General features: G+C 37.7%; 2 protein-coding genes and 2 long non-coding RNA genes across 6 annotated transcripts; 2 read left to right on the forward strand and 2 right to left on the reverse strand.

The window, feature by feature from the left end:
• The first annotated feature begins 7,541 nt into the window (after positions 1 to 7,541).
• LOC130989017 (uridylate kinase PUMPKIN, chloroplastic) lies at positions 7,542 to 12,929 on the forward strand. Of its 3 annotated transcripts, XM_057913013.1 has the most exons (8): positions 7,627 to 7,792; positions 7,887 to 8,065; positions 9,372 to 9,525; positions 9,597 to 9,650; positions 10,030 to 10,121; positions 10,807 to 11,033; positions 11,852 to 12,028; positions 12,590 to 12,929. In XM_057913013.1, the coding sequence occupies exons 2-8, from the start codon at positions 7,890 to 7,892 to the stop codon at positions 12,697 to 12,699; spliced, it is 990 nt and encodes a 329-aa protein (XP_057768996.1). In that variant the 5' UTR covers positions 7,627 to 7,792; positions 7,887 to 7,889; the 3' UTR covers positions 12,700 to 12,929. The 3 variants fall into 3 exon arrangements, with proteins under 3 accessions (XP_057768997.1, XP_057768996.1, XP_057768998.1); XM_057913014.1 differs by having other exon boundaries at positions 7,542 to 8,065; XM_057913015.1 differs by lacking the exons at positions 7,627 to 7,792; positions 7,887 to 8,065 and adding an exon at positions 8,114 to 8,307.
• Positions 12,930 to 20,866: 7,937 nt separating this feature from the next.
• Positions 20,867 to 23,513, reverse strand: LOC130989018 (uncharacterized). Its single transcript, XR_009090403.1, has 3 exons — positions 23,375 to 23,513; positions 21,188 to 21,296; positions 20,867 to 21,104 (listed from the first exon to the last, which is right to left on the reverse strand). It is a non-coding gene; the product is annotated as an uncharacterized LOC130989018 (long non-coding RNA).
• Positions 23,514 to 32,358: 8,845 nt separating this feature from the next.
• On the forward strand, positions 32,359 to 34,491 carry LOC130989019 (uncharacterized). The gene is made up of 3 exons (XR_009090404.1): positions 32,359 to 32,693; positions 33,449 to 33,515; positions 34,169 to 34,491. It is a non-coding gene; the product is annotated as an uncharacterized LOC130989019 (long non-coding RNA).
• A 31,853-nt stretch (positions 34,492 to 66,344) lies between these two features.
• On the reverse strand, positions 66,345 to 67,445 carry LOC130990728 (uncharacterized). The gene is made up of 2 exons (XM_057914957.1): positions 67,376 to 67,445; positions 66,345 to 66,772 (listed from the first exon to the last, which is right to left on the reverse strand). The coding sequence occupies exons 1-2, from the start codon at positions 67,443 to 67,445 to the stop codon at positions 66,345 to 66,347; spliced, it is 498 nt and encodes a 165-aa protein (XP_057770940.1).
• Between the last annotated feature and the right edge of the window lie 4,644 nt (positions 67,446 to 72,089).

Genomic DNA, 72,089 nt, shown 5'->3' on the forward strand with positions numbered 1-72,089 from the left:
GTTGAACATGCTGAAGCAGCTCCAGCTCAACTCTCCCCTGCTCCAGAAGGTGCTCAACACTTCATAACCATTCTGACTGAAGAAGCCCCACCATCTCCAGAAGAGATCAAGAAGTATCGAAGATGGTTTGAACTCCATTCAAAGGAGAACATCATTGGAGAACCATTAGAAGGTGTCAAGACTCGAAGATCAATGTGCAATCTCGTCTTTGATATCAACCAGAACTGCATCAACGAAGATAAGAATTTTAGTTGTTTCTTATCATCTACAGAGCCCAAGGATGTCGAAGAAGCTCTGAAGTCCACTCAATGGGTCATCGCAATGCAAGAAGAACTCAATGAATTCAATCGAAATTTAGTTTGGGAGCTTGTGGATCGACCAGACGATGCAAAGGTGATTGGTTTGAAATAGATTTTCAAAAACAAGAAAGACGAAGAAGAAAATATTGTGAGAAACAAACCAATGCTTGTAGCAAAAAGTTACAGTCAAGAAGAAGGTATCGACTACGATGAAACGTTTGCCCCAGTTGCAAGATTGGAAGTAGTTAGACTCTTCTTAGCTTTCGTAGCTCACAAAGGATTCAAGGTACACCAAATGGATGTGAAGTGTGCATTTCTCAATGGAGTGCTCACCGATGAAGTCTACATGGAACAACCTCCAGGCTTTGAGGTTGCAGGACCAGAAAAGGTGTACAAGCTGAAGAAAGCGCTCTATGGCTTGAAGCAAGCTCTAAGAGCATGATGTGATACTCTCTCTGAGTATATTGTTGAACAAGGTTTCAAGAAAGGATCTGTGGACAGAACGTTGTTCACCCTCAAAGAAGGAGAATATCTTCTACTTGTTCAGATTTATGTCGATGACATAATTTTCGGATCTAAATCCGAACGCATGTGCAAGAAGTTCGCTGATATCATGACCAACAAATTCCAGATGTCCATGATGGGAGAAATGAATTTCTTTCTAGGATTGCAAGTCAAGCAGACCAGCGAAGCAATACTGATCAATCAGTCCAAGTATGCCAAGGAACTGATAGCCAAGTTCGGTATTTAGCACATGAAATCAGTCAAGATCCCAATGAATACAAACTGGAAATTTGATCTAGGATCAGAAGGGAAATCTGTATCTTCAACCAAGTACAGAGAAATAATTAGATCATTGCTGTATTTAACTGCGAGCAAACCAGATATCGCATATGTAGTCGAAGTTTGTGCGAGATATCAGTCAAATCCAAAGGAAGCTCATATGGATGCAGCAAAGTGAATTTTGCGATATCTCAAAGGTACACCCAATTTAGGATTGTGGTACCCAACTGACGACGACTTCAAGCTCATCGGATATTCAGACTCAGATTTTGCAGGATGCGAAATTGATCGCAAATCAACGTCCGGAACCTATCAATTCCTAGGCAACAAGCTCATCTCATGGTTTTCAAAGAAGCAGACTTCAGTCGCCACCTCCACAACTGAAGCTGAATATGTTGCTGCGGGAAGCTGCTGTTCACAACTCCTATGGTTAGTCCAACAGTTGAAGGACTATGGAATAGACGAAAAGGAAGTCCCAATCTATTGCGACAGCTCCAGTGCTATTGCAATATCCCATAATCCTGTTCATCACACCAGAGTCAAGCATATTGCTATTCGACATCACTTCATTCGTGATCACGTCGAAAAGAAGGATATCTCTGTAGTATGGATTCCAACTGCTGTTCAGAGAGCGGACTTGCTGACCAAGGCTCTTCCAGAAGAAAGGTTCAACGATTTGTGTGGAAAGATCGGCCTCATCAACCCTAAAGAGTGAAGCTGTGTTTGAAGATTTTCTAAAACAGTCATGCTGACTGGTGGTCAACCAACTGCTGTTCTACGACCGCTAACGTGGAAAGCAATAAAGAACAAGCGCTCATCTGAAGAGAAGTCATCCTAATAAGCCAACCAGGATCAAGTGGTATCGACTGACTACAATGATCAGTAGATCAGTAAGTATTTTTAAGCTTACTATTTAAAATCAGTTACTTCAGTTAAGAGCTTTGTGTTTTAAATTCAAAATCTTTCTCTAACTGATCAGTTTCTTTCAAAAACTTTAACTGATTGTTGGAAAATGGAATATCCGAGAAGGACAAGTACTTTTTTTTTAAAAAAAGGAAAATTCGTATTTGATTGAACTTGTCCTGATCTTTTTTAAAAATCTTTCCAACCTTTTGCCTCAATGATCAAATTTCTTGAGAATCACATTGACATGACATAATGCAATGATATCTCTCACCTTTTGAAGCTTCCGTCCCCTGCAGTGACGGCGGACGTGAATTTTTACTTCAAAAATATTTTAGGCATAGTTTTCGAAAAACTTTTCATCTTCTTACTTGGTAAAATTTGTGTATTTATACCATGATGTCTTCACATATTTTTTGCATCAACTAACAACTCTCCACAGCCTTTACTGTGAGAAAAATTTCCAATCTTTCCAAAGTTGCAGAAGAAAATTTGTTTCGATAATAGGAGAATTCAATGACTGCAAAGTCATGGAGTGGTAGAATGACGCTCACATACTTGGTCTTCACCGGACCCTTCCACTGGATCTCAACGTCTCTCCGACGTCAAAGCTTGATCTACCCTCACTTGTATCTAGCGAAGCGAGCGTCTTCCATCTTCATGCCCGACCCATATGGTTTGAAGTACCTGTCTCAAGAAGACGGACTTCACCTGGTTCTCAGGAAAGCTTCTCACCTTTTTGTGAAGCTTCCATGTGGTGCAACAACAATGAGCAGGAGCTCGTTGTCAGTCGGCGCAACATCGACAGTGCTAGTCCTCACGACTACCACTGATTCGATTTTTCTTCCTCACATCTACCCCCTACATGTATGACGAGCCGCCCTTTGCATTACTTCTTTCACCAAAGGCTCGCCATGCATTTCCTTCATTTTCCCTCCTCACTTCTAGCACTCATCTTCCCCACCTTTCCTTGTCTCTCTACCTCTCCCCTAGGTCTGTATGCATAGCCGCATCTCATGAATATCTCCAAGATGCTATGCATACCTTCCTTTCCTTCGCACTGCTCTTCTCCATCTCTCAGTCTCCTTCACTTCTCCGTCTCCCTTCTCATCTCTCTACCTCTCCACTGGCGTCATCCTCCTTCTGCATGTCGGGATCCTTCCTCTTCTCAAGTCCTCCCACAAGTGCTTGAGAGTCGGAGTTGAAGTCCCATCCGATCATAGCTTCCATCGTCAGCTCTCTTTTTGATGTTGCCAAAAAGGGGGAAAGTAGGAAGTCAGAGAAAAACCTTCTCAAAGGTTCTTCCTGTATCTTCTTTCTTGACTGAAGATGGTAAAGCAAAAGGATCACCAGAAGTTGTAAGGATGACGTTCCAGTAAAGACCTCAAATCAACGGAAAATAAGTGAGAGTGGAACAAGCTTAGGAACACGAAGACAGAAGATGAAGATCAAGAAGTTCAAGGCGCAGCGATGCAGGCTGCTGGAGTCCATGGGTTTCCCATGATGGTTTTTTGGTTTTTCTTTTTACTCCAATGTAAGTCTTGCTCTGTACCTCGACTGATGTCTTATCAGTCTTAATTTTAATGAAAAGAACTTCTTTTGATCTCAACCTGAAGACAATGACTCTTTGTCCAGACTCTGATGAATGCTTTACTATCTTCTCCTTGTTCTGGGTTAGAACCGTTGCGTTCTTGACTCTAAGTACAAGTTTTTAGGTTCTATTGTTAAGGGGGAATAGTATTCACCCTGTTTTAGAATTTGTGCTCTGAGTTCAGTCTTTTTGTTTGTCTAAAACTGCTGTATGGTTTTGGCATCATCAAAAGGGGGGAAATTGTTGGGAACCTTGTGGAATATCCTAAGCCTTGTTTTGATTATACCAAAATTCATAGGTCTTAATTGTAACAGACTAGAACTGTTTGAACTCAAGTGTTAGAGTTCGTTTCTAGTTTAGCTTGCGGTTCTGAAGACTGAAGACTGAAGGACGAAGGACTGAAGACTGAAGATACCAACTGAAGTATCAGTTGAAGAATCAGTTCGGAACTGATTACTTAATGCGTGCCGCGTGGACTCAGCGGACTGATACTAAAGTCAAGTATCAGTTAAACATTCTTCCTCGGACTGAACTTCCAACGTTCAAAGGAAGCCACGTACTCCAAAAGTACAGCCGCATTAAATGCAGAAATCTCAGGATCATCCCTCTCTGCAGAGGTCATTCCTATTTGGTGGCTACTTTATCAGAGATGTCACATCTCCTGCTCTTCAACATAGCCGTTCCCACCAAACAAGGAACCTCGAAGATTGAAGCCTCAGCCTAAATTCGAAAAGCTCTCCAACAGAAGAAATCTTGAAGACGTTCTCCGTCAACGGATCTATTCAAGACCTCTCCTATAAATAGCGCTCGAGGATCACTTCAATCTTCACCGATTCAACGACATAAGCTGAAACTCTGCCAAAATAGTTTCTCAGCCAAAAGCTTAACTTCCCCAAAGCTTGAATCGAAGAAGAGAATTCCAAAGCCAAAAATCAGCCACTGCTGATTACACACATTCTCTTAGACCTTAGGCAAACCTCTGTTTACCCAGAAGCCTAAGTCAAACTTGCTCCAAAGAACTTGTTCTTTGAAGTATAGTTGGCAAGTTTTCAAACCTCCTTTCGAGAGATAGAATCGAGTGTTTGAGTGGTAAAGGAGTTCAGGAAGGTACTCTGACTCCGTGAGATCCTAGCGCGGGTTGTGCTAGGAGTGAGAAATCCAACGCGAGTGAAGTGTTGGTACTGAAGAGTGGAATCTTCAGTGGTACGGTTGTGTGCACCCGGCAAGAACACGATTCGGTTTGCAGTGCACCTGTTAAGCACTTGCGGAGTGGATTGTTGGTCTAATCAACCGACCGTGGATGTAGGAAGTGTTTTCCGAACCACGTAAAAGTCTCTGTGTTATTTACAGCTTTCAGTTTTACATTCTTACTTGTGTTCTTTCATTTGATAAACTGAATTCTGATTAACTGCAAAGAGAAACCTAAGACTAACAATATGCTCAACCGAGGCTATTACGAAACAAAGTTATTTCCGCTGCGTATGATATTAGTCTGACTGATCTATCCTCTGATAGTCAGGAAGAGTGATATCATCTCTGTTTTAGCAAACTCGACTGAAGCCTTTACGTGCATCAGTTAAGTTTCCAGTAACTTAACTAATAACTCCTTACTGAAGAGTTTTTCAGTATCAGTCGTCAACCATGTTTGGTCAAAACTCCTTTCTGTTAACAGGTGTCTTAGTTTGCTTGTAAAGTTTCGTTTTGATCTCTATCTTGAGATCCCTCTGTTTTAGAGGAGAAAAATAGCCCATAGGTGTATTCCCCCCCATACACCTATTCGAGACCCTCCGGACCTAACAGTTACTTTTATTTATGAGAATTTATACTTTTAGTTATTTGATCAAATAGTTATTATTGTAAGAAAAAGTAATTATTGATATGTATAAAAGTAATGTTATTTTTATTCGTTATAACTTGTAATTTTGTATATTTGGTGAAGTAATAGTTGACGTAAGGATAATTAAGTAACTATTGATATGATGTAATGTAATATTTCTAAATTATTACATTTGTTCACGATAATTGTTACTTTTATTTATACTTTTAGTTGTTTGTTCAAATAAATGTTTTTGTAAGTAAAAGTAGTTATTGATGTAAAGAAAAGTATACATTTGTGCAAACAAATGTATATCTTATGCTTATTAAAAGTAAATATTCCTATTAGTGTTCAGGGTGTAGTGTTTAGGGTTTAGGGTTTAGTGTTTAGAAAATATAATACTTTATATTGAATGAATATAAATACGTATATTAATAAAAGTATACTTTTATGCTAACAAATATATATTTTATACTTATTAAAAGTAACTATCGTCTTAATAAAAAGTAATTATTCATATGAAGAAATGTAATATTTCAAAATTATTACTTTTTAAACGAAAATTGTTGATATAAAGAAAGGTAACGTTTTAAAAAAATATATTTCTTTATAAATATAATTACTTTTCATCCTAACAATATTTACTTTGAAATAACTCAGAAATAAATAAATGTAAAAAAGAAGAAGAGGAAATAAAGGGGAAAAAAAGAGTAAAAAAGGAAAAGAAAACACAAGAAAAAAGAGGAAAAAAGGAAAAGAAAGAAAAAATGGAAAAAGAAACGCAAGGAAAAAAAGAGAGGAAAAAAGTAAAAGAAAAGTAATTATTCATATGAAGAAATGTAATATTTCAAAATTATTACTTTTTACACGAAAATTATTTATATTAAAAAAGGTAATGTTTTAAAAATAATACATTTTTTCATAAAGATAATTACTTTCATCCTAACAATATTTACTGGAAAAAAGTAAAAGAAAAGTAACTATTCATATGAAGAAATATAATATTTTAAAATTATTACTTTTTACACGAAAATTATTGATATAAAAAAATAATATTTTAAAAATAATACATCATAAAGTTAAGGGTTAATTGCCGGAAAAACCATATACTTTTTCAAAATTTGGTTTTTTCCCATGACAAAAAAAACCTGAACAGAAATCCATAAATTGAACAACTTATTGCATATTTCCCCCGCGTCCGTTTTCCGGCGAAATTGAATCCGAGGTGGCAATCGGAATTCCAGCGTGTCATCGCCGGCAATTAAACGACGTCGTTTCATGATTTTTTGACCGCTACATCTCGTCGCTGGAGTCGGGCGGCGACGCCGCGCCCATCGTCATGGAGAAATTCCTGATGCTCGTGGAGGAGAAAATGGACGGCTACGATTCGATGGAGAGCCACGTGAAATGGAGGCGCCTGAGAGGAAGACGCGGCGTGGTTCCTGGACGCCGTGGATCGCGTGACGTCGTTGTCGAATTCGCTGGCCAATTTGGCATCCGATTACAAGTACGCCTACACGATCAACCGCGCCGGCAGCGTGGTGCAGCGCGCCATGTCGTATTTGGAGGGGGAATTGAAGGTGCTGCTGGAGGAATACACCGCCGACGACGCCGACATCACCTCCGATCTCATCCGAATTCACCACCTTCGCCAAGGACCAGTTTCCGGCCGAGCGGAATCTCTTGGATTCCGTCTTCCCGGCCCACCCCACCATTCCGGAGACCATCTTCCGCGGCCTCACCTGCGGGATCACCAAGCACATCCTCAAATTCGCCGAGGCCGTGGCAAGAAGATGGAGAATTTTCGATGCGTAGGGCTGCTGTGAGGGTTTTGGGTTGAGGTGAGGTGGAACATTAGGTGTTAGGGTGAGGTGGAAAATTATGGTTAGGTGGCAGCCACGTTGGATCGGACCTCCATCGGAGATCGCCGGAAAACGGACGCAGGGGAAATATGCAATAAGTTGTTCAATTTATGTATTTCTGTTCAGGTTTTTTTTGTCATGGGAAAAAGCCAAATTTTGAAAAAGTATATGGTTTTTCCGGCAATTAACCCTAAAGTTAATTACTTTTCATCCTAACAATATTTACTCTGAAATAACTAAGAAATAAATAAATGTAAAAAAGAAGAAGAGGAAAGAAGTAGGTATCGGAAGTCGGAACCCACTACCTCTTGGGGAAGTGAAGGAACCACAATAATTGGCTAATTGCCATTGCACCATATAACAGATTTGGGTTTTAGTTATCAAAATTTTTAATATAGACCTACTCTTTGAGCAAAGATATTTTTGGGGAAGTATTTGTAGTATTTCCCAAACAACATTATCCAACACAAAAATCTCAAGGAAAAGACCAACACCTAAACCCTCTTCGTCTCAAAATGAATACTCATTCAAACAAACTGTAATTGAATCAAAATTCATGAGAGCGGTATTTGAATTCGACTTCTGACTATATGTTCGATAATTGCGCTTAAATTGTGTCGTTTTGGCTGTAGAGAATGGTGATTCCGACCACTTTCAGCCGCCCAATTAGCTCTTTCAATGCCATCACTTCGCCCTCTTTCTGTTTCTTGAGGCCTAACTTCGCTTCTCAAAACAATGCGGCCAACTCTTACAGTTATCAGCGTCTGGTTATTAGTTGTTGTGCTGCTGAAGAGGATTCCCTGAATTTGAGGTCTCATATCCCCTGTTTTGCTATCTTTTTGTCTTTGTTTATTGGTTTTTGAGGATTGTTGGAATGTTTATGCATAGTTTAATGTGTTTCTTGTCTGATGAGTTTTTCTAGTGTATGTTGGTTTTGCTTTGATCTGCCCCTTTATAGTAGAATGAAGCAGTTCTAATTTGAGAATTGGACATGCTGAAAGTTGAGAGAGTTTGGTGTTCTGGACGAAACATACGAATGTTTTCGTGAATATGGTAGATCCTCGTTGGTGGCAATTGCTTAATTCTTGATATACTGGCACAGTGTGAACTTCTGCATTTGCTATAATTTTCATTTAATCGCATGAAAATTAGTTTGTTGTAGATGATGCTTGATTTCTTGCAGCAGTGAACTGTCTTGCCATTGGATACAGAATTCCCTATCTAAATAGTGACGCCAGGAATCCAAAATGTTTTGACAGGATAAAATGAAATCTTGTTGGTACATATGGTGGTTAAGTTACTACAATGGATATCTCGGTTCTTTGGTAATACTTTTTAGATAAGGGTATCATGTTTCCATTTTCAAGGTTTTCCTGGAACTTCACTAATCATAAATCAAATTTTCTTAATTACTTAATACTTTAGGTATTGTGTGAGTTGTGCATATCTTACTTATACCAATAGAAGGCTAGCTACCAGCTAGAATATGGTTCTAGGATGGCTTGCTTCACAAGTACCTTTCTCAGCTAACTCGACATGCTAAGCACCTCATATACCAATTGACATTGTTTTGGGCCTATCTGAAGTTGTTTTTAGCTTTTTAGATTTTTAGCATGCATTCTAAGTTATAAACTAGGTAAAGTCTATTTTTTTTATCAATGAACAATTAAATTTAAAGGTCGCATGATGGTGGACTCGAACCCCGAAACCTTTGGACGCAAGCATTAACCACTCTACCACTAGACCAACACACGCACACAAGACATAGTTTTTTACTCTCTAAATGTGTCATGTTCGAAACCAGTCCTCAAACACCATTACCTGGTTTTGTTTGTAAAGAAAAAAAGAGCATGAGACTTTGATTTTGCTTTAATTTTCCCACTGCCTGATTAGTGTGGCAATTCTCTTGGATGCTGTACTTCTTGTTGATAATTGATACATCATATAGATTTGGCATGTCGGGTACGTATATGCTATTACTATGTTAAGGTCTTGCATCTTGTTGTAATAGGATTCCAGATATTGGCTTTCTTTCTTCTAGTTGCCTTTAGGAAGATGGGTATATCTGTTAACCGTTCTTGTAATGTTGCTTTTTTTGTGTCCTTTTCTTTCTGTAGGCAACCACAGATTTCATCTATGCCTATGCCTCCTTATAGTGTGGCAATGAATGGTAGTAGCAAACAGAAAACCACATATAGATGGCGTCGGGTGTTGCTGAAAGTAAGCGGGGAGGCACTTGCTGGTGATCGAACACAAAATATCGACCCAAAGGTTGGATTGTTTTGCCTAACATGTTTGAGAATTTGCAACCCCTTAATGCTTATAGCACTGTGCCTTTTCAGATAACAATGTCGATTGCAAGGGAGGTTGCATCTGTTACTCGGCTTGGTATTGAGGTAGGTTTAGAACAACCTTTTGTAGGCTTAGGTTTATAAACAGTTTATTTCATTATTTAACCTGGGCATTGATTTTCTATATTGTCTTTCGTCATCTGCCATTTACATTTCCTTTTTCCACTCAAGACAGAGGATCTTAAACCTTGTTTAATATGTATATTGTACGCATCATAGTTATGATTGCGGGTACTTCATATTTACCATGGAGAATGATTTGGCAGTTATATAATATTTCAATCGAATTCCCATTTTGTTTAGTTTTAAAAAGTGGGAACTGCTGTTTGATGACCTGTTTCATTATCTGCCTTTTTGGGATATATATCTGTAGATCAAGAACTGGTTTGTGAAGATAATTGATTAATACTCATAAAACTTTCAGGTTGCAATTGTTGTTGGCGGTGGAAATATCTTTCGTGGGGCGTCTTGGACAGGGAGCAGTGGCCTTGATCGCTCTTCTGCTGATTACATCGGGTAACTTTTATTTCTTGAATTTATATATGCTTTATGCCTGATTTCTGATGTTTCACAAAGATTTGCATACCACATCACTTCATATGCTTCACAAATTTGAGGTTTCTTTATTCTTAAAACCTCATCTTGTTTTTCCACCAAAACTGTTTTAAATGAATTGTAACCATAGCAAGATAACATGGCCAAAACATACTGAGCCATTTTCCATATCTTTTCAACATAACCTCGCAAATATTTTTCAAGCGTTACCTATTTATTTTAGGTAATTATTTACAGGTTACAAGTTACAACCTTCTAATTTTATTACTGGACTCTTCATTAACTTCTGTTTTCAACATAACATCAGATATGTTTGGTTTTGCATTTTGCTCTTCAACATATTTGAATACATTTCTTTTACCTAGCCTTAAGCCCGATGCTAGTGGTGTCAATATCAAATTACATTTAGGAAAAAGGTAGCTGTAGAATCTTTCATAAATTTGGCATATTTAGCTTTTACAATTTTCCTATGGTAAAGTTTTGGCGTTTACTTCTGGTATAGTCAAATTTTTTATCAATTTTTATCACAAAAACTTGAGCGAAGATCTTATATCAAATGTATCATGTTTTAATATCATTTTTCGGGATCTATAATTTATCACTAAATTGTTTTGGAGACTAAAGATTTTTATGTTTCCCTGTTAAGGATGTTAGCAACGGTCATGAATGCAATTTTCTTGCAAGCTACAATGGAGAGCATCGGCATCCCAACAAGAGTCCAGACAGCTTTTCGCATGTCAGAAGTTGCTGAGCCATACATACGAAGACGAGCTGTCAGGCATTTAGAGAAAGGAAGAGTTGTAATTTTTGCAGCCGGAACTGGGAATCCCTTCTTCACAACGGATACTGCTGCAGCCCTTCGCAGTGCAGAGAGTGAGTCTTGTTCTTGGACCTTGATTCTTAAATGCTTTAACTCTCACGTTATGTGATAGAGTACAGGTGGAGCGAATGAGAACTGAACGGAAAATATTATAAACGATAGAAACTGATAGAAACTCCTCAACGAGGCCTACAGCTATAACTGTCCCTAAAACAATACTATGATCCATATCCCCTACTCCAACTGTGATACTGCTATTATATAGGATTAAAGGAAACCCTAACCCTAAAAGCCCATGCAAACGTACAGACCTTTAGCCCAAACTACCTGACAAGAAGTACTAAGAATAAATAACTTACTAAATTAAAAAAAAGAAAACAAAACAAAAAAAGCAGAAGTGCCATGGTCTAACATTATGTGGATTACAATTTATAATTTCTTTATGAAATCCTCGGTGTGCTTGTTATCGTAAAAGTAAAAAATCAAAAGAAGCTGAATAAAACTAATAATGTTAGAACTCGACTTTGTAGGAAGGACAGCTTTAGAAAAATTATAGCATGCTAAGAATTCTGGTGTAGTTCTGTCTAAACTTTAATCAGAGAAATTGCAATTCAATTGGGATATTTTGGGTCCTTGTTTGCCTCCTCCCTCCTTGCAACAACCAAATATGGCAAGCCTCGAGTTTATGCACTCCATATGGATTCCAACTAGTATACTCCTGTCTAGCCACAAGCTTGTACATATGATTTTGAAAATTTGATTTTTGTGGTACTTTTAAGAGACTTTATGATTTTAGCCATTGCCATATTATTTGGAAGGGGAAGAAAAAGAAAAGAAAGATACTAATGTTTGAAGTATCTTTTGTATTTAGTTAATGCTGAGGTGGTGCTTAAAGCTACAAATGTTGATGGAGTTTACGATGATGACCCTAGGTTCAATCCGAATGCCCGTCTTCTTGAAACTCTAACTTACCAAGATGTAACTTCAAAGGAACTGTCTGTCATGGATATGACTGCAATTACTTTGTGTCAAGAGAACAACATTCCAGGTAAGCCTCCAATCCATAAGAGTTGGACCCGGTTAATCTCCCCTATGTTATTCTTAAATTACAACCCGAACTTTGACTCCATGACTTGTTAACACGAACTTAAAATTGTTACAAATATAGTTTGTATTTATCTCCGTTGTTCGCTTAATAGTCCAAGTCAAAATTTTCATCCAACTTAAGTTGATGTGCCTTTCAAGAAAAAAGCATCAAAATCAATGATAGCCTACAAACAACCTGAAATGCTTTTTTAAATGCTGGAAAAACCAACAAAAACTCTCTTTCGTTGCTTGAAAATTGTGACTCAGGTTATTAAGTGAATAACGGAGATAAGTACAGTCTATGTTTGTAATATTTTTAAGTTTGGGCTAAAAAGTCACCGTGGGCTCAAGGTTCAGGCTATAATTTAAGAATAACTCGTCGCCTCCCATCCTTCTTGAAAGGTTTCGCCACAGCTCACTAGATAATATGTCAAGCCAAAATAATATGGCTATATCAGCACCTCTTGTGCTCGAGTCAAATGCATTGCACTCGACACTAACTATGCTATATTGTATGCTGCAGTTGTTGTGTTTAATCTCAATAAACCGGGTAACATATCAAGAGCCATAAGAGGTGAGAATGTTGGCACGCTGATCGGAGGAGCTGAGAGATCATCAGTGACAACGTCTTGAAGAAAATTGTCAGCTTTCGTCGTTTTGATGGTATTTGCTTTAGCTTAAACTTTAGAACACAAATATACGTACTGGCCTTTCTCCTGTTGAATTGAACTTGAGGAGGTCGGAACTTGAGGGTCCTATCTTTTTCATGGATGGTTATTCCAATTTAATATTGCCACTGTAAATAACATGACATTCAAGATTTTGGTCTGAATCTTCGTAATATAATTTAGTTATTGCTCTCTCGCTCTCGTTTTTCTTTTTGTTTCAATCCAGCCCAACCTAAGGTTGGCTCTAATAATCTATTATGTGTAGGGATGGCAATCGGGTGTGACGCATACGGATAGTGACTATTCATATTCATATTCACAAACTAAATGGATAGTGATTTTTAACTACGAAACTATCCATGGTTATCAAATGGTATCTAAATCCGTCACCCGTGAATACCTGTTACCCGTCGGGTATCCGCGAACCCGCTATCCGGTGGGTATCCGTCACCCGCTATCCGTCGGATATCCGCGAAATAGAATTTAAATATAAATTTATAACAAATTTAATACAAAAAAAAAAAAATCAACACAAATAACATAGTTCAAATATATTTTAAATCTAAAATGTGGTGGCCCAAATCTAATATGTAAATCTAATGTCCATATTTTAAATATATTTTGTGGGTATTTCATAAATATATGACGGGTAATTCACAGGTATTTTTCGCGGGTAATCGGGTTTCGCGGGTATGGGTAGTAAGTATCCAAATTCATGCCCACGAACTAAATGGATAGTGAATTCCAACCACGAAACTATCCGTGGATATCAAATGCCCCTCAAATTTGCTCTAATAGGTTCGGGTTTTGGCGAATATCTGTTATCCGCGGATAGATTGTCATCCCTAATTATGTGAAAAAATAGTTTCAAGGTAACAAATTCCTGACAAATATTTTGATCCTCCCTCCACTCCTCAATTCTTTTATCTATTTTGTCATTTCAATCGTCACCTAATTTTTTATCCATTTTTTAGTAAAAGTATTACGCACAATCTTTTAATTTTATTACTCATTTAGATCATGTTTATTCACCACCTAGCAAACCATTTGTGAGAATAAAGACAAATGTTTTCAACAAATAAAAAGAGGATAAAATATTGTTATCATGATGACCGGTTGTGGAGATCAACCTTCAAACAAACTTTTGCAATCAAATTAAAAATTGACACATTGCATTTTATAATTAAAAAACATGATAATAAATCATAGAAAAGGAAAAAAAAATTAGGTTGGACTGAGTTATTGATAAAGTATAAAAATTATACTCCCTTCGCTCATCAAACATCTTCGCAAGGGAAAGTGGCACGAGTTTTAATAAAAGTTAGTTGTGCATTAGATGAGTGAAGAAGGAGTCCCACAAAAAGTGAAGATTGTAAGAGTAATAGTGAGTAGAATTATTTCCAAAAATAAATTAGGAAGATGTTTTGGGGACGGACCAAAACGGAAAGAGATGAAGATGTTTGAGGGAGGGAGGGAGTAGAATTTATAGATTGTATATGTGGAAGAGAGAGAAATAATTTTTTTATTAAAAAATTGAGTTGATGAAAGTCATTGATAAATGCAGTATTACAAAATTTATTATTCTGGATTTACTATAATAATTTTAACATTATAATGAAAATGAGTCTCATATTCCAATGATAGCAAACTCAATCATTTTAACAAAACTCGTTTTATTATCAAATGAGTAAATAATTGGAGAGCTAAGAACATAATTTCTTTTTCCAAAATAGTAGGTATGTTCAAATAAGGTGGAGTCTATGTTGCATAGATATGGAGGTGCGGATGCGGGGGCGATACGATACGAATACGGGGATACGTGTTTTTAAAAATTATAGGGTGAGATTCGGCAAGGATACATCTAATTATTAAAATTTTATGATATATAATGCTTATAAAATATATACAATTTAAATTTTCTTAAATTAATTATATGTAATTTACATTTTATTTTACCTAAAAGTTAAGCATTTTCAATTATATAAGTTAATTGAGCAACAATATAACGATTCTGTTGGGAACCTTGTGGAATATCCTAATCCTTGTTTTGATGATACCAAAATTCATAGGTCTTAATTGTAATAGACTAGAACAATTTTGAACTCAAGTGTTAGAGTTCGTTTCTAGTTTAGTATGCGGTTCTGAAGACTGAAGACTGAAGGACGAATGACTGAAGACTGAAGACTGAAGATACCAACTGAAGTATCAGTTGAAGAATCAGTTTGGAACTGATTACTTAATGCGTGCCACAGACTGATACTAAAGTCAAGTATCAGTTGAACATTCTTCCTCGGACTGATCTTCCAACGTTCAAAGGAAGCCACGTACTCACAAGAGTACAGCCGCATTAAATGTAGAGATCTCAGGATCTTATCTCTGTAGAGGTAATTCCTATCTGGTGGTTACTTTATCAGAGCCGTCACATCTCCTGTCCCTCAAGAGAGTCGTTTCCACCAGACAAGGAACCTCGAAGATTGAAGCCTCAACCCAAATTCGAATTGCTCTCCAACGGAAGAAATCTTGAGGACGTTCTACGCCAACGGATCTATTCAAGAGTTCTCCTACAAATAGCGCTCGAGGATCACTTCAACCTTCACCGATTCAACGACATAAGCTGAAGCTCTGCCAAAATCTCTACTCAGCCTAAAGCTTAACCTCCCCAAAGCTTGAATCGAAGAAGAGAATTCCAAAGCCAAAATCAGTCACTGCTGATTACATACATTCTCTTAGACCTTAGGCAAACCTCTGTTTACCCAGAAGCCAAAGTCAAACTTGCTACAAAGAACTTGTTCTTTGCAGTATAGTTGGCACTCGATCAAACCTCATTTCCAAAAGAAAGATTTGAGTGTTTTGAGTGATTCGGAGTTCAGAAGGGTTTTCTGACTCTGAGAGTCTTAGCGCGGGTTGTGCTAAGCAAGAGAAATTCGACACGAGTGAAGTGTGGGTACTGAAGAAGGGTTTTCTTCAGTGGTACGATTGTGTGCACCCGGCAAGCACACGGTTTGGTTTGCAGTGCACCTGTTAAGCACTTGCGGAGTGGATTGTTGGTCTGATCAACCGACCGTGGATGTAGGAAAGGGTTTTTTCGAACCACGTAAAAGTCTCTGTGTTGATTACAGCTTTCAGTTTTACATTCCTACTTGTGTTGTTTCAATTGATAAACTGAATACTGATTAACGGCAAAGAGAAACCTAAGACCAACAACGTGCTCAACCAAGGCTATTGCGAAACTAAGTTTAATTTCCGCTGCGTATGATATCAGTCTGACTGATCTATCTTTTGATAGTCAGGAAGAGTGTTATCATCTCTGTTTTAGCAAACTCGACTGAAGCCCATAAGTGCATCAGTTAAGTTCCAGTAACTTAACTGATAACTCCTTACTGAAGAGCTTTCAGTATCAGTCGTCAACCCTGTTTGGTCAAAACTGTTTTCAGTCAACAGGTTTCTTTGTTTACGTGTAAAGTTTCGTTTAGATCTCTATCTTGAGATCCCTCTGATTGAGGAAAAAGAAAAATAGCCCATAGGTGTATTCCCCCCCATACACCTATTCGAGACCCCAGGGACCTAACAATTGGTATCAGAGCAGGTTGTTCGCAAGAACACTCTGTATCTGATTAGGTTCTAATTGAACTAGATCATTTTTCTCAAAGGTGTCGAAAATTTTTTGTCTTTCATTTTGTGCTTGCTGTTTGTTCTATCTGTTGTCATCGGTTCTCTCTTTTTTGATGGAGACTAACCACAGCAGATTATCTTCTCTACCTATGTTTAATATTGAAAAATACGACATATGGAAGTTTCGGCTTGAAAGCTTCCTCACCGCCCAACATTGCCGAATGTGGGAAGTCATCACCAAAGGACCAATCATCATCACCGAAACTGTCAAACGGATCCCTGTTGATCCACATCAGGATCCTTACGATGAGGTCCAGCCAAAGCAAAAGGCAGACTTCACCACCGAAGAAAGGAAGCAAGATGAGCTAGACAACCTCGCCAAAAGCATTATCTCCGGCACTGTTCCTGACAAGCATGTCATGAAGATCATCAAGTGCGGAACTGCAAAGGAGATATGGGACATTCTTGAAAGAATGTGCGTTGGTTCCGAGGAAATCAAGGAGAATAAGCTATCCATAGCTTGCCAGAAGTTCGACTCCTTCCTCATGCTTAAGAATGAATCTGTCAAAGAAATGGAACTTAGATTCAATCAAATCTTGAATGAAGTTCAATCCATTTTTAAAGACAAATACACTCAACGAGAAATCAACCTGAAGATTCTTCGAGCACTGCCACGAGGAGAATGGCAGATCTACTCAGTCGCTCATCAACATAAGCCAGGATTCAGTCAGCTCCCGACAAACAAGCTTTTCTCTGATCTCATGGCAAATGAGTTCGACCTTCAGAGAAATCTTGGAATCAAGAAGGCTGGAGGATCAGATGAAGATGGTCCATCAACCTCAAGAGGAGCAGCACTGAAAGCTTCAGCAAGAGAAGGCAAGAAGCAAATCAAGGAACCAGCGGAACTCAACCCTGAGGACTTCTTCAGTCAATATGCTCTGTTGACTGAAAGATTCAACAAAATGGAGTCCAAGTTCCAGAAGTACAGAAGGTTCCACAAGCAGCACTTCAAAGGAAAGGAAAGAGAAAGCAACTCCAGACATTCCACTGATCTAAGAGGAGAAAGGAAGTCAGCCGCTTACGACATCAAAGACATGGAATGCTTTGGATTCAGAAAGAAAGGGCACTTTCGAAATGAATGCCCTGAACTGACTCAATCTGAGCGCAAAGAGCTGAAAGCTAAGAAAGATCGCAGCTTCTCAAGGAAGAAAGCGATGGTTGCTGGCGATGCTGATTCTTCCAAAGACACATCAGAATCATCCGAGTTCGACAGCACCAGCTCAGACGATGAGAGTCAAGCCCTGATGGCCAATGGATCTGAAAGCGTGGCTGACAACAGCTACGACAATGGAATGAATGGCTCAGAGGTAATCTCTCATTCTAAAACTCCTTATACTGATAACTTCCTGATGCTTTCAGGAGACCTCTCAGAATTAGGAGAAAGCTCATCCGATGAAACTGACCAGCTTTATCAGCTCATCACTGATCACTGTCAGTTGAGGAAAATGTTCGAAGATCTCCTCAAGCAGAATCAGAAAATTGAAAAGGAGATCAATGATGAACGAGCTAGGAATCAGACAATCATCTACTTTCCGGATGAAACTTGTCTTGATCAGCTAATCATGGAGAACAGTCGACTGGAAGAAAAGCTCAGAATCTCCAACTCGGAATGTGATAGAGCATCTCATGAGATCAAAAGGCTCAATCACAAGCTGGAAGAAACAGTCAAGGACTGCATGATGAAGTCACCCATGATGAACAACTTTCCATCAAAAGGCCTTGTTGAAAGCATTGGAGGAAAAGTTGCAGCTGACAAAGGAAAGAATATCATGATCATTTCAAAGGACGATACTTCTGAAATCACAACATCGGAAGAATCAAGGGATCATGATATGGATGAAGTTTGCAAACGAAAACTGATGGCAAGATCAAATGTTCCACCTCCATCAAGCTACAGACGAGCAAAGGAGGCCCCCAACCAGATCACCCTACTGAGAAGACTGGAAAGCAGATTTCAGTCAAAGATCGGGGAAGGAACATCAGGAATCAAGAAGAATCTTCCTCAGTCAGAAAGTGAAATCAGTTCAGTTTCAGAAGGAACAACATCCATGGAGACAAAACAATGATGAGTCCAGACGAGCCAAGCGACATCCACGACGACAAGCAACTGGACATCATACGACTCATGTTCCACGACATCAGTCAAGTCTCCATCAGTCTGGAAAGACTCGAGTATCTCAAGGAAGATACTTCACCGAGCAAAGAAGACCTCAACCACTCATCAGACAGAACTCCTACAAGAGTGAGGCCTTCAAAAGAAAATCTCAACAGAAGAATGCTAGTGTGCCACTGAAGCGCCAACAACTTCAGTCAGACGATCAGCAAAGCGCAAGAGATCAGCCAGACCAATTCTAAAGCGGATATGGGTTCCAAAGGGAACTCGAGCTAATATCGAATGACCCAAATCTTGATTGGGTACCTGAAGTAACTCTTCCTTGTAGGTCAAAATCAGGAAACACAAAAAGAAGGAAGAAGTTAAGGCTTCAATCAGAACATGGTATTTGGATAGTGGCTGCTCGAAGCACATGACGGGCTACAAAGAATATCTATCTCAGTATGTTGAGAAAGCTGGATCCAAAGTTGCATTCGGAGACAACTTAATCGGAGAAACAAAAGGCTATGGTGTGCTCAACATGGGTAACGCCAGTATCAGTAATGTTAGCTTTGTTTCTGGTCTTAAACATAATCTGTTGTCTGTGAGTCAATTTTATGACAGCGGTTTCACAGTGAAGATCAAAAAGGATGAATTCACTGTTAGAAACAATCAAAATAAGGTGGTTCTGAAAGGTTTTAGACAAGGAAGTCTCTACGTCGTTTCATGGGAAGACATCCCACCAGAAACATGCCTCATCAGCAAAAGCAACTCGGAGCTCAACTGGCTGTGGCACAGGAGACTCACCATCTCAACTTCAAGACGATCAACAAGCTTGCTAAACATCAACTGGTAGAAGGTCTGCCTTCTATTGTGTTCCAGAAGAAGCAAGAATGTGAAGCATGTCAAAGAGGAAAGCAGACGCGAATGTCATTCAAGTCAAAGTCAGGACACTCCTCTGGAAGAATTCTTCATCTACTTCACATGGATCTGTTTGGCCCAATCTCACCAAGAAGCTACAACGGTAGGAAGTACACCTTAGTTGTTGTGGATGATTATTCACGATATACTTGGGTTATCTTTCTCTTCAAAAAGAAAGAGACACTGGAGGAACTGCCAAAGCTGCTGAGAAGACTGAGCGAGGAAAAAGAAGTCAACATCATCAGCATCAGATCAAATCGTGGGACTGAGTTCCTCGATACTGTCATTCGTGAGTATTGCGATGAACAAAGAATCAGTCATCAAACTTCTGCAGCAAGAACTCACTACAAGAAAGACGACCTTTTGCGACATGTAAAATGTGTCGTAAACTTCGATTTTTATGTCGCAAAAGCTAATTTGTGACATTTTTTGCATCGCGTTGAATTGTGTCGCAAAAAGTAATGATGTAAATTTTATGACACTTTTTTTCTTTTGTGTCGCAACATATACGACACTTTGTGCATCACTAAATTAATTGTCATATAAAATTTGCGACATATTATGTGTCACTAGTCATACTGATGCATGTTAGTTTGCGTCACATAACATGACACTAGTTGAAATGATGCATCATAATTTGCGACACTAGTTTGTGACACTATAATTAATGTGACGTAATATATTTATGACACTTTTAAAATTTATGTCGTAATATATACAACACTTTGTGCATCACTAAATTAATTGTTGCATAAGATTTGCGACAAACTTCGTGTCATTAGTCATGTTGACGCATGTTAGTTTGCGTCACATTACACAACATTAGTTCAAATGACGCATTTTATTTTGCGACACTGATTTGTGACACTATAATTGATGTGACGTAATATATTTATGACACTTTTAAAATTTATGTCATAATATATACAACACTTTGTGCATCACAAAATTAATTGTTGCATAAATTTGCGACAAACTTCGTGTCATTAGTCGTATTGACGCATGTTAGTTTGCATCACATTACACAACATAAGTTGAAATGACACATCTTAATTTGCGACATTAGTTTGTGACATTATAATTAATGTGACATAATACATTTACGACACTTTTCAAATCGGTGTCGTAATATATACAACACTTTTTGCATCACTAAATTAATTGTTGTATAAAATTTACAAATTTGTGTTATTAGTCGTATTGACGCATGCTAGTTTACATCACATTATACGACATTACTTGAAATAAAGTGTCATAATTTGTGACAATATAATTAATATGAAGTAACATGTTTACCACACATTATAAATTTGTGGTGCAATAACAAATATGACATAGTTTATGGTTATTGTCACATTTTTCTTCTTGTAATGAATATATTGAATATTTAACAAATTATATAATTAGAAAATTACAATATGTACCAAAATAATAATTCAACTAGATATAAAAAGTTCAACTCATAATAACTATTAATTTCTAAATATGAAAAGAGAGAATATCAAAACATAATTCACCATACTAGCAAATTATTCAAGAATATGGATTAAAAACAAAAATGTCTAAAGCTATGTTCCTATGCAAGAATGAAAATTCCATGGTGACAATGTGACAATCACGAACATTTTGACTTCCTCTTGCTGGTCCTTCTTGTATTTTTTTCCTTCCTCTTGTTGGTCCATCATCTAATAAAATTGATTTAAAAAAATATAACTAAGTTTAAAAAAAAATTACACTTTGACATACTAAAAATAAATTAATAATTTACCTCAAAACTTCCATTGACTTCATTGGTGTTCTCAAAATAACTTTTTCAAAAATTGCATCATTAGCAACAGTATCATCCATCAATTCCTCGGGCAACTTTTCCTTCAACTCTTTCAAACAAGCCATAAAAAAGAAAAAAATTAAAATCATATACTAATGCATACCATTAGATATTAGCAATATATCACAATCATAATTCACTATTTTTACAGCAAGAAAAGAACCTTATTACAAAGCCTATATTGTCTATGAAATAAACCCACATAAACTCATGAGTCATGCTGGGTTTGAAAAAGCGCGCCTGGGCGCGCCCAGGCTTTCGCCTTGAGCGAGGCGCAGGGGGGGTGGGCTTTTTAAGGGCAGGCGCTGCAGCCTACAAGAGGCGCAGCAGAGGCGCACAAAAGCGCTAAAGGCGCGCCTAGGCGCACTTTCACTAAGGCGCGCGCCTTACGTAGAATTAGGGTTAGGGTTATAAAGTTACACTTTTGTTTAAAATTAAAAAAAACGCAGCAGCAGCCTCCTTTCTCCTCTCTTCTCTCCTCTGTGTCTTCCCCCTCTTTGCTCACCTACCGGCGCTGCCAGCCAGCCGGCGCCGCCGCCGCCGCCGCCAGCCCCAGCCGTCGCCGCCGCCGCCGCCAGCCTCCAGGTGAGTTTTTGAAGTTGTTTTTGAGTTTCAACTTTCAAATTCAATATTGTAGTTCAGTTTTTGAAGTTTTTGAGTTTCAACTTTCATATTCAATATTGTAGGTCAGTTTTTGAAGTTGTTTTTTATAATTTCAGTTTTGATTGATGTTATAAATTTATAATTGAATAAATTTTATTTTTTAATTTCAGTTTTACTCTCAAAGATGATGGGGATGACGCATTTGAGGATGATGGACTTGAGGATGATGATTTTTGATTACTTGTTTGATATTTGATCGTACTTTTAGACTTGCGTATTTTAAAACTTAAGTATTTGTGTGTTTTGGATTAAGTATATGTGTGTTTAAGTACTATTTGTGGTTTTAAGTTGTGTTTTTGGTATAAAATATAATGTAGGTAAATATATTAGAATTTTTTAGGCTTTACTGCGCCTCGCCTACGAAAAGCTCGCGCTTGCGCTTAAAACCCTGCGCCTAGGCTCCGAGGCATGTTTGCGCCTTGTGCGCCTCGGGCTTTTTAAAACCCAGGAGTCATGACATTAAAGTAAACGTTAAATCCATAAAGACGCATGATTTCATAATTTAAATTTCACGAATTAAATACAATGAAAGCTAAAAAAAATTCATCTAAAACCAAAACCAAAATAAGAGTACTTACAATTTTTCTTCAGTATGGGTATCAACAAGTTTTCCATCCATCATTCAATTCTCCAACTTAATCAATCCATATTTATCCACAGATTACTGTAACTCTATATTCGTTATTTATGATTCTTTAAGATAAGGAAACTGCACGTGCGAATTATTTTTAGCTAGTAAATGTCAAAGTTAGGCTAAATAATAGTAATTAATATAATTAGCCGGATTTCTTGACTTAGGTTAGTAATTGATTCAATTGAGGTTGAGCACCTAAGTTGATTTGCACAAAAAAAAAAAAAAAAAAAATTATAATAGCATCTAACTTGATTAATTGTTAGCTTGATCTCTCAGTTGAAATTAAAGTGTTTATTTTGTACATTTTTGTAAATAAAAGAGGTGGCCCTTAAGTTTAAGAGTGGATTAAGGATGCTTGCGTGCAGAAAACAATTACTTCACATAAAATCATATAAATTAAAATAAGCATTACTCTTGGGTTTTGATTCAACGAAGAGAAAAACTCGCAGCAAATGGAGAAAGCATGATCAATTTAAAGCACCGCTCAAGAGATATCAAAAAAAATATATAAGAGATTAAACACTACACAATTGCAAAATTACGACAAATTAATTCATAAAAAAACCCATAATTAAGAAAGATTTAATATAGAGAGTTGCGCATAACACATGCCCACCAAAAATTGAAAAAGAAATCAAGAGAAATTGAAATATATTTAACATGAAATAACAATAACAAAATCATCCGATTTTGAAAGAGTTGAATACTCAAGTGAGTTTGGATGTTGACATAGAATTTTTGTTTGTGTTTGACAAAAAAATTTCACTCTATCTCCATTGAACAGTAGAGAGAAAATATATTTTACACAATATATGAAAAAAGATACCAACCTTGCAGATGACGAGTAGAGGAAAATATGGCTGGAATGAGAGAAGAATGAGTGCGCAGGAGGTGGAGAAGGTACGATATTCTTAAGTACTAGGTTTTAGTTTTACCTGATTTGGGCTGCGATTAGGGTTGAACTAGCTAGCCAATAATAAATTAATACTAATACTAATATATATTATAGTAATTAATTAGGTTTATGTATTGGTCATCTTCTACTAAAAATTAGGAAACAAATCTTGAGAGAATAAAATTTAGCGGGATGGGAGACCGCCAATTTTTTTGATTAGATTTTAAATTACTTATTTGACATGCTTCTTTCTCTGAAAGCGCCTCTCAATTAAATACATATTCTTAACTTCAATTATAAAAATTTAATACCTTTTCAATTATAAAAAATTAATACGTAATTTTGCAAAAAAATAAAATAAAATTATCATTTATTGTTCAAAAGGTTTTCAATATGAAAAAAAAAATACATCTATTCTTAACCAAACCCATGACCATACTCTGTGCGTACAATTTGGCTGATGCTAATTAAGAATTTTTTTTCTTCTAAATTTCAGTAAAGATGAATTTTATTATTATTATTATTATTATTATTATTATTATTATTATTATTATTATTATTATTATTATTATTATTATTATTATTATTATTATTATTATTATTATTATTATTATTATTCATTTTTCCTAAGTGTTCTTTATTTGAATTTAAAATTAAGGTTGCAACATCAAATTAGTGAGTTGGATTTATCTTGTTGTTTTTTTCACTTATCGTATTAGAATACATATAGAAATGAGAATTAATTTAGAACATGAGATATTGAAACTTTAAATTAACTAGAGTTGCCCTTTGTGGGATGCACGATAACAAGTATATGTAACTAAATTAGCAAAAGGAGTATAAATATGACAGCAAAATGGTATAAAACTTAAATATTTAATTTTATACAACATTCATAGTTGTATTACAAAAAGAAAAAAAGATATAAATTAATAAAATAAAAATCTTAATGTTTTATAAAATTAATTTTCTAAAATGAAAAAATTACTGCAATATATTTTCATGAATATAAATAATGAAATTATTGGAAAGAGAAAAAAAAAAGGTTAAAAGAGTATACAAATAATCCTATAATTTTATGCTAATCGCAAAATTGCCATCATACAGATAATCGTTCCATTATATTTTATTTACAAAATTGCCACTAGTTTACTTCCAAATTAATTTGAAATCGATTTCAAGTTGAATGTTGACCTTTTAATAGTACTAGCATTTAAAAAATATTTTTAAATTTTATATTTATATAAATTAATTTTAATTGAATGTATTTGAATTGAATATTGAAAAAAAATCACAATTATAAAATTTGATATTATGAAAAACAAAAACAAAAAATAAGTTAAAAAAAAACTAATAATAAAATACTAATTAAAAAGAATTAAAAATATACTAATTCAAAAAAGATGAGTGAGGAGAGAGAAATTTATAAAACTTTAATATTTAAACACATTTAATTTTTCCATTTTAAATCAAATATTTCCAAAAAATATATCATATTAATTCTTTTATTGTGATCTTTAATTTGATATGCATATTAAAATATACTAATCCAATTGTCGGGTTAGAATACATTTTTAATTATATAAATACTAATTACTCCCTCCATCTTTGTAAAAAATATTCATTTTTAAATGACACGAGTTTTAAAAGTAGTTTAATGTGTTGTGAGTTGAGTAAAGGTCACACTTTATTGTGAGTGATAAATTTGCTAAAAATAGGCTGGATACATTTCATGAGGACAGACGAAAATGACAAATTGAATACAATTTATGGGGACGGAGGAAATAATTATTAATATCAATTTCAAGTATTATTATTGTTTTATTTGACTTCAGATTATTATTTATACTCTCAATTGATTAGTTTCATTCATGGTATATTCCCCTCGTCCCACTTGACTTATTTCGATCAAGTTGACATATTTATTTTTGAGTTGTCTCATTTGATTTGACATATTTTTTTTTTTGGACAATCAATTTTCACTACAATAAATAAGAACACATATATCTTTCCACACTTTTAGGATGTGATCTATTTTCTTTTCCCTCATTTTTTATTTTTATTTTTTATTTTTTGAAGGGTACAACATATTATTTCACCCATTCTCATTCTTCATTTTCATTTCAAAGAGGGATAATATTATCACACCAAAAATGGAGTGATAATATCCAAACATAAACGTAAATTTTACATTCAAAATTTATATAAAAAAATATATTAAATTAAAGCTCTTGTTGTGATGTGTAATTTGATATACGTATTAAATATTTAATAATTAGTCAAATTTAAATGTTTAGAAAATTAATAAAATAAAAAAAATGTGAAGACAATGAAAAGAAAAGAAAAGAAAAACTATAATTTATAAATAAACCTTCAATTTTATTTTAATCACAAGATTGATACTAAATTTTGAAATTGATTTATTTCCAAGTAATGAACATACACTTTCTGAAAAAAAAACGAGAACTATACAGCATGACGATTAATATCGCGTCGACTTATATATAGCGCAAGTTGTTGAAATATAAACTTGATTTTAGAAAATATTAATTTGTATAAGAAGTATCTAGAATTAAAAAGAACAAACTAGAAAAATAAAAATATTAGTGCATGTGCAAAATAGGAATTAATTAGATTAAGAATAATCTAGAAAAGTGTAGTCCTAGACTATTCTAGCACCTAATTATGTAGATTATTCTAGCCCCTAATTAAGTTGGTGACTTAACCGACCTATGGAGGCTATATATATGTGTGTAGCTTTTGTATTGTGGTATGGAGAAAACAGCAAGTTAAAAGCTTAAAAAATCAAGGTGTTCCCTTTTTCATTTTCACGTCCACACGCACACCTACACATTAATTCTTGTATAGTAGCTTCTTCATTATAAGTATCATCCTCCAAATAATTTCTCACATCAATTAAATAAAATTCTCCATTTATATACTTATATTCCAACAAAGTGGTATCAGAGCCATAAAATCCTACCTGTGGAATGGCCAACCTACAATCGTTTCAAGTCCCCATGCTCAACAAGAGCAACTTCGACAATTGGAGCATCAAGATGAAGGCGCTATTGGGAGCCCACGATGTTTGGGAGATCGTGGAGAACGGCTACGAGGAGCCGCAGGACGAGGCCGCACTATCCCAACAACAAAAGGATAGATTGCGAGACGCGAGAAAGAGAGACAAGAAGGCTCTCTGTCTCATTTATCAGGCGCTAGGGGACGACGATTTCGAGAAAATCTCAAACGCGAGCACCGCCAAAGAAGCATGGGAGAAGCTCCAGAACGCGTGCAAAGGAGCGGAGCAAGTAAAAAAGGTACGACTTCAAACTTTAAGAGGAGAGTTTGAGTCTTTGCATATGAAAGAGTCCGAATCAATTTCGGATTATTTTTCAAGAGTCTTGGCGGTGTCTAATCAAATGAAAAGAAATGGTGAAAAATTGGAGGATGTAAGAATTATGGAGAAAATATTGCGCTCACTAACCCCAAAGTTTGAGCACATTGTGGTGACGATTGAAGAAACTAAAAATTTGGAGGAGATGACGATCGATCTCTTGTTGGGGTCGCTGCAAGCATATGAGGAAAAGCAAAAGAAGAAGCAAGAAATTTCAGAGCAACTTTTAAAGTTGCACGTAAGCCCGAAAGAGAAAGAAGAAGGTCCGAGCAATGGCTATGGAAAGTCCGGGAGAGGACGTGGCCAAGGGCAAGATCGAGGCAGAGGCCGAGGCCGTGGACGTGGACGTGGACGAGGACGAGGAGGCTTCGTCAACAGTGGTGAAAGAAATGAGTTTACAAGTGGTCGGGGGAGGAGCAACCCGCAGTCGAGGTACGATAAGTCTTCAATAAAGTGTTATAATTGCCATAAATTTGGGCACTATGCTTCCGAGTGCAGAAGTGAAAAAGTAAGGATTGAAGAGAAGGCCAATTACGCCGAAAGTACAAATCAAGATATTGGTAGTGTGCTTCTGGCATATAAAGGAGAAGCTGGAAAACAAGATGACACGTGGTACCTCGACACCGGTGCAAGCAACCACATGTGCGGGAAGAGAAACATGTTTGTGGAGCTCGATGAGTCGGTAAGTGGCAACGTCTCCTTTGGTGATGAATCTAAAATTCCAGTTAAAGGAAAAGGGAAAATTTTAATTCGCTTGAAGAATGGAAATCATGAATTTATTTCCAACGTTTATTACGTGCCCAATATGAAAAATAATATCTTGAGTTTGGGACAACTCTTAGAGAAAGGTTATGATATTCACATGAGAGATTATAACCTTTCAATAAGAGATGGCAAAAATAATCTTATTGCCAAGGTGCCAATGTCGAAAAATAGAATGTTTCTATTAAATATTAGAAATGATGTGGCCAAATGCTTGAAAGCTTGCTATAAAGATCCGTCTTGGTTATGGCACCTACGGTTTGGGCACTTAAATTTTGGCGGCTTGGAGTTGCTATCAAAGAAAGAGATGGTGAGAGGCCTACCATCCATCAAACATCCCGATCAACTCTGCGAAGGTTGTCTACTCGGGAAGCAGTTCAGAAAGCCATTCCCAAAGGAGTCAAGCTCAAGAGCTCAAAAGCCACTGGAGTTGATTCATGCTGACGTGTGTGGGCCGATAAATCCAAGCTCCCTCGGTAAAAATAATTATTTTCTGCTCTTCATTGATGATTTTTCTAGAAAAACGTGGGTATATTTCTTGAAGCAGAAGTCAAAAGTATTTGATGCTTTCAAGAAATTCAAAGCTGCCGTCGAGAAGGAGAGCGGACGACAAATCAAGGCCATGAGGTCCGATCGAGGCGGAGAATTCACGTCAAGGGAGTTTCTAGAATTTTGCGAAGCAAATGGAATTCGGCGGCCCCTGACAGTTCCGAGATCCCCCCAACAGAACGGAGTGGCAGAAAGAAAAAATAGGACAATCATGGAGATGGCGAGGAGCATGCTAAAGACGAAGAATCTGCCTAAAGAGTTTTGGGCCGAAGCAGTGGCGTGCGCGGTGTACTTGTCCAACCGATCGCCGACAAGGAGCGTGTGGGGAATGACTCCACAAGAAGCCTGGAGCGGGAGAAAGCCAGGAATTTCCCACCTAAAGGTATTTGGAAGCAAAGCCTACGTGCATGTACCAGATGAGAGAAGGAAGAAGCTCGACGATAAAAGCGAAGCATTCATCTTTATCGGGTACGACTCTAACTCCAAAGGTTATAAGTTATATAACCCAGAGACCAACAAAACAGTGATAAGTCGAGACGTCGAGTTCGACGAAGAAGGAGTATGGGATTTCAGCTCCAACGGTGACTTCACCTACATCCCACAGTTAGAAGAACAAAGTGCAGAAGAGCAAATTGGAGAAGTCCAACAAGAGCCAGTGACTCCACCAGCTTCACCAGTGCCAGTCACTGAAGACTCGCCACCATCTTTCTTAAATGAAAGAGCCACACCACGAGCAAGGAGTTTGGGCGAGATATATGAAGAAACTGAAAGGTTAGAAGATCTTACCTTATTTTGCCTATTTGCTGACTGTGAACCTGTTAGCTTTGAAGAAGCAGCAGATAGTGAAAATTGGCAAGTCGCGATGGATGAAGAGATCAAAGCCATAAAGAAGAATGATACATGGGAGCTCGTGACACTACCAAAAGGGCACAAGGCCATCGGAGTCAAGTGGGTGTATAAAATTAAGAAGAATTCCAAGGGTGAAGTGGAAAGATATAAAGCGAGGCTCGTCGTGAAAGGATATAGTCAAAGAGCTGGAATCGATTATGATGAGGTATTTGCTCCCGTCGCTCGCTTAGAAACTATTAGACTAATACTCTCTCTTGCAGCCCAAAATAGATGGAAGATATATCAAATGGATGTCAAGTCAGCCTTCTTGAATGGGTATATAGACAAAGAAGTCTATATCAAGCAGCCAATGGGCTACGAGGTGAAAGGGCAAGAAGATAAAGTCTTGAAGTTAAAGAAGGCCCTATACGGATTAAAGCAAGCACCAAGGGCATGGAATAGCAGGATCGATAAGTACTTGGAGGAGAATGGCTTTACCAAATGCCCTCACGAGCATGCCCTCTACGTTAAAGTCAATGGAGAGGATATATTAATTGTGTGCTTGTATGTAGATGATTTGATCTTCACAGGAAATAATCCAAAGATGATTGAGGAGTTCAAGAAAGCCATGTCAAAGGAGTTTGAGATGACCGACATTGGGCTGATGGCGTACTATCTCGGCGTGGAAGTCAAGCAACTCGAAGATGGGATCTTCATCACACAAGAAGGATACGCCAAGGAAATTCTCAAGAAGTTCAAAATGGAGGACTGCAAAGCAATCAACACGCCAGTGGAATGCGGGATAAAATTATCCAAGAATGATGGAGGAGAAAAAGTGGACCCGACATTGTTCAAGAGCTTGGTTGGAAGTTTACGGTACTTAACTTGCACAAGGCCGGACATTCTTTATGCGACAGGACTCGTGAGTCGCTATATGGAGAATCCAACCACTACGCACTTTAAGGCGGCAAAGAGAATTCTTCGCTACCTCAAAGGTACGCTCAACTACGGCCTATTCTACTCAAGTACTAATCAATATAATCTTGTCGGGTATAGTGATAGTGACTGGGCCGGAGACAATGACGATCGGAAAAGTACAAGCGGATTCGTATTTTTCATGGGAGATACTGCTTTCACCTGGATGTCAAAGAAGCAACCTATAGTCACGCTATCAACATGTGAAGCTGAATATGTGGCTGCCACATCCAGTGTTTGCCATGCAATTTGGCTACGAAGTTTACTGGAAGAGCTTGGGTGGCCACAAAAGGAGCCAACAACTATTTGCGTGGATAACAAGTCGGCAATCGCGCTCTCAAAGAATCCGGTGTTTCATAATCGAAGCAAGCATATTGATACCCGCTTCCATTACATCAGAGAATGCATCGCAAAGAAGGAAGTTCAAGTGGAATATGTGAAATCACAAGATCAAATCGCCGACATCTTCACAAAGCCGCTCAAATACGAAGACTTTATCAAGTTCAGAAGTTTGCTCGGAATGATAAATCAAGTTTAAGGGGGGATGTTGAAATATAAACTTGATTTTAGAAAATATTAATTTGTATAAGAAGTATCTAGAATTAAAAAGAACAAACTAGAAAAATAAAAATATTAGTGCATGTGCAAAATAGGAATTAATTAGATTAAGAATAATCTAGAAAAGTGTAGTCCTAGACTATTCTAGCACCTAATTATGTAGATTATTCTAGCCCCTAATTAAGTTGGTGACTTAACCGACCTATGGAGGCTATATATATGTGTGTAGCTTTTGTATTGTGGTATGGAGAAAACAGCAAGTTAAAAGCTTAAAAAATCAAGGTGTTCCCTTTTTCATTTTCACGTCCACACGCACACCTACACATTAATTCTTGTATAGTAGCTTCTTCATTATAAGTATCATCCTCCAAATAATTTCTCACATCAATTAAATAAAATTCTCCATTTATATACTTATATTCCAACACAAGTATGTATTTCATGTTTTTTTTTTCGAACATACATATTTGTAAAAATTAATCTATTGTAAGGTTTATTTATTATTTGGTTAAATCATCACTGTACAATTATTATAAACTAGCACTACCCCTTCACATGTGATGCACGAGTCACAATATATTTTATTATTCTTAAAAGTTTCAATTACGTAAAAATATCAAAATTTAATTATTTATAAGTTAGTTTATGCAACAATCATGTTAATTTAAATTAGTTTTTGAGTTAAAATAGTGCATAGTAATAATAATATTATCAACTTAACGGGTATAATAAATTTAATGAGCATTGTATAATAAGAATTAAATACATATGATATTAATTAAATTTATAGTTTTAAAACAAATAATTTAAGTCAATCTAATTTTTGAGCAAATAACAATAAACCATCAATATAATAAAATTAATAGCCGTCATTTAATATAATAATTTTGAGTTCTTAAAATTACAAACTACTATATTATTATTTTTATTATTAAAATTTCATATTTCAATAACCCAAAATTAATTAAATAATCAAGAAAAATATGAATAATATAAAAAGGAAAATATAACAACAAATATGTTTATATAAATAAATAAATAATTCGTATATATAATTAATTTTTATTTACAAATTCATATTTAATGTAATACGAATTTCCTTCTCCTTAATTGCATTGAAAACTATTACGATTTAAAAATATTTAAATTTAAAATAATTATAAATAAACAATCATGTAAATTTTTTTGAAATAAAATCTTTTTTCACCACAAACAGAAAAAAAAGAAAAAAAAAGTATGATGTTCAACATTATAGATAAATGAGATATAACAAAAAATAATTTAGACACTTTAAATTGTCCTAACTTATTTGTTTCAAATTTATTTTTTATAATATTTATATCAAATTAAATATCTTCTCATAATTAATATTTAATTTAACGTCCATATTGAATATTTTATCATTAATTGAAGTTAATAAATTTTTTGGAAAAAAAAATAAATTGGAAAAAGAAAAAAAAAGAGTGAAAATTTGGTGAAAAAAATTAATAGAAGAGAGATCTTAACCAAATTTAGTGGAAAAAAAAATCCTTTTTTTATATTATATATGGATTATTAGAATATATAATTTCTGAAAAATGAAGATTTAAAATACTAGTTTTAATTGCTCTCATCAGAATTGTGTCGTTTTTTAGGTCCATATATATTTTGTTTAGCTATATTAAAAAATTATATTTATTTGCACACTCTATACATATTAAAGTCAATGTATAAATCTAGGTTCACATAATTAATTGGTTTAATTAGATACGTAAATTATTATTTTATAATACTAGTAATATATAACATATATTGATATTTTAATATTTAGGTATTTCTTAACCTTTCTTATTATTTTATTGTTATTTGTTTTTACTCATCAGCCGTCTCTTGCACAATTGAGTTCCAACTCACGGCCTGTCCCCGCCCCAGCCCTCCTCCTTCGGAATTGCCGCGATCGTCACCTAAGTCGTCGCCCTGCTGCGCTGTACGAAAAGGCGAAAACAATATAATCTTACCCACGCCTCTCGGCCCGTCTCCTCTAATCGGCAGTGAGGATTCACCGTCTCCCCCTGCTTTCTATATTTTACTCATGATTTTTGAATTTTGCCAATTGGAATTGTGGAATTGTGAAGATGAAGGATGAAGTGAAATCTTGCAAGTTGTAGAGCAGCTCTATCAGAGATATCCATCCGTAAATTTTATCAAGGTATGAATCGAGAATGAGGTTTTGAATGTGTAGTTTTTTATGTTATAATCACATTAATTGTAGCTGCATGATGCATCTGCATGTGTAATGTTTGTGCATTTGGATGATTTAATAACGGTACAATTTGTTTAGTTAAGTGAACTTGTAAGCGATAACTAAGTTAGCAATTTCTATGAGATTTAACTAAGTTAGGAATTTGCTTTAGACTCAAGGTGCTGCTTACTAGATCGTGGATTACTAGATCTTTATTAAAATTTTAATTAATCCCTGTTAATTTTAATCAACACTGATTAATATAATTAACAAATATTTAGAGTCGTATTGGGTCAACTTCATAAAGAATCATCTTTTTATGTCTGCACGTTCCGATTAAGGTTAAAGAAAGCAAGACAATCGTGTAAGTTAATGTTATCCCTTTCATATTTGTATCTCTGCATATGGAAAAGAACATTGAAAAAGCTTTGACTTTGGAATTCTGGATAAACATGTGAATACTCTTTACATAGATTCAAGTGGGAAACAAGCATTTTTGGAGTTGGAATAATTCAAATGCAAGAATCAACTAACCTAAAGAAAGCCAATATCATAAGAGAAACTAGCACTAACTAAATGGTCTCACCATCAGTGCATCATATTTTTTTTTGCATATAAACCTGCTCAAAGATAGTCATGTGTTATTTGACCATCTCCACTTAATCTTATATTCCATGCTACATTATTGATCTATATTATTGATTCAATTTTTTTAATTTTAGCCCTATTTCGTGCCTGTTTGCTGCGAGCCACCGTGTTATTGCCACCAGCCTACATCATCGTGTACAAGTTAGTTTTTTAAATTGACTTATATATTATATTGATTAGTGTAATTATGTTTCTTTAAACTGCCGGTGGGGGAGAGGTAGAGATGCATGTTTATGTATTTGAAACTGCCGATGGGGGAGAGGCAGAGATGCATGTTTATTTATTTGAAATTGCCTGTGGGGGAGAGGTAGATATGCTTGTTTATTTATTTGAAACTTGTAGCATAATCAAAGAGTTGGGACTTGAGTATAAAAAGATTCATGCATGCCCTAACGATTGCATGTTGTTTTGGAAAGATAATGTTGATAAGTTCAATGATGAAGATGATGAAGCAGAACACTTTTCTAGTGATAAATCTGATTCCAATGATAATGATGACTTTTTTGAAGATATTATACCATCATATGGGAATGAAACATATTAGGTAATTCAATATGCAGTTAATTTAACTTCTTATGTTTTATCTCGTTATTTTATTTTATGTGGTGTTTATGGATTTAATTTAGAATTCGGTATTGTTCATAGAGTAATTTGATAAAGATATGATCGATATGAAAACTTGATGATTGTATATGCATATATTATATAACAAAGGGTATTGTATTACTATTTATTCAAGCCCATGGATTCTGTTATTGGAATACATTCTTTTTAATTGTGATTTTCTATTGCAGCCATGCTTGTTTACTGGCCATTGATTTGTATCCTTTAAAGTAAGAACTATGCATGGTGAACGAGCAACCGTGGACGAGCAACCAAAGACTCGAGTGGTTGTGCATTGGCTTGGGTAGCTACTTGGTTCCATGTTAAGAGGTCTATGAGGGGAGTGGTCTGATTGAAAGGAAAAATATTTGCATTTATGAAGTTTTGGTGTTGTGGTTTCATTAGTTACTTTTCTTAGCTCTACTGCAAATCTAGTAAAATACTATTTATCAACGTCTGTCACTGGATAATTATTTTGTTTGACTTTCTGTTGAAAGAAGTCTACATTTCATTCATGTGTCTTCTTCCATTTTGACATATCTATCTTTATTGCTACTTTGGTTTATTATCTAATATATGAAAGTCAATGTTTTCGCTCCCATTTATTTTTACTATATATTGTTAGAGATTGATTTGTAGATCTGTAAAGCAAGTTATGTTGAAAAAGTAGAAATAAACTTCTGACCATATTTTGTTAGAAATCATATATACTTCCTTATTTTTTTAAGTATTCTACTTTGATTACTTTTATTGTTATTTATTAAGTGTCCAAAATTTAAGAATAATTATGATATGCTTCCCATTTTGCTACTTTATTATTCTCGTAATTTATATTAATAAAGATAGTATAAATAAAAATTATTTATTAATATAAAATAAAATATAATTGCACTTACTTTATTATCCTCGTAATTTATTTTACCAAATATTTTTTGTTCTAAAGGAGAGTTTTAGGCTATCATACACAACTCAGAATGATCTAATTATGAATGAGAGTTTTCAAGTTATCATCTTAACTCAAATTTTTTAGCAGCATTGCATAAAGTAACATAAAGTAGTCTAGAAATAACTTTTCTTTACTTCATTTATTCTCATTCTACTAAAATTAGTTAATTTAATTCAATTTAGTAAATATTTAATATGAGATTCTTAAGCATGAATATAGCTCTACAAATGTGAAATATTATCGTATAACCAATGTTACAAAGTTTATGCAATAAATTTATATCATAAACGGAAAATGCTGCAAATTATGCCACAATTGTGTAACATTATTTTAAATGTATTGTATAATTGTGATATTTTATTGAAATGTTGCCAATTAATGTCGCGATTTTGAGATATTAAAATAAGTGTCACATTAGTGACATAAAATTAAGACATAATACTTAGATGACACACATAATTGACGTAAATATATGACATTGAATGCAACAATATTATAAATATGTGGTATAAATGCAACCTTTACTGAGGTGTCGCTAATAAGTTGTCGCAATTTTGAGACATTGAAATGAGTGTCGCATATGTGTCATTAAACTACAACATAGTATTTAGATGATGCATAATTGACACAAATATACGACACTAAATGCAACACTATTCTTGATATGTGGTAAAGTTACGGCATTTTACTAAGGCGTCGCAAATAATATGTTGCCATTCTGAGACGTTAAAACGAGTGTCGCATTTGTGTCACTAAACTACGACACAATATTTAGATGATGCAAAATTGATGGAAATATACGACACTCAATGCAACACTATTCTTAATATGTCATATAATTACGACATTTTATTGGAGCGTCGCAAAGAAACTGTTGGAATTTTGAGGCGTTAAAACGAGTGTCGCATGTGCGTCACTAAACTACAACACAATATTTTGATGACGCACAATTGACGTAAATATACGACACAAAAAGCGTAAGCGTTGTAATTTTACGTCACATACATGTAGTGTCGCATGTGCATATGTCGCAATAGGTCTGTTTTCCTGTAGTGACTCCTCAACAGAATGGAGTTGCAGAAAGAAGAAACAGGTCTTTAAAGGAAGCAGCAAGGACGATGCTAGCCGAATCAAAACTCCCCTTGAAGTTTTGGGCCGAAGCAGTCAACAACGCATGCTACACGCAGAATCGCTCCTTCCTCACTCAAAGACATGGAAAAACTCCATACGAGTTATGGAAGAACAGAAAGCCCTCAATTGCCTATTTTCATGCTTTCGGTTCTAAGTGTTTCATCCACAACAATGAAAAGAAGAGGTTAAACACATTTGATAGCAAGGCTGATCCAGGAGTCTTTCTTGATACTCTGGAACAGAACGTTCGAGCAAAGCCTATCGAGTGTTTAACTCTCAAACTCTTTGTGTTGAAAAAACACCTCATGTGGCCTTTAATGAGTCTACAGATGATTTCAGGGAACAGGAAACTGAAAGGTGCGACCAGAACACTGAAGGTTCCAAAGCTGAAATCCACAACACTGAGCCCTCTACTGTCTTGGTGTGGGGACCAGGAAAAGATGAAGATACTGAAAGACTTCAGTATCAAAAGATCAACCAAAGGTCTGAAGTTCTGACTGGAGCCAATGCAGATGGCATCAGTCAAGGGGGAACTCCAGTTGCTGAAGATCGAGTTGAACGTGCCGAAGCAGCTCCAGCTCAACTCTCCCCTGCTCCAGAAGGTGCTCAACACTTCAGAACCATTCTGACTAAAGAAGCCCCACCATCTCCAGAAGAAATCAAGAAGTATCGAAGATGGTTTGAACTCCACTGAAAGGAGAACATCATTGGAGAACCATCTGATGGCGTCAAGACTCGAAGATCAATGTGCAACCTCATCTTTGACATCAATCAGAACTGCATCAACGAAGATAAGAATTTTAGCTGTTTCTTATCATCTACAAAGCCCAAGGATGTTGAAGAAGCTCTGAAGTCCACTCAATGGGTCATCGCAATGCAAGAAGAACTCAATGAATTCAACCAGAATTCAGTTTGGGAGCTTGTGGATCGACCAGACGATGCAAAAGTGATTGGTTTGAAATGGATTTTCAAAAACAAGAAAGACGAAGAAGGAAACGTTGTGAGAAACAAAGCAAGGCTTGTAGCAAAAGGATACTGTCAAGAAGAAGGAATCGACTACGACGAAACGTTCGCTCCAGTTGCCAGATTGGAAGCAGTCAGACTGTTCTTAGCCTTCGCAGCTCACAAAGGTTTCAAGGTACACTAAATGGATATGAAGTGTGCATTTCTCAATGGAGTGCTCACTGATGAAGTTTATGTGGAACAGCCTCCAGGCTTTGAGGTTGCTGGACCAGAAAAGGTGTACAAGCTGAAGAAAGCGCTCTATAGCTTGAAGCAAGCTCCAAGAGCGTGGTATGATACTCTCTCGGAGTATCTTGTTGAACAAGGTTTCAAGAAAGGATCTGTGGACAAAACTTTGTTCACTCTCAAAGAAGGAGAAGATCTCTTACTTGTTCAGATTTATGTCGATGACATAATTTTTGGATCCAAATCCGAACACATGTGCACAAAGTTTGCTGACATCATGACCAACAAGTTCCAGATGTCCATGATGGGAGAAATGAATTTCTTTCTCGGATTGCAAGTCAAGCAGACCAGCGAAGGAATACTGATCAGTCAGTCCAAGTATGCCAAGGAACTGATAACCAAGTTCGGTATTCAGCACATGAAATCAGTCAAGATCCCAATGAACACAAACTGGAAAATTGATCCAGGCTCAGAAGGAAAATCTGTCTCTTCGATGAAGTACAGAGAAATCATTGGATCATTGCTGTATTTGAATGCGAGCAGACCAGACATCGCATTTGCAGTCGGAGTATGTGCAAGATATCAGTCAGATCCAAAGGAAGTTCATTTGGATGCAGCAAAGCGAATACTACGATATCTCAAAGGCACACCCAACTTAGGATTGTGGTACCCAGCAGACGACGACTTCAAGCTCACCGGATATTCAGACTCAAATTTTGCTGGATGCAAAATTGATCGCAAATCAACCTCCGGAACCTGTCAATTCCTAGGCAACAAGCTCATCTCTTGGTTTTCAAAGAAGCAGACTTTAGTCGCCACCTCCACAACTGAAGCTGAATATGTTTCTACCGGAAGCTGCTGCTCACAACTCCTGTGGTTAGTCCAACAGTTGAAGGACTATGGGATAGACGAAAAGGAAGTCTCAATCTATTGCGACAGCTCCAGTGCTATTGCAATCTCCCAGAATCCAGTTCATCACACCAGAGTCAAGCATATTGCTATTCGACATCACTTCATCCGTGATCACGTCGAAAGAAGAATATCTCTGTGGAATGGATTCCAACTGCTGTTCAGAGAGCGGACTTGCTGACCAAAGCTCTTCCAGAAGAAAGGTTCAACGATCTGTGTGGAAGGATCGACCTCATCAACCCTGAAGAGTGATGCTATGTTTGAAGATTTTCTCAAATAGTCATGTTGATTGGTGGTCAACCAACTGCTGTTCTACGACCGCTGACGTGGAAAGCAATGAAGTCAAGCGCTCATCTGAAGAAAAGTCATCCTGATGATTCAACCAGGATCAAGTGGTATCGACTGACTACAATGATCTGTCGACCAGTAAGTACTTTTAAAACTTACTATTTAAAAATCAATTATTTCAGTTAAGAGCATTGAGTTGAAATTCAAAATCTTTCTCTAACTGATCAGTTTCTTTCAAAACCTTTAACTGATTGTTGGAAAATGGAATATCCGAGAGGGACAAGTGTTTTAAAAGGTAAAATCTGTTTTGATTGAACTTGTCAAAATCTTCTCTAAAAATCTTTCCAACCTGTTGCCTCTGTGATAAAATTTCTTGAGAACCTCATTGACATGACATAATGCAATGATACCTCTCACCTTTTTGAAGCTTCAGTCCCCTGCAGTGACGGCGGACGTGAAAATTTTCTTTAAAAACATTTTTAGGCACAGTCTTCGAAAAACTTTTCATCTTCTTACTTGGTACAAATTTTATCTATTTATACCTGTTGTCTTCACCCTTTTTCTGCATCAACTAACAACTATCCACAGCCTTCACTGTGAGAAAAAGTTTCAATCTTTCCAAAGTTGCAGAGAAATTTTGTCCTGACTAAAGGAGAAATCTATGACTGCAAAGTCATGGAGTGGGAGAATGATGCTCACATACTTGGTCTTCACCGGACCCTTCCACTGGATCTCAACGTCTCTCCGACGTCAAAGTTTGCTCTACCCTCACTTGTATCCAGCGAAGCGAGTGTCTTCCATCCTCATGCCTGGCGCCAAGAAGCCTCACAGCTTTTGGAGGAGATTTTCCTTATCGCAGATATTGCACTCCTCCCTGGCTTGCAACAAGCAACGAGACTTTTCTCGTTGTTGGCCGACATCTTCAGCCGCACCAGGTCTATTCTTCAAAGACCCAGTGCTGGCGAATCGACGGTGTTAGTCTTCTCAGCTGCCACCAGTTTGATTCTTCCCTCTCACGCCTTTCTTCACTTCTCTCCTTCTTTCTCCATCACCAGCTCTTCCTTCTCTCTTCAAGGCAGCCTTCTCTCTATTCCAACGCAGCCTTCTTCTCTCGTCTTTTCTTCAATTCTCCGCCTCTCTCATCTCTCCACCTCTCCACTGGCGTCTCCTTCCTTCTGCATCTCTGGACTCACCCTACTCTCGAATCTTCTCAAGAGCTTCTGAGACTAGGAGTTGGGTACCGTCTGATCATAGCCTCCATCATCAGCTCTCTTTTTGATGTTGCCAAAAAGGAGGAAAGTCAGAAGTCAGAGAGAAACCTTCCCTAAGGTTGCTCCTGTCCCTTTTTTCTTGACTGAAGATGAGACAGCAAAGGATTACGAGAAGTTGTAAGGGCAACGTTCCAGTAAAGACCTCAACTCAACAGAAAACAAGTGAGAGTGGAACAATCTTAGGAACATAAAGACACGAAGACAGAAGATGAAGAACAAGAAGTTCAAAGGCGCAGCCAAGCAGACTGCTAGAGTCCATGGGTTTCCCATGTTGTTTTTGTTTTTATTTTTACTCCAATGTAAGTCTCGCTCTGTACCCGACTGATGACTTATCAGTCCTTTATTAATGAAAAGAACTTTTTTTTGATCTCAACCTGAAGACAATGTCTCTTTGTCCAGGCTCTGATTATGTTTTTCTGTCTTCTCTTGTTCTGTTTTAGAACTGTTTCGTTCTTAACTCTAAGTACAAGTTTTTAGGTTCTATTGTTAAGGGGGAACTGTATTCTCCCCAGTTTTAGAACTTGTGCTGTGAGTTCAGTCTTTTTGTTGTCTAGAACTGCTGCATGGTTTTGGCATCATCAAAAAGGGGGAAATTGTTGGAAACCTTGTGGAATATCCTAATCCTTGTTTTGATGATACCAAAATTCATAGGTCTTAATTGTAATAGACTAGAACAGTTTTGAACTCAAGTGTTAGAGTTCGTTTCTAGTTTAGTATGCGGTTCTGAAGACTGAAGATACCTACTAAAGTATCAGTTGAAGAATCAGTTTGGAACTGATTACTTAATGCATGCCGCGGACTGATACTAAAGTCAAGTATCAGTTGAACATTCTTCCTCGAACTGATCTTCCAACGTTCAAAGGAAGCCACGTACTCACAAAAGTACAGCCGCATTAAATGCAGAGATCTCAGGATCTTATCTCTGCAGAGGTCATTCCTATTTGGTGGTTACTTTATCAGAGACGTCACATCTCCTGTCCCTCAAGAGAGCCGTTTCCACCAGACAAGGAACCTCGAAGATTGAAGCCTCAGCCCAAATTCGAATTGCTCTCCAACGGAAGAAATCTTGAGAACGTTCTACGCCAATGGATCTATTCAAGAGTTCTCCTACAAATAGCGCTCGAGGATCACTTCAACCTTCACCGATTCAACGACATAAGCTGAAGCTCTGCCAAAATCGCTACTCAGCCTAAAGCTTAACCTCCCAAAAGCTTGAATCGAAGAAGAGAATTCCAAAACCAAAATCAGTCACTGCTGATTACATACATTCTCTTAGACCTTATGCAAACCTCTGTTTACCCAGAAGCCAAGGTCAAAACTTGCTACAAAGAACATGTTTTTTGCAGTATAGTTGGCACTCGTTCAAACCTCCTTTCCGAAAGAAAGATTTGAGTGTTTTGAGTGATTCGGAGTTCAGAAAAGTTCTCTGACTTTGAGAGTCATAGCGCGGGTTGTGCTAAGCAAGAGAAATCCGACACGAGTGAAGTGTGGGTACTGAAGAAGGGTTTTCTTTAGTGGTACGGTTGTGTGCACCCGGCAGGCACACGGTTTGGTTTGCAGTGCACCTGTTAAGCACTTGCGGAGTGGATTGTTGGTCTGATAAACCGACCGTGGATGTAGGAAAGGGCTTTTCCGAACCACGTAAAAGTCTCTGTGTTGTTTACAGCTTTCAGTTTTACTTTCCTACTTGTGTTGTTTCAATTGATAAACTGAATACTGAATAACTGCAAAGAGAAACCTAAGACCAACAACGTGCTCAACCGAGGCTATTGCGAAACTAAGTTTAATTTCCGCTGCGTATGATATCAGTCTGACTGATCTATCTTTTGATAGTCAGGAAGAGTGTTATCATCTCTATTTTAGCAAACTTGATTGAAGCCCATAAGTGCATCAGTTAAGTTCCAGCAACTTAACTGATAACTCCTTACTGAAGAGCTTTCAGTATCAGTCGTCAACCCTGTTTGGTCAAAACTGTTTTCAGTCAACAGGCGTCACTGTTTGCATGTAAAGTTTCGTTTAGATCTCTATCTTGAGATCCCTCACTTCGAGGAAAAGAAAAATAGCCCATAGGTGTATTCCCCCCCCATACACCTATTCGAGACCCCCCGGGACCTAACAGAAATTGCTATTTTGGTTGTTTGTTTGGTCCCTCCCCTTTCGAGTCTCTGATTTGGCTTATTTATTTCAGTTCCTTCTTGGGTGCGGAAGGCAGAGTTGAAGAATTTGGAGCGGCGCAGAGCTGCTACTGCCTGGGCTACCGTGGCTTCTTCAGCTAGGGGAGCCCCTACTTCTTCCGGCGGCCAAAGTACGAGCGCTCCCCCCAAGGCTGAGGAAGAAGCTGCTGCTGGGGTCACTTCCTTGTTCTGCAGATTACTAACATCCCTTCCGGTCTCCTTACGACAGAGCCTGATACCGCTTCCTCACAGAGGAAGTGAGGTTTGGTGGATCCGAAGGGAATCCAGTGAGCAAGAGGCCTGGAGGGGTCCACATCGGCAGTTCCCCTCTACATCTTGACATTGTTGCTCCTGCTACCAATCTCTCACTTGACAAGGGGAAGGGTGTTGTGGATCAATCTGCTCTCTTCACTCCCGCCGCCGAAGTGAAATGGAACAAAAGTTTAAGCGCCATGTCGGGTGCTGAATGTTATGAATTCTTCCTTCGTTTGGGCACGGGGGAAGATCAGGCCAAATGCGATGGAAGGACTGGGCAGCAGGCTGTTTGGGAGGCATCCAAGTCCCTCCTTCAGGTAGCCTAGCTTCCCTTGACTTGTTAGGGTCATTATATATTATTACTCTTATCTTAGTGATAGTCTATCACTTCTTATAACTTCGCTCCAACTATCTTACTCTCATATCAAAAGGACTTCCTAAGTAAACACCAATCCTATTAACAACTTATCATTCACATAGAACTAAACCACATCATCAAACAAACACATAGATATGCATAGGGCTGATAAATCGGTTTAGATTATCCGGTTAAAATCATAACCAAACCGAAAAAACTGGTTATCGGTTAACTGATAACTGGTTTTTACCGGTTCGATTCGGCTATCGGTTATTATTGTTTTAATCGGCTAATCGATTTAACCGGTCGGTTAATCGGTTAAACTGAATTAACTGGTTTACTATTAAATTAATTAATTTATTTATATTTTATTATATTAAAATTCAAAAAATAGATACTAAATTATACTCCCTCCGTCCGCCAAGATTATGGCAATTTGCTTGGGCACGAGATTTAATAAAATTGGTAATGATTTTGATGTAGTGGAGAAAGGGTCCCACCACTTTATAAGATGAGTGGTTGAGATTGAATTTTGAGTGGTTTTTTTTTTGTAAATAAAGAGTATTAGTAAGGATAAAATATTAAAGAGGATGGTGGGACCATTGCCATAAAATGAAAGTGACATAATTTTGGCGGACTCCCAATATAGTAATTGTGATATAATCTTGACGGACGGAGGGAGTATTTCTTTATTTTTCTCTCATACAGTCATACACAATCTCTCTCTGGTATATGTTCTCTTCCTCTACCATGAGTACCGTCTCTCACCCATCCTTCTCCGGCGGACGTCGTCGGTTCTCGCCGCCTCAGGCGCAGCGAGGCTGGCGCCTCTCCTCCCCCCTCTTTTCTATCTTCTCTCTTTTTCCAATTCCTCAAATTAAAGATACATAGGGTTCTCTCTAAATTTCCCCCTTCAATTCCACTTCTCCGGTGAACTCTGCTGCCGCCGCTGCCTGAACGTCTCCCTGCCTCAAGTAAGCCTCTCAATCTCTCGCTGTCTCTCTTTTTCCCTCTCTGCCTCTCGATCTCTCTCTGCCTCTCAACCTCTCTCTATCTCTTTCTCTATTGGCAGCCACCGCAGGCCGTTCTGGTGCAGGCCATGCTGGCGGTTGCCGCCGTCGGACGCGCCCTATCGCTATGGCTCGCGGCTGCTGCTGGTGCGCCCCATCAGATCTGTTAGTTTTTGTGAAGTAGATTGATTCCATATTATAAATCTTTGGCCCAATGCTTTCTTGGCTCAATGCCTTCTTGGCTCGGAAAATGGAAGCAGATTGATTCCATATTGCTCTCCAAAAAGTTTTTTGGGAGAATTCCTCCTGAAATTGGGAATTGTTCGATGCTATGCAATGCTGCTTTGTAGGGGAAAGAAGGAAAGGTTGTTGCCGGACCGGTTAATCGGTTAATCGAACCATAAATCGGTTCGGTTTTCGGTTATCATTTTTCCTGTTATTCGGTTCCGGTTAACAGGTAAATCGGTTCGGTTATAACCGAACCAGACCGATTACCAGCCCTAGATATGCATACACACAAAGCAATATAAATCACACATTAGCACATAGAAGAATTAATCAAGTTCATTATCATCTTAGCAATCATATTTAAAAAGTTTTTGTAAAAATCGGAAAATATTTTTAGTTGGAGAAAAATTCCTGAAAATTTATAAAGCCAAAGACATAATATGAAACATTCTTAAATCATTTATCCAAAAATAATTCACATCAACAAGTTATGCTATTTTATCTCATTCTTGACAAACTAAACTCCGGATTTCTTCATCGGAAAATTCTCAAAAATTTAATTTAAGATCACATACTACCCAAGAGCATGATTACATAATCATATGACTCAAGAAAAATCAAAATCGACCTCCCCTTTCTTGACATAGATTCGTTCAAGACATAGATCAATAGGAGCAATCCGTTTCGTCTCATATCGCATAAATAGGCTCAATTCATCGTCAATAAGCCACATATAGACTCATTCATCTCATAACTCATCTCATATGCAAGATCTCTTCTATGCACACAAACTAACTCGGTGAAATTTTCACATCTCATTATCATATACCAATTTAATCATGCTTTCGCCTTCCTAATAGTCTAATTAACTCATAATCATTATCAATTCAAGTATTGATCTCATTAATAAAAAATCCCTAAAAATTAGCAAACTAAACTTAACCAATTTTAGGCCTTCTTAATGATTAATCAAATTGATCATAAATTATCATTTTTATCATACTCAATGTCAATTATACATAGCCAATTTAATAAATTAACACATAGATTAGAAAGTCTCAATTTAACAAACTAAACTTTTTGAAAATCTTTAATCATGTATGAATCATCAATCCAACTTAGATCTATCAAATTAACTTACTTAATCACATATATAAGCCATCAATTACAAGATTAAAGCATAGAAATAAATTTACCCAAATCTCGTCAAACTAACTCTCATCGAAATTTGCAAATCACTTCCAATCATCAATCTCACTCATAATTCATCATATTAGTCATCTCAATAGCACATATAAATCATCAATTTACAAAATCAATCACAGAAGCAAATATCCCTAATTTCCAACAAACTAATTACTCACATTAAATTCCACCAATCCATCTCAATCATCAATCGAATCCATCAAATATCATATTAACACCCTCAATAGTAATTATTAACCATCAATTCATCAATTAATCCTCAAATATCATAATTTCCCAAATTACACAAACTAACTCATTTGAAAATCCACAATTAATTTTAAATCCAATCATTACACATGGAAATCATCTCAATAGGATCCCAATTACATAAATATCACCTCAATTTCAGAAAAGAAGAAGAATTTTTTTTGAAGGGTATACCCCTAAATTTTTAAAAATTACGAGGTTAAGAGGAGGGTGTTTTTCTTGATAGATCCATCCATATACACACATATCTAGAAAAAATATAACTAGATCTAGGTAATTACAACACTTACTCAATGATTTGAATAGAAATCAAAATCCTCTCTTTAGCTCAAATCTTGAGAACTCCTTCAATCATTGCTCTTGACTCATGTAGAGGTAGTTTAGAGGTTATGTAGAGGTAGTTTAGAGGTTGATTTTTTTATGAAGATCTAAGTATATAATGGATCTTGGAAGCTTGGAAATTGGTTATCCATGGTGGTAGAAAGAGAAAGAAGTGAGGGGAGAGAGAGAGAGAGAGGGAGTGTTGGGTGAAAATTGGGGGGGGGGGGGGAGGGAGAAAGAGAAAGTTGTTTTGTTTAAGTGTAAAACTTGCTCCCTAAGTTAATCTTTCATTTAATGATTAATTAATGCATATTATGCATATTAGAGCCCACTTGGCCACTTGCTAAACAAATATCACATGCTTAAATGTTAAATAATTAATGGGAGTTGTAAAAATGTGTAGTAAAAATGTGTAGCAAAATTAGATTAAGGATAGAAAATGATTCCTTAATAAACTCATTAATCAATCTCATATAATTGTGTGACCAAAATAATTATAATACTAATAATTAGTGCACACATCTATCTCAGAAAAATAAACTCCGAAAAATTTCGTTAGGAATAATTATAATATGGATCATAACATTACTACTTCCGATTAATATAATCTCGTTCGTTACAAATTTTAAAATTAATCTCGTGTGCTATGATGCTCAAGAAAATCATATCACTCAATCACAATCACACATGTATCAAGTAGTCGCATAGCAGTTAAACAAATAGTCTAACTCAACATTTAACATCACAATCAGTCAAAATCTCTCGTCAATTTACTCGTCTCCCGAATTTGACTCTATCTCTCTAGTGATTCTTTACTCACTCACCCCGACTCTATTTCTAATCAGGTATCATCATAATTCTTAATACTATAAATCATCTCAGAAATAATTCTGCTTCCTCAAACGAAAACAAAAACTATATCATCATCTCAATTAAATCAACATCTCTATCTGATCTCAATCTATCAAAGTTGTTCACTCAATAGCTCTATCATATGAGTTCTAAAATACTCGTACTTCAATCTACTGAGAAACTTCATCTCAGCTCTCTCTTATTAGCGAATCTCAAAATATAAGTACTAAGAAAACTGCGGGGGTGTTACATTTGTGCATCAAGTTGAGCTTTGTGTGAAATTGTGATGCTTTAGCATAAGAAGAAAAGCTTTTGATTTTGAAGCGTTTAAAGATCTTAACGTTAGCTCACCATGATACAAAAGGGGGTGTACACAGTGAGCCGAGTTGACTAGAAAATTGGGCAGAAAATGCAGCGGACCCTGGCTCGCCGTCAACCAGGCTGACTAATTGAAGAAAAATGGGCTGAATATTGAGTGAGCCGCATCATACTGTCAACCGGGCTAACTCTGGCGATTTTCTAAAAGGATTTTACATATGATAAGGAGTTTTTAACAATTAAAACATTATCTTTTCTCCTTTATGAAGCAAGAACAATAGGAAAACTTTAGTTTATCATTTAATTTCAATTTCTTTATGCATTGGGAATAGATTTGTACTTCTAATTAGGGATAATTGCTTGAAAATACACAAACTTTGCCAAAAATTCATATTTGACGCGAAGTTAGGATTTTACATTTTAATACACCAACTTTCGTTGTTGTCCAAATTTGACACGACTTAATTCTTAAAAATTCAAAAAACAACCCCTTTTTGTAAATAATTATACAAAGACCCACTTATGTTATTATTTGGGACATTTAAACCAAAACAAGATATTTCCTTATAATGTTTTCTTTTAATCTTTGATCCGCGCCTAAAATGGTTTAAAAGAAAACATCATAAGGAAATATCTTGTTTTGGTTTAAATGCCCCAAATTATAACATAAGTGGGTCTTTGTATAATTATTTACAAAAAAGGGTTGTTTTTTGAATTTTTAAGAATTAAGTCGTGTCAAATTTGGACAAAAACGAAAGCTGATGTATTAAAATGTAAAATCCTAACTTCGCGTCAAATGTGGATTTTTGGCAAAGTTTGTGTATTTAGGTGCAATTTTCCCTTCTAATTACTAAGAAGTACTTTATTTTCCTCTTTTGCTTTAATTCCATGGATTAATTTTTCTCCCACTTTAATTTCTACAGTATTATGAACTAGAGTAATTTTCAATTCTATAGTTCGGGATATTCAAATTGATGAGTTAAAATTGTTTATGATTGATTTGTGCTTGTTGATTAAATTGTTCTTGTTATAATTATCAATTGGCCATTGTTTAATCTTTGTAAATAATGAAGAAGATCGAGAGATGAATTTATCATTGGATCATGGTTTAATCGACGTTGGATTTGATCAGAAACGTGTAATCTAATTGATTTGTTAGTTCTAATTAATTATTTTGCATAGTCTCAAAGTATGAATACGATACTTATTGCATTGAGCTCCTACGTGAATGCGTTGTTAGGATTGATAAATTGTGCTATTCTTTTGCTAACGGGTTAACTCTTGAGGCGAATAATCCTAGACCCTAGACTTGCTTTTCCTCTTGTTATTCATTTCATAATTATTTTTGTCTTTACTTTAAATTTATTTTTGATTATCTATAAACCAATGTTGTGAAAAGCGCTAATTTGGTGCGCCTTGAGGCGAGGCGGTAGTGAATAGGATAAGATACTACGATATTATGCATTTTTTATTTGTTCACGCCTTTTCTTTTTGAGGCGGCGCCTCAAGGGATGGTTAATATATGTTGAGGCGGTTTTAGTAGATCAAAGTATTTTTTTATATACTAATATACCTATACACAACCGCAACTTTGGACAAAAGAGGGGCCCATCAACCGCCACCTCTATTAACCTTTTCTAACCTAGTACTATATAGTATAAATATAATATAATTATATGATGTAAAAAGAATAGCAGACGACACACGACTCAAAAGGAAAAAAAAAATAGCAGACGGCAAAACAAGGAGCATAATTAGCACAGCCTTCAACACAAGGTCCAGCACATTCAACAATTCAAGTAAGATTTAAAGTATGTTATTATTATTTACTATATTGTTGTTTTAATTTCGTTTCATTGAATATCATTGTTATAAAACTTATATTCATTATGTTATGTTCTTTAATTATCATAGTTAATTAGGTTCACTTTGTTATAATAATATTTATGAATATTTAAATTAATTTTAAATTATGTTATTATTGTTTACTAATTAGTTACTATATTATTGTTTTAATTGATTTTTAATGTTCATCATGTTATATTCTTTAATTATCATATTTAATTTGTTTCACTTTGATATGATAATATTCATGAATATTAATATTAATTTTAAATTATGTTATTATTGTTTACTAATTAATTACTATATTTGTGTTGTTGTTTTAATTGAACTAATAATATTAATTAATATTTATATTAATTTTGACAGGAATTTCAATCATGACTCGAAAAGATCCTGCTTGGAACTATGGGACAGAAATCCCAATTCCATCTGGAAAATTATATAAATATCTTGAATGCAATTTTTGCAAAAGAAATATTAAGGGTGGAGTTGGTAGAATGAAGAATCATCTTGCTTGTACAGATAAGAATGTCAGAGCTTGCCCAAAAGTTTCGGATGAAGTCAAACAATAAATATTGGACTACATGACGAATGAGGAAATGGATAAAGAAAAGCGCCAGGAACACTTTAATGATATGATCAATGATATGGTTGATTATGGAGATGGCAGTTTGAATCCTACACATGGTTCTGATGGTGAATGATGAGGATCGTGATGATTTAAATTTTAAATATTTGACAAATTGGAGAATTTGGTTTTTTTGATATATTTTCATCTTTTAGGTTAATTATTTTAAGACTTTTAAACTTATAATTTATATATTTTATTAATTTTATTTGGTGTTATTTGTTGCTTAAAATTATTATGAGTTTTTTTGTACTCGGTGTGAGGCTTACGCCTCAAACCGCCTCGAGGCTTACCGCCTCGCCTCGGAGAGGCAAAACGCCTCAATCCCGCCTTAAGATTTTCACAATATTGCTATAAACAAACCTTGAACTATTTGAATAAAATGTCTAGGATGTATTTACTTTTTGTGTGTAATGCATAGATCATTATCCCTGTGAAGTCTTTCTCGTGGAATATGACTTGGGTCAACTTGTCACTCTACGATTGACCTCGTTTTCTTGTTAGCAATCCAGAGGGTACATTTTAGGTTGAACACTGACATCATATTTGATTTTGACATCGAATTCATGTTGCTACTCCTTCATAATCGACTTCAGCTTAACGATCTCACCACCATCCATTTCACATTTTTCGTGCCACATATGCTGCAACTACCATTGAAAGTATTGAATGTGATACATATATGATCTATGTTATATTTTATTGGGGTCCCGGAGGGTTGACTGGACATGTGTATTGGGAGGGGGGGGAATACACATGTTGGCTATTTTTTGCAAAACACAAACAAATAAACAAACAACCAGATTTCAGTTGGAAATAGGTTGTAGACTGCTACTGAAATGACTTCAGTAATTTGATATCAGTTGAGCTCTGGGCTTTAACTGATATCCACGTAAGGCTAAAGTCTAGAGTTTATAAACAGAGTAGAGTTATCAATCTAACTACTATCAGTTAAATGGTCAGTTAGACACACTTGTGCCCTATCAGCACTTCGCTAAGATCTCTGGAGTCAGAACCCTAGTCTGAACTCCTGCTTGGCTTACCGGGTGCCAATGAAACCGATCTGTTTAGTTTACCTGGTACTAAACAACCACTCAAAAGGGTTTGGACTCTTCCAACTAAGACTACTGAGAATAGGCTCTCAAGTAATCTATTCTAGGCTAAAGATAAAACAAGAAGTGCTTAGTTTACTAAGAGAGTTAGGAAATCTGATAGACTGATTTTACAACAATTAAATACTCTCTTCATCAATTCGAAATTCTATCTATGAAAGTTCTGGCTCGTGAAATTCTATCTTCGAATCGGTGAAGATTGCTGGTGTTCCTCAAGCTCTATTTATAGGTGAAGTCTTGAATAGATCCGTTGGAGAGATGTTCTTCAGGATTTCTGCCGTTGTGAGAGGATGTCACTTCTTGGGCTAAGGTGGCAATCTTCAGATACTCTATGTTGCAAATATTTGAATTGTCTTGTCCTTGGAGTATGTTGCTTCTGCATCTTTACACGCAAATGGAAGCTTTGGTACTTGCAAGGACGATCTTCAAATCTTTGGCATTTAATGTTGTTGTACTTGAGCATTTAATGCGGCGTGTCTGATACCCTTTTCTTCAGTCCAATGCAGAATGTCGACTGGTACTTGCTTTGGACTTTAGTTTGACGATGACATGAATTGCTTGAGTATCTCTGACTGGTGACTGATGACTTTCAATTAGGGTGCGTCCTTTGGTGGTTTGGTCAAAATGCTTCAGTAAAACTATCTTCTGTCTTCGGTCTTCAGTCAACTGATCTTCAGTCAAAACTAGAGAGCATTAAAACACTTGAGTTCATAATGGTTTTGGTATCATCAAAACCAGGAGGTTGGATATCTTTTTGTGTCCCAACAATTTTTCCCTTTTGATGATGCCAAAACCTTAGTCCTAAACAATCGACGACAAAGAAGTAGAATTCTGGACGAGGTGACTGAAGTTCCCCCTGGACAATAGGGAATTGTCATCAAGATGGGATCAGAAGGTATGATGATTTCATTGCTCAAGAACTGATGAGTCATCAGTTAGGATACTGACGAGCCCATTTTTTGTGCTCTTTTTGTGTATCTTTTAGGTCTAGATCGAATGTTCTTTTTGTTTATTTTGTGTTTTTTGTGTTTGGGAGGACACATTTTGGGCATAAGGACGGGTGGACAGGATCGTGGGCATAAGAGACTGCATTCCGCAAAAGAGGCACATATTTTAGATCATTCATGGGCACAACAGTTGTACTATTGTGCCCAGACCAAGTACCGTGCGGGATCCAGTTGCGTTCCAAAGCACAGTGGCGAGACAGGAGCAAAATCTGGCACTCCAGGGCATAGCTGAAAAAGTTGGTGATCACAGGCACAGCCGCGAGTCAGAGGTCGAACGAAAACTTAGTAGAATTGTGATGCTGACTTTGAGGCACAACCTGGCGTACAAGGGCACATCATGCACCCATCAACATAAGGAAAGAATAAGGCGAATATTGACTTTCCTTACATAGAAGGATCTGCCCTTGTTTACTTGACAAAGTTATGGGATGCATATCTGATGAGGGCAAATCAAATATGGAAAGAAATATCAGCAACATGGTTGCGCTTAGAAACCCTAGCCACCGTGCCTAGAAACCCTAGCTGCTGCGCCAGAAGCCCTAATCTACATGGACCTGACCCAAGGCCCACTCCACTCTCTATATAAGGATGCACTCTTCTATGCTCAGATGTGACGAATTTCAAGAGCTACAACTTTTGTTCTCTTCAGAATTTAGCACTATGTAGTCATAGAGTAGTTTGGGTAGCCATGGCTTAGTTTAGTTTGTATTTTCTTATTTTATTTGCTCTGTCCAAAGTTGGTTTTGGGCAGAGATGCTTTCCCTTGTGACCGTATTTCGTTTATCAAAGTATTTTATTTTCTATCTTTTCTTTTGTCTTTGTTTATTTATTTATGCCTAGTTAATTTTTCCTTCCTGGTGTGTACATAATCGAATTATGTATGAGCATATGAAATTGTGAGGTTGTATCTGGGCAAAGAAGTTGTGCATGTATGTTCCCGAAGTATTTGGTCTGATTCCAATACAACTTGGGCAAACCTGGCGCTTTATCTGGCCAGTACTGTTCTGGGCACGACCAAGTTACAAGCAGTAAGTGGGCAAAAGTTAGGAAAAATCCGGCTCCACATAGTGCGGCAAATGTGGGCGAGTGGAAGTATGTCCTCGGACATGCCTGATGACCATTTGGGTCTGACAACCTTGATGCGGTGAATCCACATGAAGGAAGCGGATGAGGATGGGGTAGGTTGTGCACATGACACCGAAAAGGGGGCCCAACCTATTGATCAACTATCCATAACCAATGATACATGGGCACAACGACTTTCCTTGAACCTATGAGCGATGACTGTGCCCAGACTTAACGAGATTGTGCCCAGACCAAGTTATCTTTACTTTTAATATTTTTCTTTGTTTCATTTCAGTTTCTCCTTTCCAGACACAACCTTCTATCCCCAACACTCTGACCATAGTGATACCAGTGTGATTGTGACATCGTGACAAGAGAGAAGAATACACCAACTCCTCGTGGGATCGACCCTATACTTACCGCTAGCGGAACCTAGCTATGGGCATAGGAAAATTATAAATGTATTTGCACGGAGAATCCACCGCACAACGACAAGGCAAAGGATTCTCTTTGTCAGATACATAAGCTGAAACCAGATATAAGAAGATCATGACAAGAGATCTAGGTAGGGCTTCTGTCCGTAAATTCTGAACACGGTCAGGGTGACATGACTTATGCTCTTTTGATTTTCAGTAGGATTGAATTTCCAGATCTTGCAGATTGTATCAATCTCCTTTTTGATGATTTCTCGATTGACCAGTCCTTTGGGCCAAGGAGGAGATACCACTTTTAGCAGAGGAATCATCGGGAGTTTTCCGTTGTTCCTTATAGCCTGGATTAACCTTTTGATCTATGGTCTTTCTGGCCAGTAGTTGAGAAAGTATTTCCATGCCAACTCTTGGTTTACAGGATCCTGACTGATGTTTGCAAACTTGACCCATTTGGTGTAGATCTCGTTGAGGGCTTCCCACCAGTCGTTTAAGTCCTCTGGTATCCAAGAGTCACTGCGCTCGAACTTCTTTGCATGAGAAATCAGAAGACCTTCCTTATAGAAGTTGTCCAGCTTCTGAGGTGTTTTAAGTGAAATAAAAACTCGAGGAGTGGCAAGAGCTTCAGTCACTTTCATCAATTTCTTGGCCCTGGAGTCAGTCTCTTTCTCTTCTTCAGTCAAAGGCCTCTTCTGATGTTCAGTTGACTGGGCGGTTGGAGGATCCAATAACTACAGCTTTTCTTTTTTCTTCCTTTAAATTTCTGGCTGATCTTTCAGGAGGAGCTTGCACTTGTAGTTGACTTCCTTCCTCCTTCTTTGCTATTTCTCCTTGCTTCTTAATTTCTTCCCCGTTTTTGGCATTATCAAAAAGTGTTGCCATTTGTTGTTGGAGGGAAACAACAATTTTTCTCAGATTGCTTGCAACGACAAAGTCACCCACATGTTGTATTTTAGCAATTTTGAATTCCAGAGCTCGTACTTTCTCCTCGAGGGGCTGAGTCTTCTCAGAATCAAATTGTTCCATTTGTACCTTCATCATGGTCTGCACTTCAGTCCGGCTGACACTATTTATAAGTTCGTTTTTCAACTTTTCGATGGCTGCGATAAGATCCAAATACCGATCATCGAGTTTCTGGTTGGTTTCAGCAGGAGGCATTTCCAATCTCTCAACTTTGGCAAGGAGAGAGGGAAAGCCAACAATTGCTGGAGCGGTATTACTAGTTAATTTCAACAATCAATCTTGGGTGTTTTCTACCAAATTCTTTATGGCTTTAAGTTGAGGATTCGGGAAGATTCTTTCATCATTTGTGTCGTGATGCATTTGATTCACGAATGATTCGATGTTGAGAAGCCTATGCACATGCTGTGCTGCTTCCTGCGTTCTCTCTTCAAGTTGACATTGAAGATTCATGATCGGTTGTTGTTGAAAGATAACCACTTGTGCTACGGTGATATCTTGGAAGGGGAAGAAGGTACTCTGGAAGAAGGTACTCTGGATTAGAGAAAGTTCATCAGATCTCATACGTGCATTAAGCTCTTCCAGCTCTCCTTCAGTCTCCTTTAATGTTAAAACAGAGGCATCAGTAGAGCCGTGATTTACATCAGTGAGATCATTTTCATTTGACTCCTGCGCATTGGATGTCCCGCTAGATGTTCCAGCATCATTTGCTTCTTCAGTCTGCTCGGGCAGGGTTGCTTCTTGGTCATCCCTTTTCTGAGCATCATCATTTCAAGTTGTTTCAACTTGTTCATTTGTTGCACTCGTTTCACCCTTGGCTTCAGTCATGAGTTCCTCCGGTTGTTCTTGAGAGATATCTGATTGTTTCTCTCTTTGAAGATTTTCATCCCCATCTTTATCAGTGTTTGCCTCTTCCATGGATTGATCCACCACAGAGAGGACTTCAGTCAGAGCATTCCTGGTGGCATGGTCCTCCAGAGTTGGCTTCTAAATGTTCTCCATAATTGTTGGCATTAATGCATCAGGAGCAAGTTCTGATGTCTTTCCAATAATGTCATCTGCTTCAGCCATTTCTTCATCGGTTGGGCTTGGATACTTCCTATCTTTCATTTCAACAACTTCAGTTGAAGTATCTCCTTCATGGATTGGGCTGAGAGATTTGTGCGTTTGACAATCAGAGTTTCCAGTAGGAACATTTTTATCAAGATGTCCTGCTTCTCCTGTAGTAATCTTTTCATTCACTGAAGCTTTTGTTTGCTTATTCTGAACAGGAAGTTCAGTGATGCGATGAGGATTCATGAAGCTTCCTTCAAGAAAACTCTTAGATCCAGAAGGACCTATATCATCAGTATGAGTGGCCGACATTCTGGGAAAACTTTGAGAATTATGGTAGTCAAGTGCAATTTGATCAAATGATTGAATGATGTCCCAAAATCGTTTGAAGCCTAAAATACTGTAAAGCTCTGCCTCTTCAAGAGCGCTAGCAAAGCTGTCAGCAGAGTCTATGGCTTTGACATCATCGATCTGAGGGCAAGGAGCATTTCCGAGAAAGGTGAAAATAAGGAGTCGGTGGATATTTTTATGGGCTTTGATGGAAATATTAAAGTTAGGAAAGAGATCTAGAAGATATGCAGTAGCTTCACTTTCGAGAGACAACTTAAAGTTGACAACTTCTCTTTCAAGTTCTTCAGTGGCAGAGGCAACTGTCACTGACAAGGATTTGATAGAAAGGGCCTTAGATTTGGGAATAATTACAGATATCCTTTCGAATTTTGGCTTCAAGGATTTGAGTGGTGAAGGAGAGTCTGAGGAACTAGGAACAAGTGCAGATTTGGTGGAGGTACTTCTTGTCCAGTGTGAGATATCAGTTGGGATTTCAGTAGATGAACTTCTGAATTCAGTGGGAGAGGATGATAGAGAAACTTCAGTTGAGAAGATGGAGTTTCAGTCTTGGTTGACTTTGATTTGGAACCTGCCTTGACGAATCTGAGATACTCCTTGAAATTGATCTTTTCTAGCCAGAAGGCAGCGATCCGCTTAGATGCTTCAATGATGATCTGAGACACTCGGCAGCCCTGCCTCAGCTTCTTCGAAGTATTCTAAAGTGAAGGCTCTTCAGAGAGCAGTTGAAGATAAACCTTCTCCCAATTGAATGGTCTTTCCTTCATTAAGGCGGCCAAAATATTTTTCTGACTTTGAGAAGCTTGATCATGAGATCTTGTTGTCCCTATCCAGCATCTGTGGATAATCCTTGCCAAGAGCTTGTATTCTGGTTTCAGATCTGAAAGCTTCAGTGTGCTTTTAGTGAATATCTTTTTGTCTTTAATAGCGGCTTTAAGAATCCTATTGGCTTTTTCATATTGGATGTTGGGAATCGATCCGGTGTTGGGCAGGTGGTACAGATTTTGGACAATTTGTGTAATGTCAATAATGACCTCCCTTTTCTCCTTCAAGTTCTTAGTGGTGAAGGCGATCACAGAAAAAACATGGTGACCGTCGGCATTGATTTTTAGGTTGGTATAAAATTGTTGAACATGAGATTTCAAAAGAAATGGTGGTTCCGTCTGAACAAAATCCATCCAACCATGTCGTTGAAGAATAGCAGTAGCCTCTTCAAATCCTGGTTGATTTTGAAAGCTCGGTATGTGAAGAGCAGCGTCGTAGCGTACATATTTGTTGACGCAAGAGACTTTAGTTGCCATTGCTGTGAGAAGAACGACCAGAAATTTCCTGAAAGTTTGAGGATTTCTCACAAGAGAGTGCTGTGGACTTAGAGGTTAGAGGAAGATGAAAGTTCGAAAATGGAGGTGATTTTCAAAACAAATCAAAATGAAGCCTTTTCATTCGTAGAGGTTTATGAACATCTAGAATTGAAACGTGTCGACGTGACACCATGGGTTTAGATTAACGTGTCACACGTTCGTAAATCAAAATTTGAATCAAGTGGATAAAATCATGTTCCCTCTTACAGAGGGAGGGTGAAAATTAAATTCATTCAAGATGTTTTCGGATCTAAACAGACTAGAGGAATTTATCTTTGGAAAATATATTTGATGATTACCTCAGAGAGATCATCAAATGAACATTTCTCAAAAGTCTTGGTAGAAAAAGTTAAAAAGTCTGTTAGTGAGAGAGAATTAGCTAGAAAAATTGACAGAGAATTTGAACAGGTTTTCTGATGTGATCAGTGCGCTGATGATCGAATTTCAAAGTAGAAGTTGATAAAAATTCACGTCCGCAAGAATAATGCCTAAAAGTCGGGATTTGCAATGATTTGCTGATATAAGCAAGATACTTAGGTATCAAGAAAAATTATCACAGTTTGGACATAATCAGAAGTACTCATAGAATTAAGACTGGAGGAAAACTGGACATTTGATAAACCTTTTCAGTATCGCTATAAGTCATTTTCCTACACAATAGTAAGTCACAAGAATACAAGTGATTATAAATACATATGCAAGTAAAACATAATCAGATTGCATTCTAAAATTGATGTGAAATACCTACAAGTCGACTGATCCTTGTAATCAGTCGATTTCAACTTTTCAGTTAAACTGAAATTGTTTGTTCCCCCTTGATTAGAGACTAAAGTCTTCAGTTGACATAACTTCAGTTGACTATACATCAGTCAATGGCTCCAGTGATGTGCTTCAGTGGACGAGCGACTCCAGAGGATGGTGAACATCAGCTTCTAGTGGCTTCTTCTTCAGCTTTGGTTGAGGATTTCTAGGCTTCAATTGGAGTTCAGTATGCAGAGGTTGTGGAGATTGATTCTTCGATTTGGTGTAGGATTTTCCACGTTCTGAGTTCCCGAGCTCAGTTCCTCTGAAATATCTGTGGTTGACGAAGTCTGTTTGATCTTCCTTGGTTGACCTTTTCATTTTGTTTGGCAGATCCTTCGGTGATTCATTCCATTTTAGAATGAATCTGCCGCAGCCCAAAACCATGTAATTTCTTTGCGTTTTTATTTGGAAATTGTTAAATTTTCAAGTTATTAAAATAGATATCTATCAGTTGAATTTATGATGAATCTAGTCGTGCCCCAAGTTAGAATAACTTTGAATTATAGGTATAACCTTAGCAAAAGAATTTTTTTATGTTCAAATATTAATTTGAGCCAAGAATAAATATTTGTAAAGTTCTTTATATATATATATATATATATATATATATATTCGGCCTTTCATCCAAATTAGCCCAATGTGTGTGTATATGTACATAAATTATTAGTATTAATTAATATATTTAAATGTTTTCTTAGCCTCCACGAAATATTTGCAGCCACAGCCCATTCATCTTTATCTCTTCACCAATTTTTATCATTTATTCCATGTTTATCTTTCAAAATCAATTCACTTATGAACTTCCCCGATTATCCTCAATCCTCCATAAATATTTACTTTGCAAAGCTTTCTCCAACCAACTCACTCCAAAAATTTAGCCAAATCAAACTATTCTCTAGCCTTTGCAAATTTCCAGCAATAATTTAGATTGTTATTTCTCCAAACGGTAAATTTATTTCCCCAAATTTCAATTCATAAAGAATTTTTGAAACTCTGTCAATTTCTAAAATCTTAGCAATGAAAACATTCCGCCTCTTGCATCAGAGAAATCACACACACCAAGCATAATCATTCTATTTTTCTGCAATACTCCAACACTTTTACTGTTTTACATGAAAAATCAAAAGAAAATGAAAGAATTAAAAGAATAATAGTAAGAAATTAGAAGAAAAGAAAAGGAAATGAATGGAAGAATTGTTGGTGAAGATTGTTGTTGCCGAAGAGGTGAAAGGGGGGAGGCAGCCTGACCGGCTGCTGCTGTCTGTGGAGGGGCGGCAAGGGCCGCTGCTGTCGGCCAAAGGAGAGAGAGAGGCTAGGGTGACGCCGGGCGGGAGAAGGTGGTGGCAGGCGGCGAGGGTCGCCGTAGAAAAGGAGCGCGGCCGCGGCTGGGCGCGGTGAGGAGAGGGACAGGGGGAGGCGGGAGATAAGGGAGGGAAGTCGACGGAGAGGGAGAGATGAGGGAAGAGGGAGAGAGGTTGAGGAGAGGACAGGGGGAGGCAGAGCCGCCGGCGTCCGGCGGCGGCGTGCCGTCTGGTGGCAGCGGCAAGAGGCCGAGAAGAGGAGAAGAGGGTGAGCTGCGTGTGAAATTGTGTGGTGGAGTTGTGTGTGAGTATAAATTAGGGTGAAGAGGTGGAAATGGGCTTGGGCCCTATTTGATTTTAATTTATTGGGCTGGGCTCCCTTTATTTAAAATGATTGGACTATAGTTTGATTAATTATGGAACTAATTTATATTATCAAAAGGCTTGTATTTGCATATTATTTTACAAAGAATGTCATTAATATTATATTTGAGCTTGGATTATTAATTTGAACTTAGTTTTAATTAAATATTGAGCCCAAATCTTTCTATAAGAAAAGATCTTTTATAATCTATTAGACTAATAATTTTTAAATGGCTATATGATAATAAATTCTTAAGATTTAAACTATTATTATTATTATTATTATTATTATTATTAGGGAAAATTGCACCTAAATACACAAACTTTGCCAAAAATCCATATTAGACGCGAAGTTAGGATTTTACATTTTAATACACCAACTTTCGTTGTTGTCCAAATTTGACACGACTTAATTCTTAAAAATTCAAAAAACAACCCATTTTTGTAAATAATTATACAAAGACCCACTTGTATTATAATTTGGGACATTTAAACCAAAACAAGATATTTCCTTATGATGTTTTCTTTTAAACCATTTTAGGCGCGGATCAAAGATTAAAAGAAAACATCATAAGGAAATATCTTGTTTTGGTTTAAATGTCCCAAATAATAACATAAGTGGGTCTTTGTATAATTATTTACAAAAAGGGGTTGTTTTTTGAATTTTTAAGAATTAAGTCGTGTCAAATTTGGACAACAACGAAAGTTGGTGTATTAAAATGTAAAATCCTAACTTCGCGTCAAATATGGATTTTTGGCAAAGTTTGTGTATTTTCACGCAATTATCCCTTATTATTATTATTATTATTATTATTATTATTATTATTATTATTATTATTATTATTATTATTATTATTGTTATTATTATTATTATTATTATTATTATTTTAAAGTTCAATTAGGCCCTTATATTTTATTATTTGAATTTATCTGAATAGGTGCGGCGCGACTAGGACATGGATTTTAATTTTAATTATCAGAATTACCTTTCAGAGCTCAAGTTTCAGGTGTGGGATTTATTTCAGTACATGCTCGTGGTTAATTCTTGTCTATTTTAATATTATGTGTGTACGATATGTGTTGTGAATTACATTTATCGCTAGGGGCCCGTAAATAGGGTCCATGACGTCACAGTCATTGGATTGCCACAATACGATTTCAGGTTATGTATCGCTAGGGGCCCGTAAATAGGGTCCAGGACGGAAAGGTCCTTGGATTGCCACTATGTGATTACATATTACAGGGTTGCAACCATTATATTGAGGATGTCACCAGGGGCCCGGGACTTTAAAGTCCTTGGATTGCCACAGTGCGAATATTGAGGATATGTATGAAATGGCCGTATGTGTTACCGTTTTATTAACTTGGACAATAATTGCATTTCCCACACTGAGTGTACTCTGTATGCTCATCCCATATTTAACATTTTCAGGTTTTAAAGGCCGAAGGCGCGTGGAAGGTCGAATGGCGAATCAAATGTTTTGAATTTAGCTATACTTAAAGAGGTTATGTTGAGTAAAGTGTTTTAAATAAAATATTTATTTCTTTATTTTCACATTAAAAATTTATTTATAGTCATGATATTCCGGGTGCATTTTCATTTAAATTTAAATTGGATTTGGGTGTCACAGAATCTGTGTGATGTATTTGCAAATGCCAATTTGAGGAGAGTCCTTTTATGACATGAATGATGTTGAGAAGCTTCCTCGATGGCATGCATCACACTCTTGCCTTCTTCTGGGAGACTATTGACGATAGTCCTTCTTCTAGTTTGAAGTTTGGCAAGTACACTAATCGTCAGAAGATTGAGGTGGATTGTTTCTAGATCCTCACTCCACAGAAGCACTGCATTGCTCCTGTTGACGATGCAAGCATCATTTTCAGTTGTAGGAGGATATAACTTTGGCGTTCCTTGTCTAAAACTGATACTTCCTGTATGGTTGGAATTCTGAATCTCCAGAGTGCCCTTTTGAGCTTCTTTTTCAAAGTTGACTTTGAATCAGCTCGATGTGTCATAAAAGAGAAAATCATCCCTTGTCACGGGATGTGTGAAAGTTCTTGTGAGGAGAATTTCAACATCTCATGTGAATCAATGAGGACATCTTCACGAGGAATGTCCTGCATCAATTATTTCGTGGCAGAACATGGATGATGAAAATTGAGAGAGCAAGACACAAAGCCGAGAAGAGTATGTGACTGAGACAACCCTCTTAACAAGGATATAGTTCAGTAAGAACTAGGTCAGAACAGCTTGTTCTTGCGAACAACCTGCTCTGATACCAATTGTTGGGGTCCCGGAGGGTTGACTAGTGACTCAACTAGAACACCTCTAGATTGACTTGCAATAGGACAAGGACACTCTAGCAGTGATAAGCTAACCCAATGTCGTCTCTCAAGGAAGATCTTAAAGGGCTTTTAACTATGTCACGAGAAAACGGTAAACTTAGATTATTAAACTAAAACTTGTAAAGTAAACTTAACTTGAATTTAAACTAGATAATTAACTAGGCATGCAAAGAACAAAGCTAAAAACGTAAGCATAAAGAAACTATAAAACCTAGGCAAGAATAAATGAACTTAAAGAATTTAAACGCTTCTAACTAAGTATTTAAAGACTTGTAAATTAAAGCTTCTAATCTACTAAGCATAAAACTAAATTGCAGAATTGAAATAGCATAATTAAAATTGCAGAAACTAAAATTGCAGAATTGAAATTGCATAATTTAAAGGAACGCATAATTAAACAAAGCAAGTAAATAAACGTAAATACGAAATACCATAAAACGTCTCGAGAAGCAACCTATCACGTGATTACAACTCTAAACGGGAACTAACTAAAACATGAATTGAAAGAACTATAATAAACTAACTAAACCAGAATTCAAAACTAAGAACTATGAAAGCAATAAAAACCTAAACTTTGGCTACTTAGGCGGAAACTAAAGATTAGGGGAAAGAATAATTCTAACTAAGTCTAACTAAGTGCCGGAGGCAGAAGATTTTTCTCTTGATTCACGTTCAAGCCCCTTTTATAGACTTCTTTCAACCCTAATTCTCATCAAACTCGCCTTGCAAAACTGGACTCTTAAGGAAATAGAATCGTGCATTCAAAGGTAATCCAGCTGGCAACGTGCTCTACAAGTAATCTTAGCTCTGGCGAAGATTGGCTAACTCTGGCGAGAAATCGTAAACGGCTCTGGAAAGGTAAGGCAGAGCTGGGAGTCAGCTCTGGAATTAGCGGGCTCTGGCGAAAATAGCAGAGCTGAAAGTCAGCTCTGGAAATGTTGACTCTGGCAAAATATGTTGACTCTGGAGAATAGTCAGCTCTGTCGATTCTTCCCAGCTCTGGAATGTGTTTACTCTGGCGCGTAAGTCAGCTCTGTCGATTTAGCTCTGCTCTGTCAAGTTTAGCTCTGCTCTGGAGATTTCAGCTCTAATAGTGAAGTTCAGCTCTGGGGATGGTCAGCTCTGACTATGGAAGTCAGCTCTGCTCTGATACAGAGCTATCCTCGTAGCTCTGCTCTGCTTTGCTCTGCGCGCGGACTTTTAGCTCTGAACACGAATTTTGCGCCTAAGTACGCAATTTTGACCCAAAATCTCCAACATCACACTCTTCCATCTATAAAATCAGAATCTCCTGCAAAGCATAAAACAAACCCATAAACGCACCAATTTTCAGGATATTTAACTTAAAATAAGCACATGCAAACCCCCAAAATACGAACAATTAAGCATAAATCAACCCCCCCACACTTAGTCTTTTGCTTGTCCTCAAGCAAAATCAGTATGAATCCTAGGAATAGAGCATTTCAACGATGCTTATTTCCATCCAAACATTCAACAAGTCAATTCAAAATTTTACAATCAACATACATCTCTCGATCATGCAAGTTACTTAAAGTTTAAGAAGCAACAAAACAGTAATGCAAGTAATCTGATCAGACCCAATTCTCCGCTAGAAGTGAATTCCTTAATGTGATCGCCTTTTGTTAGGTCGGGAGGGTCTCGAATAGGTGTATGGGGGGGGGGGAATACACCTATGGGCTATTTTTCTTTCATCAAACTGAGGGATCTCAAGATAGAGATCAAAACGAAACTTTACATGCAAACTATGACACCTGTTAATTGAAAGGAGTTTTAACCAAACAGGGTTGACGACTGATACTGAAAGCTCTTCAGTAAGGAGTTATCAGTTAAGTTACTGGAACTTAACTGATGCACGTAAGGGCTTCAGTCGAGTTTGCTAAAACAGAGATGATAACACTTTTCCTAACTATCAGAAGATAGATCAGTCAGACTGATATCATACACAGCGGAAATAAACTTAGTTTCGTAATAGCCTCGGTTGAGCACGTTGTTAGTCTTAGGTTTCTCTTTGCAGTTATTCAGTATTCAGTTTATCAATTGAAACAACACAAGTAAGAATGTAAAATTGAAAGCTGTAAATAACACAGAGACTTTTACGTGGTTCGAAAAAACCCTTTCCTACATCCACGGTCGGTTGATCAGACCAACAATCCACTCCGCAAGTGCTTAATAGGTGCACTGCAAACCAAACCGTGTGCTTGCTGGGTGCACACAACCGTACCACTGAAGAAACCACTTCTTCAGTACCCACACTTCACTCGTGTCGGATTTATCTCGCTTAGCAAAACCCGCGCTAAGACTTCTCAGAGTCAGAGTACCTTCCTGAACTCTGAATCACTCAAACACTCTACTCTTTCTTCTTGAAAGGAGGTTTGAACGGTTGCCAACTATACTTCAAAGAACAAGTTCTTTGGAGCAAGTTTGACCTTGGCTTCTGGGTAAACAGAGATTTGCCTAAGGTCTAAGAGAATGTATGTAATCAGCAGTGACTGATTTTGGCTTTGGAATTCTCTTCTTCGATTCAAGCTTTGGGGAGGTTAAGCTTTAGGCTGAGTAGCGATTTTGGCAGAGCTTCAGCTTATGTCGTTGAATCGATGAAGATTGAAGTTGATCCTCGAGCGCTATTTATAGGAGAGGTCTTGAATAGATCCGTTGGCGGAGAACGTCTTCAAGATTTCTTCCGTTGGAGAGCATTTCGAATTTGGGCTAAGGCTTCAATCTTCGAGGTTCCTTGTTTGGTGGAAACGGCTCTCTTGAAGGACAGGAGATGTGACGTCTCTGATAAAGTAGCCACTGACTCAACCTAAACAGTACTCTAGATTGACTCGCAATAGTACGAGATCTATTGTAACGTGTAAGTTAACCCAAGTCGTCTCACAAGGAAATTCTTAAAGGGCTTTTAGTAGTATCGGGAGAAAAAGCAATAAAAGAAGATTTAAAACTAAACTTGAACTTAAAACTTAAACTTAAATTAAACTTGACTCGAATTTAAACTTAACCTAGGCAATAATTTAAATAACTTAAATTAAACCTAACTTATTAAATTAAATACTTGTAAATTTAAAGAACTTCTAATCTAGGCGTGAACCTAAAGTGCATAATTTAAATTGCGTAATTAAAAAGAAAACACTCCTACTCTGGCCAAATTCGCAGCTCTACATCGGCAAGGTAGAGCTAAAAATCAGCTCTGTACTAGCGCGCTCTGAGAAGTCCAGAGCTGAAAAGTCAGCTCTGCATAGTTGACTCTGTCATTCAGAGCTACATAAGTTAGCTCCGTAAAGTTCAGCTCTGGCGATAAGTGCAAGGCTGAAAAGTCAGCTCTGTAGAGTTGACTCTGGCAAGTAGTGTAGAGCTGAAAAGTCAGCTCTGTAAAGTTAACTCTGGTGAGTAGTGCAGAGCTGAAAAGTCAGCTCTGTAAAGTTGACTCTGCTTTTCCGGGTTTACTCTGGCGCGTATTTTAGCTTTGTCGAGTTAGCTCTGCTCTGGAGATTTCAGCTCTGCTAGGGAAGTTCAGCTCTGGAAATTTCGGCTCTGCTCTGCGTGTTGGCTCTACTCTGCTACAGAGCTATATTTGCAGCTCTGCTCTGTCGAGCGTCTCTGCTCTGCTCTGCTCTGCGGGCCTTCACACTCTGGCACGGACTTTCAGCTCTGCAGTCCAGAGTATGCACATAAACACGATTCTTAGCCCAAAATTTTCAAAATTTGCACTGTTCCATCTATAAACCTAAATCTCCTGCAAAGCATAAAATAACACATAAAACGCACTGATTTCCAGAAGATTATCTTAAATTAAGCTCATGCAAACCCCAAAATTTAGAACAATTAAGCATAAATCAACCCCCCTGCACTTAGCCTTTTGCTTGTCCTCAAGCAAAATCCATATGAATCCTAGGAAGAGATTGATTTCAACAATGCTAATTTTCATCAAAACATTCACAAAGTCAATTCAAAATTTTACCAATAACACACATCTCTTAATCATGCAAGTAACTCAAAGTTTAAGAAGCAACAAAACAGTAATGTAAGCAATTCGATCAGACTCAATTCTCAGCTAGAAGTGAATTCCCTAATGTGACCGCCTTTATAATCAATATCATCATTTTTCACACTTTGTGTGCTTAAGTTTTTGGACAGTTGAGCCATAATTCATGAAATAAAAACCATTTGGATGTAATCCAAGGTCTTTTCACGTGGTTTCCCATGCTCATAGTTGGACTAGAGGAGCAGAGACTCAGAGCTGTCACGTTTCAGAACAGGCCAGATATTTCAGAGCTGGCAATTTCAGAGCTGGTTTCCAGCATTTTTCATAGATAAAGATATGAGCGTAGGCAATCACAATGACAACACTCCTTCTAGCATCTACCGGATAAATCACGTTTTATTTACTTACAATCGTGTTGCAATAAAACTCACAATTCTTTGCATAATCAAGAGACACATATTAAAAGTAAAACAAGAATAACCACCATTCATTCACAAACCCGAAATTCTCATCGAAAACCATGTTCTCTTCCACAAATTCATAAAATTAGCAAGTATCTAAGCATAAGCTAAGCATAGAAAGACTAATCTCGCCCAATTTTTGAAAATATAAGCAACAAAACACCCCCCCCACACTTAAAGCATGCCATGTCCCCAGGGCACAAAAGAATTAAGAAGAGTGTTAGAAAACTTCCCTGATTAATGGCATGGAAGAGCTGAAGCATCGTGAGAGGTGGTAAAGAGTGGGAATTGCAGTCTGTGCAGAGTAAAGAGTGGCAGCACTGGCTGCCGCAGAGTAGGGAATGGCAGCGTTGTGCTACAAGGTCAGAGTAAAGATTGCAGCGCTGAAGCAGAAACATGAACACCTCCAGAATCATAGTATCCGCATAGCAACCGAAACTTAGGACAAAAAAAATAAAACACCAACTAAAAACAAGGAAAGAACAAGAAAAATGAAAACATAAAAAACAAACCAACAGTGGGTTGCCTCCCACCAAGCGCTAGAGTTAGAGTCTCCAGCCCGACTTCAGATCTGAACTTTAGCTCGGATTGTGCAGAGCTTGAGCCTCCACCTCCATCGACGGGCTCTGGTGCTCATAATATGGCTTCACTCGGTGACCGTTCACTCTGAAGCTCTCCTTCGTGTTTTCATTGAATAGTTCGACAGCACCATGCTCAAACACCTCCTTAAGTAGAAACGGACCACTCCATCGAGATTTCAGCTTACCCGGGAACAACTTCAGTCGATAATTGAACAAGAGCACCTTCATTCTGGGGCAAAGCTTCTTATGGCAAATACGGCGATCATGCAGTCGCTTCACTTTGTCCTTGTAGATCCTCGTATTCTCGTACGCCTCGTTGCGTAGCTCATCCAACTCCTCCAATTGTAGCATGCGCTGCTTCACGGCAGAATTCAAGTCATAGTTGGCGGCCTTGATTGCCCAATATGCTTTGTGCTCAATCTTCACTGACAGATGGCAGGCTTTGCCATAGACGAGACGGTACGGATTCATCCCAAGCACGCCCTTGAAGGCAGTTCTGTACGCCCAGAGAGCATCATTGAGCTTTGCAGACCAATCCTTGCGCGAGGGCTGCACCGTCTTCTCCAAAATTCCCTTGATCTGCCGATTACTAGTCTCAGCTTGTCCAGAGGTCTGCGGGTGATATGGTGTTGCCACCTTGTGCGTGATCCCATTCTTCTTTATGAGCTTTGCAAACAACTTGTTACAAAAGTGTTTGCCTCCATCGCTAATAATAGCTTTGGGAAATCCGAACCTGGAAAGAATGTTTTCTTGCACAAACTTGAGCACAACATTAGCATCACATGTCCGCGTGGGAATAGCTTCAACCCATTTGGACACATAATCTACCGCAAGCAAAATATATTGAAATCCATGCGACGTAGGAAATGGCCCCATGAAATCAATGCTCCACACATCAAAAATTTCAACAATTAGTATGCTCTGGAGAGGCATCTCATTCCTTCGGCCGATATTTCCTACCCTCTGACATCTATCACAAGCAAGAGTGAACATGTGTGCATCTTTGAAAATAGAGGGCCAGAATAAACCTGATTGGAGGACTTTATGTGCTGTCTTCTGTCCCCCAAAGTATCCTCCATAGTGATCTTCATGGCACATTTTGAGAACTTACTGCTACTTGAAGAGGTGAGGAGTCTCCCAATAATAGTGCCTGCACAGAGCTAAGAGTCTCTTCCTCTCCTGCGATGTCAGCTTATGCCTTAAAACACCACAAACTAAATAGTTAACAATATCAGCATACCACGGTACAGTGCTGGCAGGGCTGATCTGGGCAGAATTGGTCTCGGCAGAGCAGAGCTCGGCAGAGCTGGACTTCGCAGAGCAGAGCTCGAGAGAGCTGAATTCCTCAGCGCCGACTGTGGCAGGGGTGATCTCGGCAGAGCTGGTCAGGGCAGAGCTGAGCACGGTAGAATTGGACTCTGCAGCGCTGCACTTGGCAAGGGTTAATGCATATGTATGTTCAAAATAAAAGGATTCAGGGATGCAATTAGGGCCAGATTCATTCAAATGATTATCCATGCGTGAGAGATGATCAGCCACATGATTCTCACTCTCTTTCCTATCCCTTATCTCTACATCAAACTCTTGCAACAACAAAACCCAACGGATTAGACGAGGTTTAGCTTGTGGTTTATTCATCAAGTATCTCAGCGCGGCATGGTCACTATAGACAATAACCTTAGACCCAATGATGTAAGCACGAAATTTATCTAAGGAAAAGACCACATCAAGCATCTCTTTTTCAGTAGTAGTGTAATTTACTTGTGCACTGTTCAGAGTTAAACTAGGATAGTAAATCATCTTATCCACACGCTGACCTAACACAGCTCCGATTGCAGAGTTAGACGCATCTCACATGATTTCAAAGGGCAGAGACCAGTCAGGCGCAAACACAACCGGGGCAGAGCTCAACTTCAGTTTTAATAATTCAAAGGCATGCATGCAAGAATCATCAAAGTTAAAAGGTACGTCCTGAGCTAACAGTTTACATAGGGGTTGACTAATTTTAGAGAAGTCTTTTATGAAACGCAGATAAAAACCTGCGTGACCTAAGAAACTCCTAATTCCTTTCACATCAATAGGTGGTGGCAATTTTTGAATTACCTCCACCTTGGCTCGGTCAACCTCTAACCCATGCTTAGACACCACATGACCTAGGACAATACCTCGTGTAACCATGAAATGACTATTTTCCCAACTCAAGGTCAGGCCACTTTCAATGCACCTTTGTAACACAATGTCAATTTTATGCAAACAATCATTAAAGGACTGCCCAAACACCGAAAAATCATCCATAAAAAACTCCACGAATTTACCAATCATTTCAGAGAATATGGACATCATGCATCATTAAAACGTCCCGGGTGCATTGCACAACCCGAACGGCATCCTCTTCCATGCAAACGTCCCAAAAGGCGTGGTGAAGGCAGTTTTGACTTGATCTTCCGGTGCGATCACGATTTGGTAGTATCCTGACAAGCCATCAAGAAAACAATAAAAATCCTGCCCTACTAAACGATCCAACATTTGATCAACAAAAGGGAGAGGGAAGTGGTCCTTTTTGGTGACGGCATTGAGTTTCCTATAGTCAACGCACATCTGCCACGCTGTGGTAGGACGCGTCGGTACCAACTCCATTTTGTCATTGCGCACAACCGTCATCCCTCCTTTCTTGGGCACGACATGCACTGGGCTCACCCACTCACTATCGGCGACAGAGTAAATGATCCCTTCGACCAGCAGCTTGAGGATCTCCTTGCGCATGACCTCCATCAGAATAGGGTTTAATCGTCGCTGGGCGTCTCGCTTGAGTGCAGCTCCCTCCTCTAGGTTAATTCTGTGCATGCATGTGGCTGGACTAATGCCACGTATATCTGCTAAGCTCCATCCTAGCGTTGCTTTATTTCTCTTCAACACCTCGATCACCGCTGCTTCTTGCTCCATAGCCAGAGTAGACGATATGATCACAAGCTTCTCCCCTCATTCTTCTAAGAATATGTACTTGAGATTGGCAGGGAGTTCCTTTAGTTCAAGCGCTGGCTTCCTGGCTTCCATCGGTTCTTCCAACGGCAGCTCTGAACGACGTGCCTTTTCTAAGTTAGGCAGCGCAGAGCTCGGCAGTGCAGAGCTGACGAGTGCAGAGCTAAAAGGTGCAGAGCTGAAAGGCGCAGAGCTGGCGAGTGCAGAGCTGAAGGGTGCAGAGCTGAAGGGTGCATAGCTGAACTCTTCAGCTTCCCGAGCTAGCTCTTCCATGTCTGCCGATCCAGCACAGACTTCCACACATTCTTGTTCCTGTACAAATACCTTCTCGACCAAGCCATTAATAGCATCTATATATGAGCATTCATTCACAAGGTTTGGAGAATGCATTGCATGATTTTCATGCACCGAGAAAGACACCGATTCTCCTAACACTGTCATTTTAATAGTTCCATGTTTAACATCAATCAACGTGTTAGTGGTCGCCATAAAGGGTCTTCCTAATAGCAGAGTGTGGTCTCTACCATTCTCATGCACATCCCCAATCTCAAGCACAACAAAATCAACGGGCACAATCAAACCCCCGACTCTAACCAGAATGTCCTCTACTATGCCACGGGGATACCCAACGGACCTATCAGCGAGTTGGAGGCACATGCGAGTGGATTTCAAATTACCTAACTCTAATTGTTGAAAAATAGAGTAAGGCATCAAATTAATTCTTGTCCCCAAATCTAACATACCCGTGGCTTCCTTACCATTTCCCAAAGCAATATTAATCACAAAACTACTTGAATCGCGATGCTTTGGTGGTAAGGATTGCTGCATGATTGAGTTCGCTACTTCAGAGTCCAACACCTTCTCATTGTCGCCAAACCTTCTTTTATTGGATGCCAACTCCTTGAAGAATTTCACATATGCTGGCACATTTTTGATCACGTCAAGAAGAGGCAAATTCACATTCACCTTGGCCAACATGTTGTAAAAATCCTCGAACTGTCGGTCCTACTTCTCATTCCTCAATCTGCTCGGAAAAGGAACCGGTGGTCGATAGGGTGTAGTAGCTTTGTGTAGTTTGACCTCCTTCTCCTTCTCTCCTTCCTTTTGCTTCTGCTCTGATCTTTCTTCTTCACGAGGGCTCGTCAGAGTGGAACTTGGCAGAGCTGACCCTTGCGTGGCGAGATTCTGTAGAGCTGACTTCGGCAGCTCTGAAGTCTGCAGAGTTGGCTTCGGCAGAGCTGACTTTGGCAGCTCTGAAATTCTGGTCTGCTCCGGTACGATGGTCTTGTCTGGCACATCCACTTTATTGTCCACCACCTTCCCGCTGTGAAGAACAGTGACCGCAAGAGCTTGATGAGTCTGCGCAGGTTGGCCATGAAACTTTTCGGGCTGCTGTTGTTGCTGAATTTGGTTCAAAGTGCCGGAGAGTTGGCCAACGGTTGTTTCAAGCCTTTTTATAGTAGATGCTTGAGACTCCATATTTTGCTTGGTAATCTCCATATTTTGTTTGCTTATCTCCATAAAGGCTTGCAGCGTTTCTTCGAGCGTCGATTTTTGTGGTGGCATCGGCTGTGCACTCTGTTGCGGGATTGATTGCCGCTGTTGGTATTGTGGTCTGTACGGTTGAGAAGAGCTCTGTTGTGGTGGGAAATATTGTTTTTGATAGCCCATTTGGGGTGGTAGACGTAATTGATTCCCCCCAATGTTTTGATTTCCCCATCCAGCGTTCGGCTGACCTCTCCAACCACCAATGACATTCTGTTGACCTTGATTCATATTCTGCCCATATGGCCTGCTTGGCCCTTGATTGTAGCTCTGAAATCCTTGTGCCGCATAGACCTCAGCTTGTCAAGGTTCAACATTCTGCAGAGCTGGGTTCGGTAAAGCTGCACTCTGCAGAGCTGAATTCTGTACCAGCACGGTGAAGGAATATTAAATTAAATTAACGTTCCACTTTGCCCGATGATCGTTTCTTGGTTATTATTAATTTATCATACAACGATTAATCTTAAACATGCTCCTGTGAATTTAACAGCTGCACATAGGTGTTAGGAATTACTTACTTGTAAAGCGGATGCAAAGGTCGTTGATGATCGTGTCGAAAGACTCCAGTTCTGATCTTCTCGACTGTATCCCACTCAGCTTTCACCGTTGGATGAACAACGAGCTATGAAAGTCCCAAGCTAGTAATCTCCCTTGTTTCCTGCGCCTCCTCACAGCTCTCAAACCCTAATAATTATCAGTGTGTATTTTCTGAGAGCTGACAGCTATATTTTATAATACAGAAAAGGGAGGGGGGCGCCACTTTTGAGTAGGGAACGATTTCTAGTCCTACTTGGGCTAGGAGACATTGGGCCAGTCCAGGGACCAGATACAAGGAATAAAGATGGGCCTCAAATAAATTAATTTATCTATGGTCAGCCCAGACCATAATTAATTTATAAATATAAGTTCATTCCACTAGAGAACCGATACTGACTTACCCCTTTATTGCCGGTGATGAGTCGGGGCTTGTATTTAGACTTATTAAATCCTCGTATTTAAAATATCCGACATCCATTAATTAATTAGAGCTATGACAGCCTTAATTAATTAATCTCTTTGTAATCCTTAAGCAGTACCACTCAAACCTTATTATTGCGCCTGAACTTAATCAACCTGCAGGGTTTAGCGCAATAAACATTATTGAGCTCCTTAAGGGGATGTCATTATCCTATACGGATACGAGTACTAATACAGATAATCAAATATCATATATTAACC

Source organism: Salvia miltiorrhiza, chromosome 6, assembly GCF_028751815.1.
Source record: "Salvia miltiorrhiza cultivar Shanhuang (shh) chromosome 6, IMPLAD_Smil_shh, whole genome shotgun sequence".
Classification (NCBI taxonomy): Eukaryota; Viridiplantae; Streptophyta; class Magnoliopsida; order Lamiales; family Lamiaceae; genus Salvia; species Salvia miltiorrhiza.

Bases quoted from the DNA above. Each gene is read 5' to 3' on its own strand.
- LOC130990728 (XM_057914957.1), bottom strand. From the start codon at position 67,445: ATGTGCCATGAAGATCACTATGGAGGATACTTTGGGGGACAGAAGACA. The intron at 66,773-67,375 runs GTTTATTCTGGC...GCCATCTGTCAG, and splicing joins ACATAAAGTCCTCCAATCAG to TGAAGATTGAGCACAAAGCA.
- LOC130989017 (XM_057913014.1), top strand. From the start codon at position 7,890: ATGGTGATTCCGACCACTTTCAGCCGCCCAATTAGCTCTTTCAATGCC. The intron at 9,526-9,596 runs GTTGGATTGTTT...GTGCCTTTTCAG, and splicing joins CACAAAATATCGACCCAAAG to ATAACAATGTCGATTGCAAG. The intron at 11,034-11,851 runs GTGAGTCTTGTT...TTTTGTATTTAG, and splicing joins AGCCCTTCGCAGTGCAGAGA to TTAATGCTGAGGTGGTGCTT.